Raw genomic sequence first — 72,089 nt, forward strand, 5'->3', positions numbered from 1 at the left:
GCTTATAGCTTTTATATAGGGCGCCTCCTTTTAAAAGGCATAAATAGTATACTCTACTATAGTCTAGCTAGCAATCTTATATAGATATAGTACCTAATACTTACTACTAAAGTAAATAAAGCNTAAGAAGATAAGTAAAACTAAGCTACGCTAGCGAGGCGTAGTATAAAACCTATATCTCTATATTATTATAGGGGTGTATAAATTAATACTAATAGTAGTACTTAAATATAAGATAGGGTTTCCGCTGCTCTAGATATACTTAAAGGAGCTAGCTATAGCCTACGCAAAGAAAACGTAGAAGGGGCTAATAAAAGGGTATATTAAGAGGGAATATAATACTATACGAGCTATAATAGCCTACTAGCTCTAGCCTAGAATAAAGCTATTAATACGGCCTACTAAATANGATAAGCTTAAGAGGATAGCGGCTACTATTATAGAGATAGATATATAGCNGGTAGACCTATCTAAAGTATAGTATAGAAAGAGTAGAAGGGCTAAGGTATAAAAGACGTTTAAAAAGTAATAGAAAAGGGAGTAGGGNAAGTNTTAGAGTATACTTACCTACTATATAATGGCNTAGGCTAAGCTATAGAGTACGTAGAGACTATTTTAATAAGCTATTAATATAGTAGAAGGCGAGATAATAGTCTTAGAGGACTTTAATTTATATTATATAGCCTAGGGATAATAGTAGACTATAGTAGAAGTATAGTTAACCTACTTACTTAACGAACTAGAAACGTAAGGCCTTGCTCTAATTACTTTAATTAGCGAACCTACCTAGGAAAGAGGTACCTAAGAAAGTATAATTAACTTTATATTTATATAAGAAGCGCTTATAGACCGGCTAGTACTTTACGGGCTAGAAAATATATAGGCACTAACTATAGACTATATACCTATANGGATAACTCTTAATATCGCTATATTAGCGTATTAAACTCGCTAGAGATANACTATTAGAAAACTTAACTAAGAAAAATATACCTAGGAAATTACTAATAAACTGGCGATAATACCTTAGGTAATGCTAAAGGATATCTAGGGTACTATAAGTAAATTCGCCCGGCGCGAGTAGTCCCTTTAAGGTAGAATAGCTCACTTATAGGCATAAAAAGAGCAGGTAATAGTATAGCGCAATAGGCAAAGCCTACTACTATAGAGCTATAAGGCCCTAAAAATAGGCTAAGAAGATAATATAAAAGGAGAGTAGAAATAGCTAGAGCTACTTCTTAGAGGAAATTATACTTAGACCCTACTAAACTATATAACTAGGGACTTTAGCGAATATTAAGTAGAGTAAATAAGCCGTAGGAAAATGTTAGGGGACCCCTAACTCCTTATACTCCGCTAGATAGAATACAACTAGTATAAAAATAATACTAAGGAAAAGATAAAAATACTAGCGGAGATATTCTTTCTAGGCGTAGGCTAAGCGGACCTATAAGATACTAAATAGCTAAGACTACCCCCTACCCCTAGAGATAAGCTAAATAGCCTTAATAAAGGAAATAAAAGAAGCTTTATAGAAGCTCCTTACTAGTAAGGCGGTAGGGCTAGATAAAAATCCTAAATAAGGCAATTAAAGCTATGTAAAAGCCTAATAATACTACATAGCTAACGCTATAACTACCTACCTTTATAAAGGTAAGCTACTAGACTATTATAATAATAAGAACTTATAGTCGTTGCTAAGAAAAGTAAATAAAAAGGACTACCCCCTCCTAGAAGCTACTAACTAATATACACTATAAGAATATAATTAGGAAAGCTTCTAAAAAAGATAGTTATCGAACGTATATATTAGAAACCGTAGAGGCGTAAGGACTGCTACTATAGACATAAATAGGCGCAAGGAAGAACCGTTAACTCTCTTAGCCCTCTCTTTAATTACCTCTAGTATATAGTGCTGCGTAGTATCTATACTAAGCCTATGACCTAAGCGGAGCCTTTATAAAAAGATATATATAAGTAGACTCCTATTAGAGTCCTAAGAAAGAAAGCCTACTAACTAGATAGTTAAGTATACCTAAGCCTTCCTAATAGGGCGTATTACTAAGAATAGTATTTTAAGGGCTATAAAGCGAAATAATACTAATACTAATACTACTAGAATATTCTATACCTTATACGTTATATTTCTGTCCTAAAATATATAGCCTAAGCTTAACTAATTAATCCTACTATTTACAAGCGGTTAGTAATTCTACTATAATACAAAAAAATATATAGTTAATAAAATAGCTTACTATTTAGAGCTTATACGCTTAATATATACTCTTTTTAGTATAGACTAGATTAATAGAGCGAAATGCGATAGAGACCTATAACCTAAATTTAGTATAATAGGCGTCTACTTTAGACGCTTTAAATCCCTTTTACGCCTTATTAAGGAATTATATAATAGCTTATATAGAAGCTTCCTTCTATTAGACCTTATAATTATAGTCCTTTTCTAGCCTAAAGCGTAAACTAAATATATTCTTATCTACCCTATTAATAATAACCAGCTTATATATCCGTAATTTATAGGTATTTAGGAGACGATTTGGCTTATAGATAGACAAGTTTCTAATATATTAGTAGGCTAAATAAATACTTAAAAAGGGCGTTTATAAGATCTACTATAAAGTTCTTATGCTAGTTTTATATAGCTAGCTAGATATAGTAAAGAAGATAGCTTATAGTAGTTTAGTAATAATTATATTAATTAGGAAGTAGAATAGCGGCTTTTAGATACGCTTATAAACTCTTAAAAAGGTATAATAATACCTTATTTAGTCCGCTATATCTACGCCTTTTATAAAGTAGTTATAGAAGTTATATAAAAATAGGATCTAGAGCTATTTACGTACCTTATCGCCGAAAATCTTATATATTTAAGCTACTTTTATAGCTATAGTAGCCGGACACTTCCTTTCTTAAAGTACCTTTAAAAGCTAATAATATATAACCTTTAGTAAGATAGCCGTAGAGTTAAAGTAGTTAAGTTACTTATTATCTACGGTAGTTCTTATAAAGAAACTGTCTACGTATCTTTCTAAGTAAATTCTATTATAGTATTATTATTAATATACTTATATAATGTATACTTTATAGATCTTAGAACTATAGAGAGCTTAAGCTATATAAGCTATACTTTATTTATTATATATAACTTATATAGCCCGTCGCTTTCCTCCTACTCTTTACTTTATTTAATTATCCTAACTATTCTAGCACCACTAATCCCTTCTTTTAAGGTCTTAAAAGAAGTCTAATAAGGTAAAGGAGTTATTCTAGCTAAACTATATACTTATTTAGAGAGTAAAGGCGCTTTTTAAAATTCTTCTCTACCTATATTAGTAAATTAAGTACTACTAATTCCATTTTAGTAAATCCTTCCTCTTTCTATTAATACTTATCTAGCTTAAAGGAACTCTTCTTTTTACCCTTTATATAATATATCTAATTAGAGCTGTATAAAATTAGCCTCTATACCTCTACGCGGTAGAGCCCAGGAACCTAGCAGCTACTATTAGTATTTTATTAGGATTATACTAATAGACTACTAGAGTAAACGTAGAGACATGCGTATAGCAGCGCAGCGCTAGTACTGCGACGTGGTAGTAGTGCGTAGAATTTTTTTACTAGGAGGGTAAGCCCTAACAGAGGCTTACGAATATAACTATTACGTCTTTACGTATACGTCTAGTATACTTAAACCACGGCATCTACTTACGGCGTCCCCCTTTCTCTTATATGGTATAACGATATACTATACGNCACCTATACGNGGTTAAACTATATATACCTNNTAGGTAGAGTCTATCTACCTTCTTATTGTGTCTTCCTCTACTTTAACCCCCCTAACTTTATTCTATTACATTAGTAGTATAGGTACTTAGTTATAGGNGCTTAGTATACTTCTATTGCTAGTATAATACTAGATTAAGTACGCTATTAGATATAGAGAGATAGGAGGTAGGTTAAATACCTTAGGGAGGGTTATAGGAGGANAGTAGGTAGGCGTATATACGTATATATGGGAGTAAGAGGCTAGGGATAGGTAAACGATATTTAATAGCAATCTATAATAATATAGAAGTATAGTATATAGGGTAAGATAGGCTATTAGGGACTATTAGTCTTAGAGNAGTTAACCTAATAGTATTTTTCCTCCTATTAATATAGTATAGGCGTAATACTTAGATGGGTATATGCTGTATTACTACTTACGTCTCCCTTAAAGGTTTTTTATACCTAAATTATTGGTATTTATCTATATAGACTAAGTTTAGGACCGTATAAGATATTAATTAAGAAGGTAGCCTTAATTTACTAGGACCTATATCTTATAACCTTCTAGTATTAGCTTTATTAGAATATTAACTATTTTAAATACCTAGCTAGTAAACCAGTTAGTTATCTTATTAATAGTAAGATAGACTCTAGGGTAATAATATTAATAATAGTAAGTTTAAATATACTTACTAAGGTCCTAAATACGTTTAAAGGTACTATAGAAGGCCTTATTACGATCTTTTTAAGGTATAGTATAGTAGAAATAGCGGTTAATCTGCTGCTATCTCGTATAGAAAATGTCACAGCTTATACAAATGCCTCTGAACCGAAGCTTGTAGAATGCTGTATTACGAAGATACTAAGCTAAAGAGAAGGAAAAAGGGTCGCTAGGACCGATGTAAACAAATATGTAGGGTGAGCCGCTAAGGCGCTAGCTTTAGGCGGGCTAATCGCAGGTCGGCAGAATATGGTAGAATTTGGCAGGTAACGTGCAATAGCGCCGTTACATTACCCCCCTCTTTGAAAGAAAGCCTGCCCTTAGGCTTAGTTAGAAAAAATAGGGTAGCACTAGGCTTATAAACGTAGGATTATAAAAATATAAGATAAGGAGATAAAGGGGACACGAGTCCGTCCTGACTAAGTATAAAGGGCGATTGTGGGCTAAGTAGAAGTACTAGGCTAGAAAGAGTAGCCGCTAAAAGTCTTAGTACGGATCTAACCAATTAGATAACTTTAACCGGTGGTCGAAGTTCCTGGACATCTGAAATTTTACGGTACTGGCAGAAAACGGCAGAATATGGTAGAATTTGGCAGACAGCTGTATTAGGGCTTTGGGGCATTTTTGTCCCTATATTCTTTTGGTAACTTATCGTCTTTATTATACTAGCATTCCATCCATTCGTCTAGGTACTTCGGGGGTCTAGGCGCATTAGGGTATTAGTTGTAGAATTCTTTAAGCTTCTGGGGGCAGCCTATAAAGTTCCACACAGGGTACTAGGTTGGGTTAGGATTATAGCCCTTCTATTAAACACGGTATTTTAGCGCTTCCCGTACTATCTTGCAGGCCAGTATTTTGTTAACCTCCTATTTATTGTCACCGTTTACTTAAACTGGTAGGGGAGGCTCGTTCTTTTGTCTAGGTAATGGGTTGTTTATAGCTTTCCGTAACTTATCTAGTGAGAAGATAGGGTGAACCCTAATTAAGTCTGGGAGCTTTATCTTGTATAAGTTGCCTATCTTCTTAAAAACCTCATACGGTCCTACCATCTAGTAGTCCAGCTTACGGCTGGGTTGTTTGGTCCTCTAATTCCTTGTTATAACCCAGACTATATCGCTAGGGGCAAAATTGGGCTCTTGACGGTGTTTGTTCGCCTGCTGTTCTATTGACCTCTAAGCTTTTTCCAGGTTCTCGCGGGCTACCGTCTAAGCCTCCTCTAATTATTTGGCGTACTATTAGGCCTTAGCATAGGATAGCTTCTCTTATATAGTCTAGGGTTCTTCTGGCCTTTTCTAGTTAAAGCTTATACGGGGTAAGTATCCTATTTCCAGCTGAATCGGGGCAAACCCTATGGAGTTATAGGGTAAGGTTGCTTGCGTGTAGTCTATTAAGGGTAGTAATTTAGACTAGTTGTCCTGGAAATAGTTAATGAAGGGCCTAAGCCTCTAGTTTAGGTACTAATTTACAATCTCTGTCTAACCGTCTGTTTAGGGGTAATAAGCCGTAAAAAGCTTTAGCTTAATACCTAGGATCCAGGTAAACTTATTCTAGAAGGCCGATATAAACTATAGCCTATAATCGGATATAATAGTATCTAGTGGTCTGTAGATTCGGTAGACATAATAGACATATAGCTGGGCTACCTCTTTAGCATCGATGTTCTTATAACATGGAATTAAGAACAGGCGTTTACTAAAGCGGTTAACTATAACTATAACCATATTGTATCTGTTACGGTCCCTAGGTAGTTTATAGAAGTCTATAGAGATATGCTGCTAAGGGCGCTCTAGTATTAGGAGTGGCTTAAGTAGTTCTAGGGTCTTATCCCGTAGGATTATAGCTTTCTAGCAGTCTTCGCAGTTCCATATATATTAATCAATATCCGCAATTATTCTTAGCCAGTAATAGCGGCAGTTAATGATTTTACGGGTCTTGTTCTTACTAGGGTGTGCCGTAGAGACTTAGTAATAAGCTTTACGGATTAGTTTAGTCCATAGATTATCAACATTAGGGACTATAAGCCGCTTCTAGTATAGGAGCAATCCTTCCTCCGTCTTAAAATTGGGGTCTCCTTTTACGGCTTATTCGCGGAGGGCCCTTAGGGCGTTAGCCGTACGGTTTGCAGTTAGGAGGCGGTTAATTAGCCCTATTAGCTTATTTAAGGACTCCTCTATTAGTGCTAGCTTATTTTACTAGGAGTCTAGCTCCTTAAGGATCCGTAGGTTAAGCTGTTCTAGATAGAGGAGGGCGCGCGTCCAATATTAGGTCTTTAGCTTATCCTAGGGTCCTATATCTTGTTCTCTTCGGGTTAGGGTATTAGCTTTAGAGTTTTACTTATTAGAACGATACATAATCGTAAAAAAGAATTAGGAGAGTATTTCGGCCTACTAGGCTTATTACCCTATAAGCTGCTTTATAGTTATAAAGTACTCTAGGGCTTTGTAATCTATATATATCTTAATCCGGGAGTTTATACCTTTAAGCTCTACGCGCCATTAGAAGAGTAATTAAATAATAGCTAGCATTTCTTTGTTGTGTACTTTGTAGTTATACTTAGCCGGGTCCATTATCTTTAAGAAGAAAGCTATAGGGTACTATTCGCCATCTAGATATAACTGTGATAGGATTCCCGCTATGACCCCATTAGAGGTATCTATTTCTAGCATTAATTTAAGGTCCGGGTTATAGTGATGAAGGATTAGGGAAAAGATAAGCTAATCCTTTACCTCTTTAAAGGCCTCTATATAGCTATTATTAAAGACAAAAGGCGTGTCCTTCCTAGTTAGTCGTATAAGAGGTTTTGCCACAATTCCGTAGTCATAGATAAACCAGCGGTAGAAATTACAAAAACTAAGGAAGGACTGGATTCCTTTTACTATATAAGGGGGCTTTTAGTTACGGATTGCCTCTACCTTCTTAGGGTTAACCTTAATTCCTTCTATAGTTACAATAAACCCGAGGTATTTTGTACGTTTTACACCAAACTCGCATTTCTTAATATTAACTTATAAGCCCGCGTTCCGTAGCCTCTCTAGGACCTTCTTAATATAAACTTAATGCTTAAGTTCGTCGTCCGAGTATATAAGAATGTCATCTAGGTATGCCGTGTAGAATTCGTTAAGGTAATTAAAAAGAATGTTATTTATATACCTTTAGTACGTAGCCGGTCCGTTTATTAGTCTAAAAGGAAGAACTTTATATTTATAGGAACTATAGCGGGTATAGAACGTTGTTAAATCTTTAAATACAAGGTCTATCCTAATTTGGTAAAAAGCTTAGCAGATATTAAGTTTGGTAAAGATCTTTGCCTGGCTTAGATGTACAAGGGTCTCATTAATTAAAGGAATAGGATACCGGTCCTTTTAAGTAATAGCGTTTAGCTTTTAATAGTTAATATAAAAACGAAGGCCTTTATTAGGCTTTTTTATGAATAGGATAGGGGAAGCAAAAGGGGCTTGACTTAGCTCGATAAACCCTTTATCTAGGTTGTCAATTAAGTACTACTTTGTTACTTTTAGCTTATCCATTAATTAATAGTAGAGGGGGCTATAGCCTAGCGAGTTATTGGCCTCTAATTAAATCTTATAATCGTATATCCGGTAAGGGGGTAACTTATCTAAGGCCGCCTTTGAGAATGCATCCTTATAGCCTATATAAATGGTAGAAAGAAGGCGTTTAACTAGTTCCTTATCGGTTTCCTTATCTAGCCTTTCCTCTCTATTATTAATAATTCGGTTAATCTTATATAGGCTTATTGTAAAGACCTTATTATCCTTCCGGTATATATTAAAGTGGAACGCTATAGCGCTAATTGCGGTAATGTTTACGGTAGGGGGGTTAACTAACAATAGGGGCGTATGTAACTTTAGGGACTTCTAGGGTACTAGCGTTATTATTACTCCTTTTAGCTCCTATTGCATCTTTTGGAGGTTATCCCTTATATCCTATTAATACGTTCTTTTCTATAACGGTTAAATCTATATAATTTAGACGTTATCTACGTTATTATCTATCCTGCTTTTATACGTAGAGTCCTCTTTAAACGTAGCGCTTTGGGAGAGTATTTTTGTCGGTATAGAGTTCTTTCCAGCTTTGTGGCGGGCGTTCTTTTAGGTAAAGGCTAGGTCACGGGCCCGGATATCCTACTGGTAGGTAGGGTCACCCCTTATAGCTAGTATCTTGTGGTTGGTTCAGATCTCCCTAACAAAGGAGGGCAACCTTAGTCTATCCTCCGGCTAGACGAACCGTCTTTTTTATACGTTTAACCAAATATTAAAATAGGACATCTATTTTTGTCTAAGGATTATATTATAGGACCCTAGGTCTAGGATGCAAAAGGGGATGCTATATTGGCGTCGTCCGTTAAGAGCGATATATAACTTTAAGACGTAGGTAACGGGCCGACCGGCTTGGCCGTTGTAGCCCTTTACCTGGACAGGCTTCTCTAGTTGGATGGCTTCTACATTTAGAAACTTGGCAATATTATTCGCATAGGCAGTATTTATAAAGGCGAAGCTATTTGCTCTAGTGTTAATAAGGGCGGTTGTATTAACTCTATATCTATTTTAAGATACTGTATATAGAACCGTGAAATACTTTCCACCTATTAACTGACTAAGATTAATCTCTTCGAGATTAATAGGGTACCCTAGGGGGGAGTCTTTCCCTAGGGTTCTTCTTTTCCCAACTTATTAGACGTTTTTCCTTCCTTTATCTTCTTAATATCGCCTATATCCTTTAGCTCTGGGCAGGATAAGGTAAAGTGACCTTGCTTATTGCAGTTAAAGTACGTAGCCGAGGCAGGGTTAATTGGAGTATTACGGCGAATACTAGTTAATGGCGTGGTACGTGGCTAGTTAGGCAAGGCTTGCCGGTGCGTAGTTATAACCGCCTTTAGTATAAGAGCAGTCGTAACTTGTTTTCCTGCTCTAGCTCCTATAGGTATAGCTAGCGAGTTCCAATCGTTATGGAGTCGCTTCTGCTAATTAGGGCGGGCGTTAATCCGCTTTAGTTCTAAGTCTAATAATAGGCAATAAGCTGCGAGTTTTTCGTGGGTTGGTAGGTTATTTAAGGTTATAGCGATCTTTTCTTATAGCTGGATTGTTAGCTTATCGTATAGGTCTAATCGGTAGTTCTTAAGGGGAACCTGGCCTTCTTCTGTAAGGTGTAGGAATTAAGTCTGGAATTTGGTAAAGGGTTGGTTCAGTTTTATTATTAGGTGATTATAGTTATAACGGGCATCCCGTACTTTGTTTGGGTTAATATAGATAGCCGCTAGGTGCCGTATTATCTTGTTAATAGATGTAAATTAGATAGGGGAGTCGTCCTTAAACTTGGCTTAAAGGTGCCGTTGGGCGTCCCTAGTGGTTCGACCAAAGAGGTAGAGTATTTTGGCTTCTTTGGAAAGGAAATAGTTATGGTTAACGCGGAGCTTTCCTTGTACTTAAATCCTCTAATTCTTAAAGGTAGGGTTTATCCTATTGGATAGTGGTGGGGGGTTAGGGAGCTTAACGGACTTTAATTGCTTCGTTATTGTATCCGTACTCCCTAGTATATCGCATTTAGTAAAGTAAATAGGTCGGCTAGGGCTTTAAAAAGGGGAAGCCGGGCTATTTTGTAGGGCTGTAAGGCTTTCTAGGATCTCTTATAGGGTCTCTTGTATATTTCTCGCTTTAAGACAATCGGCTTCCTAGCTGGCTGCGAGGGCGCGAATCTGCTCGCGTATGTTTATGATATTATTATTATCTTCGATTTCTGATCCTAATTGGATCTTAGGTTCCTCTTGGGTAGAGGCAGCTCTCTTAGATAAGCTTGCTTTAGGTGCCATCGTTGGCTTCCTAAGGTTCGTCAGTATTATATGCTTTAGTTTTAATTCCGGGGGTACAGGTCCAGTCCTGTCTAGCTTATAAGGTAGGATATTATCTAGGCCTTCCTAGGTAATGTAGAGTTGTTTTGGTGTCTGAGTATAGCGCGTTAATGCGTCGTTGTAGACGAAGTTTCTTTAGGGTGAGATATTATTGAGGCCTTCCCAGGCAAGGTAGGGAGAGCTTAGTATAATGTTACGGCTTGTACAAATGCCTCTGAACCGAAGCTTGTAGAATGCTGTATTATGAAGATACTAAGCTAAAGAGAAGGAAAAGGGGTTGCTAGGACCGATGTAAATAAATATATAGGGTGAGCCGCCAAGGCGCTAGCTTTAGGCGGGCCAATCGCAGGTCGGCAGAATATGGCAGAATTTGGCAGGTAATGTGCGATAGCGCCGTTATAGAAAATATATTCGCGATATATATATATATCGTTCTACGCCAAAAGTTCTATCGCCAATAGTCTTTAATAGTTAGTTTAATATAAATTCCTATATAGATTAGTACTATAAAGTATGCATAAAGCTCTAGCTTATATATTAACTTCTATATATATAGGCGTCCCTTTAGCTATTTATCCTCTAGTGTTAAATACAGCTCTATATATAGCTTAGTAAAGTTTACTAGTTTATTAAGTAGCTTATTAGTAAAGAATAGCTTAAATATACTATATGCATNGCCTAGATTAACGTTATATAGAAGATTTAGGCGTCTATATTCGTTATTATTATTAATATATAGAGGTATGAAATTAAGTAGAGGCCTAGGCTAAGGGGGGGGCTTTTTTCTTTAAACNAGCTAGCTAGTTTAGATATATAGTTAGTAGAATTAAGTCCTCGTTATTAAAAGCCTATTTCTTACNATAGTGTTAATATATATAGGGTGTTGATAGTATTGTTTACATTTTGNTGNTGGAGGTTTTGATGTTCTTGAGGTCGCGCATAGGCCATATCTGCACGGCCGACGACGGTGTAAACTAGGCCGTTTCGGGCCTGGCGCCCCGACCNTCCGCGCCTGGACGGTTACCATCCGAGAAGAAGTACCGATCTAACACAAATTATGTACCTTTTCGCCCAAAATCGCGTGCGAAAGTACTTGGGGGCGGTCGCTGCGCGACCTCGTGCGGGGTTCGGGCGCGTTATTAGCAGGGGTGGCCCTAACCTCGTATTAACCCGGGTCGTAACCGCGCCAAATCAGCCCCCCCGATATGTGATAGGTATCTTCGGATACGAGCCAGCCACAAGCGGGGTATGGGATCCCCTGCGGACCAATGTCCAGCCTGCCGCCGACCCCAGCCTGACAGCTGTGTGGAAGACTTTGCTGAAGCTCATCCCTATGGCGGACGGGCTCGTGGATATCGCGGCCCTCGCTGCCCTCATTGGCGGATCTACCGCTGAGTCGCTTGCCTTGGGAACCCGTGGCGCTTGTGGTCTACCGTGGGCAGCCTTGAGCTCCTTTGGGTCCGTTTTCATTGTGAAAGCCTGTGTATCGGCTTGCACTCCTGCATGGCTGCGGGAAACAATTGGTGTCAGGACCACCGGGTCCGATACTGCGGTCGGCTGCAGTAGGAGACTGGACAGGAAGGCGAATGGCCGGCAAATGACCGGCGAGGCCATGGGCGTAATGGTGGAGTGGAGCAAGGTATGTTATTTAGCTAGAGTTAGAATGTTTCTAACCATCTCCAGGACAAAGAGACTTCAAAATCCCTGAATATCAATTGCGACGCATTTGAAGACGTCTACGCCTTTGACGAGTGGACAGCTGGCCCTTTACGTTCTTGCACGGCTCTAGAACCTGGAGAGCACCTTCGGGCGCATTTTTATAACATGCGGAACGTTGATCCCCCAACGTAAATTTTGACCCGAGTTTATAAGTAATAAGCCAATTCATTTTAGAGCTTTATTATATAGACTTTAATTAATATATATAGAGATAAGGTTTTCTAGGGGGAGACCCCCTGGGACCCCCCTATATAGAGCTTTTGCTTAATTTAGAAGTAGTAGTAAGATTAAGGCGTCTTGGTCACTGCTAGGTAAGGATCTACTACAGTAACCGAGGCGCCCTACTTAAGCTGGGCTTAAGGATTATATTGGTCACGAATCTAGTATATATTTGGACTGCAGAGCTTTAATACAAAGCCCTCTACGTAGGATCTAATATAGTAGATTATAATTCTAATTTAAAGCTTTATATACTAAATATTTTTAATACCTAATAACTAAATCGCCGCATAGCTGGAATTAAAGTAAGTTTACTACCCCAACTTAATTAAATACGCGTGTAGGAAGAGACATAACTGTATATAGAGACGTCTGACATAATCAAGTAACCACGTCATTGCCCACCCAGTTCGGACGTACAACGACACAATGGCTCGGCGCCGAGTAATGGGAGGGGGGAGGAGGGGGAGGAGATTGGGGGTGGCTCGGCCACTGCAAGAAGGTCGTGATATTGGTATGGTGTTGAACTTTAAAGGTCGTGTCCCGGGAGCTTAATCGACGACCCCTATATAAAACGTTAACAACGTTTAATTATAGAGCTTTAAACCGGCAGATCTCCTAGAAATACCTATTATAAGCAGCTCCGAGTACGAAATCTAGAATATTTAGTAGTGGTGTAAGTATGGGACGGGGGTATATATTTGCGTTCTCAAATGTCGTCACGTGACGTAATTTTTGGGTAACGAAAACCGCCGTTAATATTGCTCAACTAATACCTACCGGAGGTTCCTCCGTCCTTCCTATCTCCTCCTTTACCCGTCCCCTCGTCCGATACTATCTATATCGCTATATCGACTAATAGATCCCTTAGTGGAGACTAGAGAGGGGTATTAGAGCGCCTTTAGCTCTTATAAGGAAAAAGAAAGAAGAAAAGAAAAAGGTGTAAAGGAGGGAGTATTTATAGACGGAAGGAGGCCTGCGAATGGGAGATTAGGCAGCTATAATATAGACATTAACGTTGCTCGACTAATACCTACCGGACGCCCCTCCGTCCTTTCTATCTCCTCTCTTACCCGTCTCCTCGTTAGATGCTGTCTATATCACCACGTTAACCAATAGATCCCTTAGTGGGGACTAGGGAGGAGTATTAGAGCACCTCTAGCTCTTATAGGGAAGAAGAAAAGAAGAGAGGAAGGTATAGAGGAGGGAGTATTTATAGACGGGAGGAGGCCCTATAAGTATGTGATTTGGTAAGTACTAATAGCATAAGATTCTCGTATAAGATGGGCTTAATTGCTTACCAAAATACGGGGTATCTCTATCACTGCAGTGGCTACTATAGTGGTAGAGACGCCTTAAATATTTAATATAACCGACTACTGAGGCTGTTAATAAGTAAAAGGTAGGCTACCGATGTAGTGCGAACGATGTAGTTGTTAATATTGTTTATAGTCTATTTTTGCTTCTAGTATACGCGTAGATTGTCCTTATATTCGGCGTAGAGCTAGTTATAGGCAGTAAGCTAATTTAGGTCTAGCTTTGCTATTAATGTAGCTATGGGTAGTATATCCCTTAGTATAGGCCAACTTAGTAGTTCTAGCTTTAGAAGATTATCTTTCTTCTTAGATAAGTCGATATACTGCTATACCTCATTAGTTTTAGCTGTGTTTTAGATAATAAAGAACCATTAAATCCAATTAGATAGCTTATTAAGGATAAGGTTAATTTTTAATTTAGTAAAAGTTGTTATTTTTAGAATTTAATAGGTTAGAAAGGGTCTAGGTTAGGGTCTAGCTAGCGTCTTAGTAGAACCTTATTTGGACGTTCCGAACTTTTGATTTAATTCATTAGTTTAGATTACTAAAATCCAAAATTTTGTTATAGGGAGCGCGATTAATGACTCCTACTAATAGCTCTAACTACGTCTAATTTTTTATTTATAAATCAGCAGATCTATAAATAACAGTTATTATAAGTAGCTCTAAGTGCGGTATATATAATATCTTAACTATAGTATAGAGAAGTCGTGGCTGCTAATATACGGTCCTAAGTATTCTTAGAGGTCACGTAACTTCTTATATAAGCGACATTTCCCCTTTAAAAAAATTAAAAAAATTCTAAAAATCGATTAACGCTATAGATAGCAGCAATATTAATCTGGCAGTACTGCCAATTCTCCCTATATACTATTATATGTATATCTAATAGCTCTAGAAGCGGTAAGAAGGTAAAACGGATAGGGGGGTTAAAATTTAGAAAATTAAATTTCGCGGTTAAGCTGTTTAAAAGTTAGGAAACCAAGACGAATGCCGTATTCTCCACTTACCTCCGAGCTAGTATATAATTTCCTAATTAGGAAAAGTTATTTATAAGTAGTTGCTGCTGCCTTTATATAAAATCTTCTTGTTATACCTCTTTAGTCTTACTTATAGATGACTGAAATCGTTCTATATTAAACCTACGTTCAAACATAAGCCCTAAAAGCTTTTTAACTCGTGAGATTGCTATATAGGTTAGCCCGGCTGTCTTATTCTTTTCCTTAATATTTAGAACTATTTGGCTAAGTATTAGGCCCTAGCTTTTATATACGGTAAGAGCAAAAGCCAGAGTGATTGGAAATTAACGCCGTAAGTAAGAGCCTCTTATACCCTCCTACTTACGAAGCACAGAAAATATAGGGATGACTTTCTTACTATCCTGCCGAGTAAATAGGGTAGGTCCGTTATACCCATCTACCGTAATTAGTAGTGACTAAGGCTGATCCTTTTTAATATCCGCGTGTCCCTTTTATACGACATCTTTAACTATACCAGTAGTACCGTTTACTAAGCCCAGTTCAACCCAGATATTCTATATTAGTATTACTTTCGCGCCAATACATAGGGCTAGATTCTCTATAGTATTGCACTAATTAGGAGTAACTTTCCGCGCACCTATACCAGTATTAACTAACTTAATAGCCACTACTAGCTGTAAAAGATCGCGAAGCCGAATAGTGTTATACTTACCTATAGCAGCGCGTATGCTCTATAGCCGAATTACGTTATTAAAGCCCGTAACCTTATTAGTAGATAGGCCCTACTTACACCTAGTTAAAAGAAGCTTCTAAGTCAAATTACTTACAGAATCACTACGTAGCTCCGCAAGGGCGGTCCTAAATACAGAGCTCTTAGCGTTATTACCGCCCTACCGTATAACTTAATCTAGGACAGTAGTTCGGTTAATCGCCTTATAGGCTTCCTTTCTATAGCTGGCGAGCTCTAACGGCCTAGTGGGTAGATTACTATATAAGGCCGCCTGACCTATAGGGGGAAGCTGATAGAAATCGCCTACTAGCAAGATGTTTAAGCCTCTAAAGTAGTCGTTATTACGCATAGGGTAGATCTAACGGAGGCGGCGATCAATCTAAGCTAGATGTACTTGCCCGATTATAGATTTCTCATTAAGGATGAGATAGTGAATATCCTTAAAAGCTTATTATAGAGGCGTAAGACTGGCAGCAGGCAATTCCTTAAAGGGGCGATTTACTGGCAACCTTAATAGTTCGTATATAGTTCTACCGTTAATATTAAAGGCAGCTACTCTAGTAGGGGCGGCTCGAACTAATAGCGACGGCTTATTATTAGACATAGCTATATTATAGAGCGTAGTAGACAGAATAGCAATAAGATATAACTTGCCAGTTCCTGCCTCTCTATTAACGTTAATCCGCAGTAAGGGGGGGCTAAGGCCCGCTTAGATCTGTCTGTAGTAATTAACTATAATATTATAGATATAACGCTAACCTAGTTATAAAGAGGACGGAGTTACTATTTAGGATAGGCGGCTCCACGGTAGAGGCTATAGCCGTGCTTCCTACTAATAAGTCCTTTTATTAAGCTGCGGGTACGTACCCCAATATATACTCTAGTCGTAGTTATAATTAAGCTCCCTATTACCAAGCCTGTTAGAATCCTTAAGTTTAACTTTATTAGTATTTTAAACGCGGGCATATAGGGCCTTAAAGGACTAATATAGCTCTAAGTCGTCTGCGAAATCGCCCTTAAACTCATTAATATTATTAGTAGTTTCGCGACCTTCCTCTAGTTTCCAATTGCAGAAATAGTTAGGCGGGTGCTAATAAGAGTTAACGTAAGCCTAATAGGAAGCTATATAATTAGGGGCCCCAAATCCATTAGTATAAGTAGCTACTTCCTTATACTCCCTCCACGGGTGATAAAGAATAAGCTTTATACAGTAGAACTTAGGATACTGTAAATAGAAATAATCGCCGTTATATTACGGAAAGTACGATATAACTTAAGGCCTTACTCTTAGCCGACGCTTATAAGTAGAGTGATTAAAATAGAGCAGAAAATTAAAGAAAGTAATATCCTCTACCCTATCTAGGCGGCGCTTATATTTCTTATAGTTAGACAGTCTATACCCTCTTAGTTGCCCATTATTAAGCTTATATATAGCGCTTTAATCATCCTCCTAGTAGTAGTCTAAAGTTACTATATTCCTAGAGCCTTTATAAAGGGAAATATTAAAAAGTAAATAGTAGACCTCCTACGCTAACTAATCGCGTTTAGTAATAAGCTTGTTTATAAACCTAGCCACGACCAAACTAAAGGCATAAAGGCTATTAGCGTGCGGCTATACTAATTAGAGTAACTCCTGGTAGGAAGTTAACTTCTTCTCTTCCTTGCTGTAATATTTGCCTATATAGTTAACTATTACTAATATGCTTATAGCGGGTGACATATTAATATTCGCCATCTACGCTAACATTATAGCTGCATTATAATTATTAAGAAGCTTATCGTTACGCTGCGGACAGAACGTCTAGTAATGTGGATTTTAATCCTTTAATACAGCAGCCTTATTGCGGAGAGAGCATAGAAAATAAAAGCGGCACTCCTTTACTCCAGTGGGGCCTTTCTTTAATCTTAAGCAGTAAGATTCGGTGTAATTACGGTGCCGTTAGAATCGATTAAGGCAGGCAGTAAGAAGCTTACTAGTATTAAGATGTTCTTTATAGCCAAGAGCAGAAGGATATTAAAGATCGGAAGGTCTAGATTAATTAGGATTTATTACGGATATAAAAGTAGCCTAGTACTTAGTAAAAGCTACCCTTAATTCACTAGTTGATGGATCTGGCCTTAGGGCTATTAAACTCTATAAGAAGCCATATATATAGCCGCTACCTTATACCTACCACTTATATTAGGACCAAAAGTTAGTGCTATTAAATAGGCCTATAAGCATGTGCTTCCTGAATAGATTGAAGCGGCGATATAGCTAGTAAGCAGCAATATGCGGATTATTATTAAGATTTTAAGAAGTAATCCAGTAGCGCTAAGCCTTATTAGCAGCCTTATATTCGTTAAATTGAGGTATATAAGAGTGTAGATTATACTAATATAGATTAGCAGCGCTAAGTATAAAGAATAGAGACCCGCTCTTAATATTCTTAGTATAAGCCGTAAGCTTATTTCTCTTCTGCCTCTAGTAAGGTCTAGTGCCCTTAAGGTTCCATACATGCTATATAATCTTATTTAGTAACTAGCCACCCCTATTACCATTTATAAGATTACTAAGCTTATCTAAAGATAGACTATTCTTATCTAATCGGCCGTAAAGGAAGTAGATAGCGTTAAGGGCTTACTCTCTTATAATCCGATTAAATATGTAGTAGCGAAATAAGGGGTGGCGGCCAAACCGACTGTCCTGATACTTAAGCATATGCTTAGCGTACGCAGCTAGGGTAACCATACGGCTTTATAGTATGTCAAAATCGGCTTTACTATAAGGAAATAGAGTAGGAAAGGCGCCGCGCATAATGAAACTAGCTAATCGCTTAGAGAGAGGTATTTATCGTATAGTAGGAACCTCTAGACCCGCTTATAGGTCTTATTAGTATTAAACCTCGCGACTTAAAAGCTCTAATTTATTAAGGTTAGGTACTAGATTAGGAACTAAAGTATCTAGTATATTGTTATTAAATTTACCGTCTAGTATATTACTGCTAAGCTCGGTAGGTAGAGGATTAATAGCAAAAGGACGTTGTATAGGAGCAGTAGGGTAAGCCGTTAGGCCACTAGAATTAGACTCCAACTCGTTAATATAAGGTAGCTAATCTAATATAGAGCTATTTTCGGGTAAGCTGGTAAGCTAGGTGCTACATATTTTAACGTTACAATAATTAGGATAATTAACCTTTAGAAAGTAAAGCTACTGTGCTATAGCAAAGCGCCTTATAGTATACCGCTTAGTAAACCGCCGACTTAGGTATTCGCCACTCTCTACTGCTATAGGCCTTACGACCAGTATATTAAGTTTAGTAGGTAGCCGTGGTAGCTACCTCTAAGTCTTTGGTGTGTTTTGGCTAAAGTAGCAGACGTAGCTAGTATAGCGATGTTACTGGCCGCGTACATGCACGACTTGTAGATGAACGTATACGCGCGCAATTAGAAGCTCCTCTACCGCGGTAAGTATAGGTAGGAAGCCAGGAATAGGCCCCGGATCGAGCCCGTTGCTTTCACCAAATAGGGGAGAAAGGGTTGGATATTTAAGGCTATCGGCGTCCTTAATGTAGGCTTTGCATATACCTATATTATTACCCTCTATAACTAGGCCTATTTGGAACTACCGCTCCTTGTAACGACTGCACGTCTCTATACATTTGGCCTGTAGTATACTCCTGAACTTCTTGATTCGCTCCCAATCGACAGCCGAAACGGGTAGTGGTGTAGCCGTAGTCGGAGCTTGCCGTGAGGGAGCTTGCCGTGAGGGAGCTTGCCGTGAGGGAGCTTGCCGTAAGGGAGCTTGCCGTGAGGGAGCTTGCCGCGAGGGAGCTTGCCGCAAGGAAGGTAGTATTGGTGGTAGAGTAGGTGTTGGCGGTAGAGTAGGCATAGGAGCTAGTTCCGGCAAGGACGTATTTAGGCCATCTAGAGTGCCTCTTCTACTGCACGGAGCTTCATCTGTGGTATATAGCGGAGGAGTAGGCGAGTGAGCTTTACCCCGCCGATTAAGAATGCGGTGCTCCCGTTGTATTGCCCTAATTGTCTTCCGCCGTTGAGCTATTTTAGGGGTATCTTGACTGTTCTGGCCGCGAGGTAGGAAGGTGTTCTTAGTATCGATTTTAGGTAGAGCAGTTCGCTGGCGCCTTATAGGACGATTATTAGTAGTAGAACCTAACTCTACAAGAGCTCTCCGCTTAGAGGCCTATAAAAGTAAGCAGAAGTAGAAGTAATATATAGGGAAAACGCGCCTTTGACCGACACAACTGGCAGAGCTTTAAAAGCTTCTTTGAAGGGCCGTCTTTGATAAAGTTAAGGCGGGGCTTATGGACATAACACTTGCTGCACTTAATAACAGTAGGATCTGCCATATTTATAATGTATATAGTAGTATTAATAGAGGTGTTAACAAAAAGGAAGGTGCAATACTAAGATATTTTAATGTTTATAATATTTTGATGTTCGTCACGTGGAGTCTGCCATAACTTACCGCCCGCACTTTTTTTCTAACCAATTAGAAGCCGGCTCTCTAACCAATCAGAAGCTGGCTTGGCGGGACTTTGAATTCCAGGACCCCCCAACCCGAATATATAGACCACTCGTACCTCGGGTCAATGAGGGATCCGCAATGGGCACCACTGCACCGCTCCCAGACTAAGGCAGACTGGCTGTACACCTTTCTAACCCTGGCAAAAGTCGTGGAAATATTCCTGCTATATCATTACGGCTCCCGTCACATCTTCTGGATCACCGGAGTCACCTGGGCCTACTTTTTTCTCTCTGCGATTATCCTGCAGTTCTTTAACTTGGGTAGAGCATCGCATTTTAGCAAGCAAAACAAGTGTATCGACATTGTGGCTGGAAAACTTCCCACGCCCCAGGCCATAGGCGGAGAGCGTAAAGTGCTCTTCGACGTCCCCATCAATCTTCGAAAAAGCCGCCTCTGGCAGGCCTTCTAGGCTATGGGCTTGATCCTCTGCGTCTGTTCTCTTGTTAGCACCTACGCACTGCTGGCTAAAGAGCCTATAGTGTGTTTCCGCATCTGGGTAACCTTCCAGATCCTGTGGCTCTCACTCCGTTCCATCTTTTTCCATTTTGCCCGGCAGACAGACGATATGAAGCATATCGTCACTCCGGCCATCACAGAGAAGCACCGGCCCACGCAGTTGAATTTCCGGCTGCTCGGGCTCTCTGTCGCAGTGTCCAAGCACCAGGTGCTCAATCATCCACGCGGCGCTTATTGCTATACAGAAGACGCCCAGGACCCTACCATTATCAAAAACCACTTAGATGAAGCACATTTGGAATTCCTTGATCACCTCCAACTCCCACACCAAACCACCGTCGGCTCCACCGTCGAAATCTCTGTCGTTGCCGTCATCGGCGATACCCTTCTTTCGAGCGTGGCCTGGCTCATGGGCTCACCCCTCACTGGCATGGACCTATACGACTGCTGCATCTTAGTACTCCGTTCCTCCGATAAAACACTCCTGATACCCGCATGCCGCGTACTCTCCGGCCGAATCGACACCGACCCAGACATCGACCCGGAATTGACGATGCCGTCCAGCTTCCTACCCAAGGGCGTCTCAAACAGTGGGACGGATATCAGCTGGCGGTATTGGATTCCGTGTGGCGGGAACAAGTGGGTGTGTTATAGCACCCCGTGGACGACGCTGACAACGCAGAGTCTGGGGATTACGGGGAAGAAGGAGATGGTGGTGATGAGTGGGGAGAATATTACGGAGGAGTTGAGGATGGGGAAGCTGTTGGTTAGTTTGAGCAGTGTGAAGGATGTGGAGGATGCGGTTGCGCGGTCAGCGGCTGTGGCGAGTATTTTGAGGGAGATGCTGCTGGGTACACCTGGGTATTTAGACGAAAAATAAAAACGGTCTTTGATTCGGTGGCGATACCATAAGATCTTTCTCCTGATGAATCTGGCCGTACCAACCACTATAATCCTGCCCTCCAATTACAAATTAGGTGGACTAGCCACCGAACCGTCTCGAAAACCTACAGACTCTCACTCCAAAATTGTAATATCTCTCCGTCTGTTCGACCAAACACCAAACCGCCACCTCACTAGCCCCTTCTCCGTCCATGCCCATAGCTCGTCCTCTTCCCGGAACGCAAGGTCAAACACTACACCGACTTCCGGAAGTTGCGCTGGTTGCAGCTCAACCATTTCTTGACAAAATTTATTGCACTGGTAGTACTGATATCCACATCCTTCAAGGTAAGCATGATCTCCTGGAACTGACCCATCTGCCAGAGTCGCCGGATCTAGGAAAGCTTTGGGATCCAACGCCCAAACAAGAACGCGTTTCCAAGACGCCATAGCGATGCGTTGGCCACAAGGCGATACGGCCATGCGAATGCCGAGCGTAGATAGGTTGAACAAGCTTCCGAGGCCAGCGAGCCGCGCCACAAAGACATGATACAAGTTTCGGTAATCGCTGTTGAGGTCAAACATCTCACATTTGTCTGGGTAGTGTACCGCTTTGAGGATGAAGGCACCAACACGACCAGGCACTCCGTAACGGAATTCTTCACGGCTGATCATGACCTCTAGAGCCTGTGATAGACTTAGCATTTACTGTATCTAGAAAATTTAATCTCCTAAGTTAAAACATCATTTACCGTATTGATGCATGTTGTGGTCCCGTGGTTTAAACTCGGATCTGTGATGAGATGATGATGGTGAGACGCAAATGCTTTGCCCAAAGAATGCGAGGCAAAAGCTTCGATATCATCGGGCAAATGGTTGTTGCGTCGACTTATCTCAAGATGGTTGAAGAGGTTGGAGATCGTCCACTGCGGAACTGGTAGCCAAGGAGGAAACAGATGTACTCTTTTACCCTTGACTTCAATCCCAGATATGACTTCGTCAGGATACCGCGAGTCTTCTTCGAGTGTGCTCGCTATAGGAACTGGAGGCGAATCTATTCGGATGGCGACAATGAGCATGCGAAAAAGCGATATAGGATGCAACCATACGGGGCTTGTGGTTTGAACAAGGACAACAAAGTGCATGACGCAATAGATTATTCTAGCCCAAGAATCTTCGTGACGATGGAAACGAGCAACAGCCAATCAGACACAATGAAACCTGAATCTCCGCTCACCTTGCGATATAGAAGATCGGTCATATCTGACTAGTTTAGACCTGTGGCTTCTGCCCTCGTGCCATCTGAATACCACCACTGGGGTGCCACTTTTCGACACGGCTATTGCAACAGGATAATGTCCCTCTGCAATATGAACATCAAGAGCATCAACGACAAAGGGACCGAATTCAGGGTCTAGCTTATAGATGACAAGTTTCATCACCTTCTGAGATTCCTCTGCAGCCTTGGAACCTTGGGGAGAAACATCATCAGTTGGACGATAGCGATATAGAACCGCTATCTTGTTGATACAAGACCAAGGCGAGTTCCTAAACGGTTTCTCTGACTCACAAACCGTAATCTTAACAACTTCAAAGCGGACTTGATGGGAGAATGGAGTGTACGTGAAGGAAGAGGTGTTTGGGGATATTACATGCTTGAGCTTCGGACGATAGTCTCTTCTGCCGTACTTAGCGATGGTATGCAGCCTAACCAGCGCATCATCCGAGCAAACTTCGGCGAGCATAAGATGCTTCGTCCACTTGCAAGGACATGAAATGATTGTGCTATTCTTCCAATCGACCCTGGTCGAGGGCCGATATGAATGTACATCGGCTAACGACACTCCCCCATTATGCATATGCTGAGCGGCACGCTTAGAGAAGATGGTCAATAGACTCTCGGCGCTATAATTGAGGCTTTCGATCTGGTCCTGGCGACCGGGCATGCGCTTAAGCTGGACCCTGAGGAGCTTTGTGGAGTTGAGGGCATGATTACGGAAAGCCCTGCAGGTCAGAAGACACACCGAGAAGGATTCGGGGTCTAGGAGGAATATGATTTGCCTCAGTAGCTCGGGAGGCAACCTAAGGAGCATGGCGTGGAGTGTTGGGTAATTATTTGGGTTTGACATCTAGTTTTGATAATATCCGGTTAGCGGGGCTAGGTTCTCGCTGGTGCCACCCTCCGCAGAATCGAGCTATTCATCGGCAGAGGCTCACAAGACTTTTATTCGCTCTTCTCCCTTTTAGTTGACTCGTCCCACGGGACCATGTCCAAGAATGCTAGCAGCTGGCGGAATGCGGATACTCGAGAACCCCCGGTCAGCCGTCTTCTCCGCCCAGCAAGGGCGGCCCAGCGAAAATACTTCGACCAGTTCTTGGCCGGAATACCGTGTATGCTTGGCGAATGATGGCGTTTCCAGACAGTAGATAGGATACAGGGTTTATGATGATGGCTGAAGCATGAATCATAGGCTAAGAAGGGGCTGTGTAAGACTCATTACTCCAGATTAGCCTCGCCGGTGGTGATGCCTACGCGCTTCAGCCATGAGATTCAAAGCTGAGGACTGTGGAGCAGGCTGGCGGTGCGGGTGGTCTAGGCGGTCGCGTGAGAGTAGAGGGTCTGGAAAAGGATAAGGGCATGGGTGGAAGAAACGAGCTGGTGTTGAGGTGGGTGTGCGCAAGGCTGGGAGGGGCGGGTTATCTAATCTGCGAGATGGAATCCCTGGGAAGAACGATCTTTGGCGCCTGTCCCCAATTTATAATTTGGGGCAAGCCTCACGGTACAATTGCGACATGGGGCTCATCGACTCGGGTCGAGATTCTTACCTATCGCCGATGCTACCAATTTCGTACCTGGTAACTCTTCTAATAAAGCACCAACCCTGCAATGGTGGGGCCGCTGAGGACGGGCTGTTGGGATAGCGAGTCTGGATTATAGACATGGAACAGGCATGGACCAGGCGTGGAGCAGGCATAGATCAGGCATAGATCAGGCGTGGAGCAGGCACACAACAGGTCGAAGAAATGGGACGGTGAGCGCACGGTGGACGTCCATGATGACACTTCTCTGGCTTTATCGGCGATAGTTCGATGGCTTACCTGTCTGTCAGCGCCAGGAAGAAGTAATGCTCGCCAGTGGAATGCCGGACGAGTCCAGACCAGTCGCCTTGTCTCTGCCAAGGTCGCTACTCGCGACAACCCTGCCAAAGAGATAACGGTGGGGATGGGGGGGGTTGTGCACGGCGTGTAATTTTTTCGTGGAACGGGTGCAGAGCATATGAAGTGATAGGATCCGAAGAGGACTGTCGGCGTGCATGCTGTCCACTTTTTCCGGCGTCGTGGTGTTTGGGGCACGAGCACTCGTCGTCGCTTGCTGGTTGCGTGCTGCCGCTTTTCATGCAGGCAGGGGACGGCGAGCTTCCTGGCTCAGGTTCCGGCGTACGAAGACCCTGCATACCAACTCAAAAAACTTGACTAGAGCGCCCTCTACTGGAATTATCAGCCCACACTCCACGCACCGCTCCTACCAGCGCATTCCGCAGCCATCAAAACCGCTCAGTGCTGCCATTTCAGCATAAGTAAGCTGGAAGGCATTGCGAAAGTCAAGAAGTCGACCGTCTCTTCTGGTCCAGAACCCGCCTTGTTCATCGCCTTCGCCTCTTTTTGCCTTGCAGCGCTTTCGGCCGAGGCGCCTCCGTGACATCATTTTCTCAGCCTCAATCAATCCCCGTACAGCTCACCTCGAAAGCCACCCGCTCCCTTGTCTCCACCATACTTTAACATACCGCACTGCACCACCACTCGTCATCCCCTCACCTTTTTGATGTTCTCTCCCAACTCCATAAGTACCAGGCCACCGACGGCTTTACAAGTGCATATCACGCCTCGGCCCTAACAGCATGACCATGTCAGCCACTCCTACCTTTTCTCCTAGGCCGCGCGATGCTGCTCAACTCCATTCACAATCCCGTTCATCACGACCTACTCCTGCCTCGCGACCCAGCGCAGCACGAACGCCAGCTTCTGTAGGCCAACCTCTGCCTCCTACCAATCCAAGTCGTACGCCGAACCATGTCTCGCAAGATCCTAGGACGCCGAGTCCCAATTACTTTGGTCTCCAACTCGATTCTGCAGCCGATTGCTTCTCCTCAAGCGCCGCGCAGCACATACGAGGCAACTGGAGCCCTCCTACTTCCAATGTCCGATCCACTGCCGCCGCGTCGCCTCGAGTCATTCCTGTCGACCAAAATCCGGAATTCGAGCAGTTCCGAAGACAACAGTCTGAGAACAATAAGCAATTCACCTTTGGACGACTACCAGATCTCGGGAGCAAGCCGTCTGTCGTACAGCCCGCTAATAACATTCCTACAAGTCTCACTGGTCCAGTCCATTCGTCCAAGACCGCGCCTCCCTCATCGCCCAAGAGTTCTGCCAATCCTAGAAGTGAAAAGCCCGCCGATGGTGTTCCCGAATCGCGGTCACCAAAGCGCCTCCTTTCTTCCGACTCTTCTGTATTCCCTGATCGTCCGCGTCGAAATTCTCCCGCAAGCTTTACAGATAATGAGGTTGCTCGATCTGCAGAATTAGCCACTTTTCTCGATGACCGGACCTCGCGACCATCTCTTCCTGCCGCAAAATCGAATCTAGCTTTTACTCTATCCAACCACCGTGCCGAAACTCTGCCCGCGCGTGATAATGACGGTAAAGGTGAGGGACCGGTCATCGTGACGCCTCAGCATGTGGTCAATCTCCTTGATTCTGCTGAAGAGGAAATATTACTCTTGGACCTCCGTGTTTCAACTCAGTATGCACGATCTCGAATAGTGGGAGCGCTAAGTCTTTGTATTCCTACAACGCTTCTTAAACGGGCTTCATTCAATGTTCAAAAGCTTTGCGAAACTTTCAAGGAAGAAGACCATAGAGCCAAATTCGAAAGATGGAGGAGTAGCAAATATATCATTGTCTATGACTCTGATTCGTCCCAGCTCAAAGATGCAACCACATGCATCAACGCGCTGAAGAAGTTCGCAAACGAAGGTTGGAAGGGTTGTTCGTATATCATCCGTGGTGGCTTCTCCGAGTTCTCGGAGAAATTTCCTTCTTTCGTGGCACAAGACTCTGCACGTAGTTCTGTGTCTTCAACATCGACTCTTAGCCTGGATTCTACTGGACCTGCCGTGGCTCCGGTCATCGGCGGCTGTCCTATGCCAGCCACCCAGAATGCCGCAAACCCATTCTTTGGAAACATTAGGCAGAACATGGACTTGATCGGGGGTGTTGGGCAAATGCCCGTCAAGCAACCTGCGGCCATTACTAATCAAGTCGAGTATGATCTCCCGACCTGGCTGCGCAGAGCCGCTGATGCAAAAGACAATGGCAAAATTGTCTCGGACAAATTCCTCCAAATTGAGAGGCGCGAACAGCGACGTATGCAAGAGGCACTATCAGGCAATGTTGTATACGGTAATCCTGCGCCTAGTTCGGTCAGGGCTGTTCAAATTGCAGGGATCGAGAAAGGCGCGAAGAATCGGTACAACAGCATTTGGCCTTACGAACACTCCAGAGTCAAACTTCAAGGTATCTGCGAAGGAGGGTGTGATTATGTCAATGCGAATCACGTCCAAGCGACTTGGTCGAATAAGCGTTACATTGCCACTCAAGGGCCCCTGCCTACGACTTTCAACGTAAGTCCATCTTGCTCAGTAATCGGGTATTCAGCTGACCAAGCCGCAGGATTTTTGGAATGTCGTCTGGCAACAGGATGTCAGAGTAATTGNCATGTTGACAGCGGAACAAGAGGGGGGTCAGGTCAAAGCGCACAATTACTGGGGGAGCAAGCAATACGGCCACTTGCAGCTAAATTTCCTTGGCGAGCGCCGTGCTTCCCTCGAGCCTTCCAAGATACACCGCCACAGAGATAGGCCGGCGCTCGGACAGCGGCGATCGACAAATCCACAGCCAGGAAAACCATCCAAAGAAGCCATCTCATCTCCTAATCCGGAACAACCTTATGTCATCGTACGGAAATTCACACTTTCCCATGCTGACCACCCGTTCGAACGAATGCGAGAAATTACCCAACTGCAATACTCGAGCTGGCCTGATTTCGGCGCGCCAGCGCATTCCGCACATCTTCTTGGACTAATCGAGCAGTGTGACGCCGTTGTAAGACAGACCAACGGTGGACACGCATCGGGGCCAGATCCTCCTCATAGCCGGCCAGTGCTTGTTCACTGCAGCGCTGGATGTGGTCGGACAGGAACATTTTGCACTGTGGACAGCGTGATAGACATGCTCAAGCGACAGCGTCAGAGTCGATACGTCCGCCAAGGCACGCCTATGGACGTGGACGCATCGAGCCAAGGAAGCAACCCTTTCTTCAACTCTTCAGCCGTTGACGGGGTGTGGGTTAATATGGACGATCAAGATCTCATTGAAAAGACTGTTGAGGATTTTAGACTTCAACGTCTTAGCATGGTGCAAAGCCTAAGACAGTTCGTGCTTTGCTACGAGAGTGTTTTGGAATGGCTTGCGGAGCAGCACCCAAATTCAGCATAAGCAGGGTTTCCTATGTTTATTACAGGAATACACATTATGAAGGTATGGCCGCATGGCATTGGGAGCGAGGGTTCTCAAACTGGAATTAGGTTACTCATTGGGTCGGCGTTGAATGCCACTAAGGGCACTGCATTTTAAACATGGAGCATGGGTATTGGAAGCACATGGATAAAGCCACCGAACTGTATAGATTATGACAACGTACATATCTTATTTCTTCCAAGCAGACGAAATTAGCTAGCCGTGACAAGCAAAATATTGGATCAAATTCAATCGATCGCCAAGCATCCCTTAGATAGGCGATTGCTTGACGCGTCTGCTCGGATTTCAGGACGCGCCACGGACAAGCAATCCAAGCAATCCAAAGTGCCAAGCTCACGGGATCACGTATTTCTGCGATTCCCATCCTGCTCCTGCGCTCCTCCAACTATCCACACCATGGCCGACGAGGAAGATGCATACAACAACAGCCACCGCGCCTTCCTGCAAGCCTTCCTCGCCCGCTCCGTCCTCACCTTCGACGAAATCAAACCCATCCTCGCCGCCATCCTCTCCGTCCACGGTACGCCGCCCTCTCCCTTCCCCTCCCCCCTCCACTCCCCAGCACTAAACCCCCCCGCGCAGACCGCCGCCCCACCCTCGCAAACGACATAACCGCCCCAGACCTCTCCGCCTACCTCGCAACCCTGAACGCGCGCCTCGGCGCCATGGACCTCGAGATCCGCAGTGCGCGCTCGCAGCACGACCGCACGCAGCTATACGCGCTCGTCAACACAGCGTCGGACGCGCCGACGCAGCTCGCGACGACGCACTCGCCCGACGAGATCGCGTTCGTCAAGCGCGTCCTGGACGCCATGTTCGAGACGCACAACACGCGGAGCAAGGAGGTCATGGCGGTGACGGGGATGCAGGCGGCGCGGCTGGCGAAGCCGCCGGCGGGGGCAGGGGCGAGGGGCAGTTTGGGCGGGGACGGCGAGGACGGAGCACAGACGCAGGGGAGCGCCGGGCATGGTCTGACCATTGCGCAGGCGGAGAGGGTCATGGCGGATATGGTTGCTGAGGGCTGGTTTGAGAAGAGTAGGGCTGGGTATTTTAGCCTTAGTCCGCGCGCGCTGATGGAGTTGCGGGGGTGGTTGAAGGATATGTATAATGAGCCCGCTGGGGAGGGAGAGGGGGAGGGGGAGGGAGAGGGGCTGGTGAGGGTAAGGGACTGTGAGGCGTGTCGGGAGATCGTGACGGTGGTGAGTTGCTGCATTTCCTGCACTTATCTCTGCGCCCCCACCTATCTCTGCTCCCTATGCCCGAAAGTGTGGCTGGGGGGGCAAGTGCAAAAGGGGCTGTGAGGACTGATGGACTGACTGACGGCTCGCAGGGCCAACGCTGCTCCAACCGCGACTGCCCCTGCCGTCTGCACAACATCTGCACGCAGCATTTCTTCCGCTCGCAACCGAACAACCGCCGCTGTCCGCGCTGCAAGGCCGAGTGGACGGGTTGGGACTTTGTTGGCGAGAAGGCCGCGACTGGGGACGGTGGTGCGGGCCGCAGGACCACTGCTGGTCCTAGTAGGAGCGCAACACTGACGAATGGCGAGGTAGATAGTGGGGAGGATGAGGAGGATGATGAGTGATGGGCATTCGGACACGTTTTATTGCATGGGACGGTGAATGGAGTACTAGTATTAGGACGGCGATAAATCTGCTAAGATGGAGCATCTCGACAGGATATGTATGCACGACAGAGATCACGCTTGGGTTATCTAATTGTATGGTCTGAGGTTTTGACCGCTCCACTGGAAAAAAGCATTCGAGTAACCAATCCAGAGCTCAAATCTGATTCCAATGCGATCGTTTGGTAAAACTAACGCCTTTCTAATCTAAGGCTCTTTTAGATTGGCAACTGCATTAAATTTGCAAGCTAAACCATATATAGTAGTTAAAATAAGGTACTTAGCATAGATTAAAAGGAGCTTTAGGCTTTTAACTTAGAAATTAAATTAATTGTAAGGCATATTGCCAGGGTGTACGGTAGGGAGCAGGCAAGCCGAGCATGAGTCACAAGGAGAGTCGATGGAAGAGGACGATATGGTAATAAGGGTAGGCAATAGCCTCGTACGGAGACGAACCGATGGGGGAGGAAGGAGGCTGCAAGCCCGAGGAGCTTATAAGGGGTGGCCAAGGCCTAGCCGAAGGCTAGCCTTGGCAGCCCCTGAGAGCTTCCGGGATGTAGCCGAGTAAGGGACCAAAAGTACCCTTACATTAATCTAAAGCTCTTATATACACGTCTAATTAATAACTTTTGGCAATATAGTAACTTTATTTACTTTAATCGCGATACTACTATATCTTTTATAATCTTATTATATTATTTTAAAGCGGTATTTATATATAGTATATAAATATATAAGTAGGTATAAAGTAAATAATATAAGGCGTTAATATAAAATCCACTTTAATTAATTAATTAATTGTAATATCTACCTTCCACTAATTAAGGCTTAAGGGCCGTCGAAATTGGACTCTATACCTATACGAGGTGACTTAGTCTACGAACCTACTAATCTTTAGATGTATTAGAGCTAACGCAGATGCGTAAAAGCTAGTGGTTATTAAAACGTAGAAGTGGTAAAAAGTTTTCGCACGGAATAGTAAGATCTTGAAAACTATCACTAAGGTACCCCTTTATAGTAAATAACTACTACGCTTCTATCTAGAGTATTAAAATGTAATATATTAATTGTATATGCCTCTAAGATTGGAGGGCTAGTAGCTATATAATATAATATTAAGGAGGCTAGTACCTAGCCTCCCTACGCTATTAGGTCGAATCTTAATATAGAGCCTACCTCTATAATCCTTATAAATATAAGTTAGATTTAACGTTCTCTAACCTCCAAATAGAAGGTATTAATAACTATTTTATAATTAATAAACGAACGAATAAGCAAATATACCCCTTTTAGCCCTTAGGGTAACACGCGCCCGCAGAGAATAATTACTTGCTATTACTAGCTTAGTTAGGTCTTTCTAGCACTAAGAATATCTTAAACTTTAAAGAGGCCGCTTGTTACGGAGTGAGTATAAGCGGCGATAATATATATAGCAAGGTAGATATTATTAAGCTATATATATAAACTATGTAAGAAGTTAAGACGTTGCGTAAGGAGAGAAGGTAGGAAAACGGGAAGAAAGGGCATATATCGTTGACTTGGTTGCTTAGTTAATATATATATAAGGCAGAATAGGGTTTAGTGTAACGGAACCTTGTAGCAGGAACTAATATCGCATTGTTTTTTATTAGCTAGTTAACTATCTTTTATAATTGTTTAACCGTTATAGGTTGTTATAAGTTAGTGTTTACTATACTGGTGTCGTTACCTGACCTTAAAGTAGTTGCCGCCGTTAATGGTGTTATAGTGGCTGCTTTTGGTGGTATATTGTTTGACTTTTTATATTTAATACTATAACTAGATAGTAATTGTATAATGGAACCTTGTAGTAGGAACTACGATAGGCTCGTTAATAGGCTAGGTGTATAGGAAATATAAGTACGGAAGTTAATAATGTAATAATAACTAGTGGAGTGGTTGCCTAATAGATTAACTCTAATTATATTCTAAGAATTACTATAAGGAAGGAACTATCTAGGTAGGGACTAAGGGTCCTTAAATATATAACCGTACTCCTATAAAATCCTTCTTATACATAATATACGTGTGCTCTATTTACTTCGTCGTAGATTATATAAATTATATAGATTATATAGATTATATTATATAACCTTAGCTACTATTCCTCGTTATATAGCTCTATCAGCTCTATCTTAGACTATACCTATATTAACTAACTAGCTTCTTCTAACTCTTCCCTAAGTAGTCATAATATTGTATTTAAAGCGTCCGTAACAATTTAAGTACTTAGTAATACCCTTTAGCCTTATAAACGCTCTAAGCTTATTTTAATATTACGTAAATAATACCCTACGTCTTTACCTAGATATCTTCTGTACTGCTTATATTAACGACATCCTAATATATAGTAATAATCTAACTAAATACTAGAAATACGTTTATTGACGTCAGGAAAACGGGAGAGTGGTTGGGGCTAGCTAGGGGCTAGCCCGGGGCTGGCCTGGGGTTATTTCAGCTGGATCCGCTAATCTGCTTATATACACTTCTTTACGCTAGCCCAGGGCCACTTTAGCAACCTTATATCTTAAAATTATAATATTTCCTATAACTATAATAGTTACAATATTTCCCACGACTGTAATATTTATAATATTTCCCGCAACTACAATGGTCGCAATATTTCCTATAACTGCAATAGTTGCAATATTTCCCACGACTGCAATATTTATAATATTTCCCGCGACTGTAATAGTCGTAATATTTCCTACGACTACAATAGTTGCAATATTTCCTACGACTGCAATAGTTGCAATATTTCCCATAACTGCAATATTTATAATATTTCCCACAACTGCAATATTTATAATATTTCCCGCGACTATAATAGTTGTAATATTTCCCGCAACTGTAATAGTTGCAATATTTCCCGCGACTGCAATGGTTGTAATATTTCCTATAACTACAATAGTCGCAATATTTCCTACAACTGCAATAGTTGTAATATTTCCCACAACTGTAATAAGTGTAATATTTTCTACAACTGTAATAGTTGCAATATTTATAATGTTTCCCGCGATTATACTAGTTGTAATATTTCCTATGGCTATAATAGTCGCAATATTTCTTATAACTACAATAGTTATAATATTTCCCACGACTATAATAGTTATAATATTTCCCACGACTATAATAGTTGCAATATTTTCTATAACTGCAATAATCGCAATATTTTTTATAACCGTAATAATTATAATATTTTAGAAAGTGAAATATTATCTATATACCTTAGAGGAAGTAACTACATATCTAGGTTATTATCTTTAGGCAATCCTAGCCTTATTTTAATATTACTATTTCCCTTTTACTATATAGACTCTAAAAATATATTAAATCTACTATTATTTAGTAGCTTTTCCCTCGTTCTAAGAGTATACTAAAAAAAATATTCTTCTTTAATACCTAGTAAGTTTTGTAGTCTATCTGGTGTTATTATATACAGTATATTAAGTATATGCGGTTTATTATCTAAGTTATAGTGCCAAGCAACCCTAAAGTAAGAAGCCTTATAGTTTTAGATAGGTAGGCTGTCTATAGTTATTAGTGGTGAAGAGATTAGGGTCAAGCGTAAAGTGCCCTAGTTAAGTTATTAATATAATAATTAGAAATACGCTTTTGCTTACTCTTTAATCTAAAACCAAATCTTTACTTCTCGCTAGTGTTACCTTATCTATATAAGCAAAAGAGGAAGAACTAGTAGGCCTTAAGTTATTATTACTAGAGATAGGAAAGCCATCTATTACTAAGAACTTAAACTCATGCTAGGTTATATATGGCTTAAGCTTATCTAGATTATCAGTATTGTCTATATATAGATTATACACTATATACGTATTTTTAACTAGGTTGCTAGTCTTATATATCTACTTCTAAATAAAACCAGCTATTACCTATAGTAGTTTAACTTTTCTATTAGAAGCTTGCGCGTCCTATATCTTCTAGATTTAATAGTATATTACTTTATAAATTAATATCTTATAATATATAGGTAGATTAGAGTATTACTTATACCGTTTAGTTCTCCTATTATATCTGCTTTAACTATTTGCCGTAGACCTCCCTTTTATATTTAGTGAGTATATGTTAAATATAAGTAGTAATTAGTATAACAGTATAAGCCAAAAGTGGGTGAAAATATTTAAATGTCTAGGGGTGTAAAGCTAGGCCTTTTAAGTTCGGGTTAAAAAAGTATTAAGTAATATACTTAATGATCACGGGTGCTACAAATCGTTATTTCCCCTTCTATTATTAGTAGGTAAACTCTAGGAGTATATAGTAGGGCTTATAAGCTTTGGATATGCGTATGTAAATATATTATCTTTAAGTAGTTAAAAGACTAGAGCTTGGGTATTTAGTGTATTAAGGAACGGATAATATGTATATACGACTGTATAAATATTACTTAGAATATATAATCTAAAGTCGCTAATATAGTTAAATAACTATAGTTTTGCGACATATACTATATTAGCAGTACTTTAAATATTGCTAGTAGGAGGTATAGATTTTAGAGACTTGCTCTATAAGCTTCTTTTAGTTTAGGTAGAGGCCAAATATTATTAAATATACGCCCCTAATTGTTTAAACTAGCCTTTCGCCAAGTATTAATAATTAGTGCGTTAATGTCCAACTTCTGTCTTTCTAGCTATAGAGAGAGTCTATAGAAAGGATTAAAGTGGCCTATTATAATTATAGCCTATATAAGTAGCCTAGTATAGGCTAGCATAGGTGTATATATAGGTGTAGAATTAAACTCGGCCCGCCGTTATACCCCCTACTAGAGTAGTTCTAGTTTATATCTCGATTGTTTTATACTGTTAGTACTTTTATCCTTAGTAGTGCTTAGTTAATAATGGCGTTTATTAGGCAATATATTATAATAACCCTATATACATAGGTAAATAATTAATTTATATACTAGGTGTGCAGGCCTTACTATTTTCTAAACTAATGACTTAGAATAGGTAGCAGATTTAAGCTTATATTAAGTTATATTAGTCCTACAGTAATAAGTGTCTTAAGGGCAATAGGGGTGTAGTGGAATCTTATTACTATTAGATTCGTCCTTGGATATACATAAGTCTTACTAAAACTATAGGCTCTACCTTATTAGCTATATACCACTACTATAAAGCGGATATAAGTCGCACCTAGCTGCTGGACGCTACAATAACCTATATATTAGATGATTTAGCCATAATAGAGAATAGTATTGGTTTAATATATTGGTGTTAAAGATATATTTAATGGCCTATAGAAAGAGTACTAATATAGATTATTAATAAGAGAGAGGAGAAAAGTAAAAATTGTAAAGGGGCTCTTTAATTTTAAGCCCTACTTACTTAAGTTAAGCTATCTAGTATATCTAGCCAAGCTAGTATAATATACACAACCGTATATATATCGACACTATATTAGAAATATTGGGTATATAAAATATAGCATAGTGCGCGAGATGGTTAGTATAATATAAATATAATATTAGGCCCTTAGTTTTTTTTTTTAGGCTAGACGGAGGTCTCCCGTTTCTACTTTAATTTATTACTTGCTAATTCTACTTTATATATAGAAACCGTTAGTCTAAGTATACCACTAATTTCCCGTACGGATACCCTTAAACCCCTAGGCCTAGAACGATTCCTCTCTAACTCTAGTTATATTCTAGGTAGCGTTAATAATAAGTTGCTTATAACGGCTTGTAGTATAATAGTTTTAATATATATAGGTGCAGTGGCCGGGTATAGTGTACCTATTTAAATACGTTAGAATATTTCCAATATTACTAAAATTGCTTATATAATCTATCTTACCTTAGTCTTTATATCTTACTATAAAATAAAAACGATTAAGTCCTTTAGTATACATTTCATCTATAGCAGCCCTCTAGGTTCGTTTAGTAAGAACTTCCATTTCTCTTCCTCGGCTATTATAATAGAAAATTTTATATTTTATAGGATTAAAGCTAATATCTTTTAAGAGTACGCTAGTAAATAGACTAAAGTCTAGATCAGTTAACGTAATTTTATTATCTGGTGTACTACCGGCTATAAAGTATTTACAACTATATAGCATTTCCCGGCTATCTCCTTCGTAAACTACTTTAGTTTATACTGTCCCGAATATAAAGCTGTTCTAAGTAACTAACTCTAGGTTTTCTTTACTTAGTTGGCGTATATTAGTTAATTTAAGACAATACGCAACGGACTTAATTTATGCTAGGGTTATTACTCTATCTAACACTTAACGCTTTTAATTATTGTTATATTTTTAGGCAATTATGGATAAATACCTACTCTGCTAAGGTTCTAGTATGCCTATAAAAACGGTAAGAAATGTTTTAATTATACTGCAAAATACCTAATTAAGTCTTAACCGGTTTCTAACCTTATTTAGTTATAAACTAAGCATTTAAATATCTATAAGTCCCTATTCCATAGTGGAATAAATATCGCTATATAATATTTTATTAATTTTTAGGCCTAAGTAGATAAACTTTACTAACTAGTTCTTTATTACGTGGGCCTTATATACTAAAGAAAGTGATATAGGTTTAGATTATTATTCTATTTACGCGTAAATACCTAGTATAGTGCTGTTAATTGTTATTAGGTAGTTTGTGGTGGTTATTATAATTAAGTAGGGGTTAGCGTAAAGGAAAAGGAGTTATATAGCGGCTAAACCTAAATAGGTATATCTACTAATTATTTATAATATTTATAATATATTATATTAGTAAATATTATATTTATTACCTCTCTTATAATATTTATATATATATAATAACCGTAACATCTTTATTATATATACTTAGAGCTAGGTGTTATAAAATATATTATAATTAGTGTACTATAGAGGCAGTGCTTACTTAGCTAGTAGTACTAATTAAGCTAGTTAAGTATATAGAAGAAACCGTCTATACCCTACTATATAACCTTACTAATAGAACCCGGTTTTAATATATATTAAGCAATCTTAAGTAGTAAAGCACTAGAAAGGCGCTTCTTTTTAGTATAATACTTTAGCGCTTTAGAGAAAGCGCCTAGTATAAAGATCTTACGTTTTTTAGCCCGCTGCTAAATATATACCTCTATATTAACCTTACTAGATATAGCTCTAATATCCGTAACTTTATCTTCTAGCTGTCTAATCCTATAGGCACGTCTAAATACCTAAGCTTTAACTACGGGTAGCGGCTGTGGCTTAAATATAAACACTTTACTTGCTCTAATTAGAGTGTATACTTTAGATATTAGGCCGGTAGTTAATATAAGGAATCTTAGAGTGGGGTTATTTTTAAATTCTTTAACGATTATCTCCCTTTCTTCTATTTTAAGCCTACCGCTAACTAACTTGCAGCTACCTGGTCCGTACCTATTAAGAAAATACTAATCCAGCGTTAGAATATAAAAATATTGCTTTAAGAATAAATAAGACGTACTAGATAAATAATAAAGGCGGCTACCGGGAATGCTGTAAAGATGACTAACTTCTTAGGATAACCTTTGCAGTTAGTCCCTAGCTAAGTAAAAACTATTTTTAAGGTATCTATTTTTAGACTTAAAGCTATAATAGAAGGCAGTTCTTGCTTAAATATAGACTAATTAGGGTTCTTATAATAGTTGAGCGTATAGCCCTTTTTTTTATTACCTTCTAAAAATAAGCTAGTGAAAGGCACATTAAAGTCTTCGCCCTTATTTTTCCAGAGTTATAGCTCTAGGAAGTTTATAAAGATTTAAAGCTTATAGGTAAATATAGAGCTAGACCAGTGTGGTTTCGTAGGTTTTTAATTAGCGTTTAATCCTTTCCACTTCTACTCAACTAATTTCTTCTTATATACTGTATTAATCTCTTTCTTTAGTTTATCTATAGCCCTATTTAATTGCTTTAAGACCTTAGGTATATACTTAACGCGAATATTCCAGTCTACTCTTTATACATTAATTTTAATTAATGGTTTATTGTTAAACTATTATATATTTATAGAGCGCCCGATTACGAATTATAAAATAACATTATAAAAACCGTTAATAATGGCCCCTATTTCTTTCTTAGCCTCCTTTAATAGTTTAGCTTTTATTTAAACCATCTTATTTATTTTTACTTATAGCGCATAGATATTAGGACCGAGTAACAGTTTATAATTAGGCTTTTCTACCTATTCTTCCTCCTGCCCTATTGCTAAGGTTTATAAAAATGCAGTGAGATTACTAGGGCTAGTGCCTGCTAGGGTGCCCGAATATCCCCAGAGATAGATATTATTTAGTAAAGCCTAAATCGCGAGCTCTCTAGTTATAGTCCATAACTAAGTTTAGCTATTTTTAGTGGTATAAAACTTATTAAGAAACACATGGAGCCATACTACTATATTTAATCGATAGTATATCCTAAGTAGAAACTCGCCTAGAGAGTATAGGAATTGTTATTTCTAATATCTAATAGTTATAGCGATAATGAAGCGGGACGAGTTAGTAGGAGGATTATATAATATATTATTCGGGTTATCTAAATTAGGCTCCTTATGGCTAAAAAGGAATTTAGGGTTATTTTTCTAGCACTCCTAGGCCGTTCCCGTGTAGTTGCTATATATGATTTAAAACTAAATATCCGCGGTACCCTTATTCTTACCTATATTCTCGCGTATTATAGCTAAGTAATTTTCACTAAGTACTAACTTAATATTCTTTTTCCATGCCAATAGAGCTTTAGGTGGTGCTATTATAAATATTAGGCTATTAAGTCTTTTAAATACGGAGTACGGATTCTTATTAATATATATGCACTAAATTGGTAGGCTACCCTATAAGGGGTATTACGCATTCTTAGCTTCCCTAGTAAAATAAGTAAGATATAATCTATTTTTTTTTGCTTAGGAATTCTAAATAGCCTATTAATTAATAACAATTAATCTATTTAATAGATAGACAAAAATTACAGTAACTGTTTTACCTAAGCCTATCTAGTCTGCGCACACTCCGCTATTAACGTCGTATTTTTTGTTTATAGTTTAGTAATAGGCGGTAATTAGTTAATATTTTTTTACTTTAAAGGATTTTATAACTAGCTATAGCGGTAATAGAAGGCTATCTATATTAAGGTTGGCGTTAGGATTAAGACGAAGGTATCTATATGCCTTTAACTATAGAGTTTTATTAATACGTTCGCATTCCTTTTTTATTGCCTAGTTAAAACCAGAATTTAAACTAAAAAAAATTAGTTTTCTATTAAGGGAATATCTATATTGGATATATTGGAGATATATACACGTACATATATCTAAAGAATATGGCATTAAGATTATTCCCTTTCTTATCATCTGCATAGTCCTTAAAGTCGTTTTTGGCCTTATCACCTATATTAGGGAGGGGATTATTATTACCTTTATCATCACTACTGTTATTAAACAACACCTCTATTATGTTTATTATATTTATTCCGTTTTTTTCGACCTATATAATCTTCTTGATTTTATAGTGTTCTATAGTATCCGCTAACGCTAATAGCGGAGGTAGTTAACTGTTAGAAGTATCCGTATCGCCCTTTTTAGAGGTTCCGCCTATTACAGTATCCTTTCCGCCAATAGTAGTAGTCTTAATAACACTAGGTGTAGGATGGTTGCTATTATTAGGAATACTAGTATAGATTAATGGCGAGTTGGTTAGGGTGGCATTATTACTAGAACTAGCAGATTTTCTAGTAACGGCTAGTTTCTAAATATTGGTCTAAGGCGTTGTTAACGTAGAAGTCACGCTATCTAGGTTTAGAAATAGGTCTAATATAGTCCATCTATCCAATTAGGATATAGCTAGATTTAAATATTAGTAATATACTATAAGAGCCGCAATACTTACAATATAAAGCACTTACGTAGAGGTTGGACCTCTAGCTTTAGTATCCATAAGCCAGAGTTTATAGTATTGCTAATTATAGTAACTAACTCTTCTTTATTTCTAACAGGGCCGAAGCTATCCTATAAATACTTAGTATTAAAGTCGACGGGATAAAACGCGCTACTAGATGCGGTAGCTTTTAATATAAGCTTATTCCAAGATAAACTATCCAGCGTCCAATTAATAGACCTATGAAATTTATCTTTTATAATAGCTTGGAGACGAAACCGAATAATGGCAGTATTAGAACTGTAAGATATATATACAGTATACACTAATAGGGTCACTTCACTCTTAATATAGTGTGGTAAGATCCCGGCATAAGGGTTAGCTTTAGGTATTTCCAGTTTTGCTTAATAATACCTCTTATAACCTTTTTAGATTTTATTTAAGTGTAGAGGAATTAAGTTAGAGTTATCTTCTGCGTCTATTAATGGAGTTAGCCTCTTTTAACTTAGTAGTTCCGATTTTACTCTTAATTTGTTTAACTTTATCCTTATAATAAGTGCTAAGTAACTCCTCCCCGTAAACGTTTAACTAGGACACCGCTTAAAGGCGTTAATCTTAGTAAGTGTAATTGCTTTTATATTACTACGGATCTCGGTCTAGCGGTATTATTTGGCCTTAAAATATCCATATTCCTTAAGTATTTTTTAAAGTTAGGCCTTAGCCGTAAGCAGCCTAAGCGCGTTAATTGCTAAACCTTAACGGACTATTGCGTCTAATAGCTAGATAGTAGCCGAGGCGTACTAGATGGGATATAGGTATAAGGGTTTATTATTAACGACGGGCTATAATTTAGGACCTATAATAGCGGGTTAATATAAATAGCAAAAGGATAGACTAGCTTAGCTTTAATAGCCTATATAGTTTAACTTACTAAGCTCGCTTTCCTAAGAAGTTATTATAAAGAGCCTCCTCTTAATAATATCCAGCGTGAGGAGATATCTATACTAGGATAAAAAAGGTAAGACGGTGGACTTATAATGGAAGACATAAGGTAGAAAAGGTCTGCTAACTATATAGGTAAATAACCAATAACCAAGATTGCATTAGTAAGGTAAATTAATTTAAGAATTAAACTAAAATAAAATAAATGGTTATTGCGCGTAATATTGGCAATATTAAGCTAGGTATAATAGATTAAATAAAAATAATCTAGTAATATGCCTTAGATTAGGGATTCTAGGGAAGCAAAACCTGTTAGTGCTAAGTGTAGCTGGGATGCGAGAAGGTAATAAGTTAAGCTTACAATTATTACAGATATAAGATGCCTTAAGTATACAATATAGTACGTTAATATTTATAATATTGCAAAATATGTTAATATAATAGTCTGGTAGTATACCCTAAGTTAGGGATTAGGGGAACCAGAACTTAGGTAGTATTATTAAAAGGCGGGAACCAAGGTTGCGAGGAGGCAATATTACAACTATTGCATATATAGCATACCTTAGGTATGCGATATAGCACGCTAATATTTACGATATTATAAACCGTACTAACGTATAGGTCTAGTGCTATGCCCTAGAGCTAGGTAGTGCTGCTAAGAGGCGGGAACTAAGGTTGTAAGGAGGCGATATTATAACTATTGTATATATAGCATGCCCTAAGTATGTGAATTAGTGTGTAGATATTTATAATATTATAAACTATACATCCATCCATCTATCTATTTATCTATTACCTACTCTCTATATTAGAATAAATTTCCTCTCACCTTAACTACACTAGCCCTTAACCTATTTTAAGTAAATATAGCAATAGTACGTATACTAGTGAGGAGTTATAGATATCTTACGCTAATTAGTTATTATAGATAAATAAAAAACCTAAGTATATAGCTACCCTAGCTAAGCGCACTAAGCGTCCCTATATTAAAAAGGCGTTATTAAAGAATAGAGATGGAACCACAAAGCTAGCTCCAAAGCTGCGAAAGAAAAAGGTGGCGGATAGTTACTAAAAGGAGATTAGAGGGTTTCTAATTAAGTAAGAGAAGAATAGTAAGGCAGCTAAAGCCATAAAGACAGTTTAGCTACCTCTTAAGAAGCCTTTACTAACCTATTCTGTCCTACTAGCCGCTAGAAATGCCGCTATATATAGTCTAGAGAGAACCAAGTTAAATAAAAACAGTATTGCGGAGATAGCTGTTACGGAAACTAGAAAACTATAAAAGGGGGACCTCTTTAATATTGCAAGTTAGATAATTAGTCGTATAAAGGAGGAGTAGGATGCTTTATAAACTGCGTTAGCTGCTAATTACTAGAATATTAAAAGTTTAAAGACTAATATTAAGGAACTTTAAAAAGCTAAAAAGGCTTAAAATATGTCCATTGTTAATCTAATCTAGGACGCTTAAGTAATAAAGTAGAACTGTTTTATAAAGGAGCGCAATAAGTTAAAAGTAGAAATTAAATAGATTAAGAAAGCGCCGCTAAAACTAGTTACGCTAAAACATAAGTATAACTAGCTTAACACCGAGTTTAAAGACTTAAAAGAGTCTAAAATAGCTAAACTAGACACTGTGAACTAAAGACTTAATAGTATTTAGAAAACTTTATCCGTCTAAATAATAAATATAAACAGCTCTTCGAAGTCGTAAGCGACGTCGGTAACTACGCCGGTTTAATAGCTAATGATTATTATAGAGAGGCTAGCCGAGCAATTAAAAAGCCGAAGGGTAAGCTATAGAACGGCGGTTTAATAAAAATCTAATAGGGGTTAATAAGGAGCTTTTAAGGCGATTATAACGGCAAATGCCTAAAATTGAGATAGGATAGGGCTTTTACTCTATGTGTTTGCTATCTTAGCTATTTAGAGAATCTTAAGTAGGCGGCGTATAATGTGGAAACGATTAAAGTCGCGTAAATAGTGCGATGAGCTATTAGAAATGAAATGAACTTAATAAAAACACTATTGCGTGGGTTTGGAGGTATATATAGGGTTATAAAAACTATAACTCCGGCGGTAGGCGAGATTTTAGATATTATATATATAGTATGCGACGTAGTATGTTAATATTTATAATATTGCAAGAAGTGCTAATACGCGGGTTTTAGTAGTCTTAAGGCCCAATTTTATAAGTTACGCTTCTCGGTATATATATATATATATATATATTAGAGATAACTGTTTTTAATCTTATTAGGCTAGCTCTAAATTACAGTAATTATATTACTTACCATACCACTACGCCGCGAGGACTTTTAGTTATAATTTTATAAATTTAATTAAAATATAACCCCTTCCTAATTCTTATAATTAAATATTTCTATATGCAACACTATGCTAAGGATTATAATGCAGATTGCCTAGATATAGCTTTACTATAATATAACGGCTCTACGCCAATTGATTAATCTATAGCTCTAAAGTCTAGATTTATAACACTAAAAATAAGCTCTAAGTTACTAATTTTACACTAGTAGAATAAAACTTACTAAGAGTTACTATACGGATCCTAGCCGGTAGAAGTAAGAGGCCTTAGTAGGCTTTAGTGTTAAAGTCGTTAATAATAACTTTATCCCTCTTAACCTAGATCTAGCTAGCTATAAGACGGTAGGTATTCTCGCTATATTTATATCTAAGAGATTAAACAATAAGTGGGGTATAAGAATATTGCGCTTATTATAAATATAATACACTAGGCGTATTATAAATACGAATATAGGGAATGCGGTAAATATAATTAACTTCTATAGATTATATTTGTAAGTAGGCCAAAGTTTAGTAAGAATAGTTTTTAAGGTATCTACACTTAGGCTTATCTATATAGAAGAGTCTGACTCGCCGTAAAGGATTAAATTGTTAAGGTTTTTATAACGGCTAAGGGTATAATTTTATTTATTCTTATTTTAATAAGCACATGGGTGTAATAGGTATATTAAAACCTTAACCCTTATCCTTTTAATTATGCTATCTTAGAAAACTGGCATAGATATAAAGGCTTTCTATAATGCTATACTAAGCTAATATTATTCTATAGTTTCGTATTATAGTTTTAACACTTTATATATCCAGCCGACTAATTTCTTACTATATAATGGCTTAAACTCCGCTTTAAGGTTATAAGTAGCTTTGTTTATCTGCTTTATAGTAAAGGGATTATAGGTAGTGTAGGAGTTCCGGTTAGTTTGCGTTATTTTAATCTAAATAAGCAGTTCCTTAATAAACTACTTTATCTTTATTAAACATCTAATAATAAACTAGGGGACAATACTATGGAAGCCGTTTATAATCTCTTACATTTTCTTCCTAGCACCTTTAGTTAGCTTTACTTTTGTCCTAACTATCCTATTAATACTTCCCTATAGCACGTAGACATTGGGACTAAGTGGCAGATTATAACTAGGCTTACTCTCCTATTTATTATCTTGCCTTATTAATAGAGTTTCTAAAAAGGCGCCGAGATCACCAGAAACAGCGCCTCTTAGAGTACTAGAATATTACTAAACGAGGGCATTATCTAATTAGCCAATTTTTATAGACCTACCAATCGACTACTAGCTCTAGGTTAAGCGCTTCTTAATGGAATTAGATAAGATATATATAGTGCTATATAACGGGGCATTTTAGGCTTTATAGTCTGTGTTATTTTTATACCTAGGGGACTTAAGAGATTTTTTTAAATACTCTAATATTATGGTAATAATAAAATCTAAATAAGCTAATAAGTGGGGTATAATATTTAACGTTAGGGGTATCTGCATTAAAAATAACATTGCTTTTACGGTACTTAAGAATATTAGAGAGGAACTTATAGTGCATTTTGTTATAATTATTATAGATTAGCTAAAACCAAATATCCCTTCTACTATTTATATCTACGGATTTGCGTATATCCTTAATATATTAATAACTAAGCCCCACTTTTATATCGTTTACCTAGGCTAATAAACGTCTAGGTGGTGCTATAAGAAGCGTTAGGCTATTAACTCTTTAAATTTAAAATATAGATTCTCACCAACATAGGTATACTACCTTTGTAATCTATCCTATAAGGAGTATTACGCGCTTTTGGTTTTCCCTCTAGAATAAGTAAGATATAATCTATATTTTTTTGCTTAAGAATCCTAAACGGCCTATTTATTAAAAATAATCAATTGGTTTAGTATATAGGCAAGAATTATAATTACCGTCTTGCCTAATCCTATCTGGTTAGCGTGTATACCGCTATTAATATTATCTTCTTTAAATACAATCTAACAATAGGCGGCAATTAGTTGACATTTTTTCTCCCTAAAGGATTTTATAACTAGCTATAGTGGCAATAGAGGGCTATCTGCGTTAAGGTCGGCGTTAGGACCAAGACGAAGGCATCTGCATACCTCCAACTATAGATTTTCGTTAATATACTCGCATTCTTTCCTTATTGCTTAGCTAAAGCCAGAATTTTAACTAAATAAATATTAGTTTTAAATTTAGAGAGCGTTTATATTGGACATATTAGAGATATATGCACGTATATATATTTAAAAAACGTGGCATTAGGATTACTAACATCCCCTTTATTCTTATAATCTACAAAGTTGTTTTTAGCGCCATTATCTTTACTAAGGAGGGGAGCGCTATTATCTTTGTTATTACTACTGTCAGTAAACTCCACGTCTATGGCGTTGTCTAGAGTTATTAAATTATTTTCTAATTGTACTATCTTCTTAATCCCGTACAGCTTGGGGGTATTTACTAACACTAGCGGCGGAGATGGCTAACTTCTACAAGCATTAGTATTGCCCTTTTTAGATATTCCGCCCATTATAGTATTATTTTTGCTAACGATAGTAATCTTAGTAATACTAGCCGTGGACTAATCGCTATTTTCGGGAATATAGGTAGGAATTAATAGCGGGTTAGTTAGGGTGGTATTATTACTAGAATTAGTAGATATTTTAGTGGGAACTGGTTTCTAAACACCGGTTTAAGGCGTTATTAGCGTAGAAGTTATACTATCTAGGGTCGGAAATAGGCCAGCTATAACCTATATATTTAATAAGGATATAACTAGATTTAAATATTAGTAATATACTACGAGAGCTATAATACCTGCAATATAAAGTACTTACGTAGAAGTTAGACTTCTAGCTTTAGCATTTATAAGCCAGAGTTTATAGCGTCGCTAGTTATAATAACCAGCTTTTTCCTATATTAGGTAGGGACTATAGTTATTATAAGGGCGCTTAGTGTTAAAGCCTATGGGCTAAATCTTACCACTAGGTATAATGGCTATTAATATAAGCTTATCCTAGTATAGGCTGACTAGTGTCTAGTAGGCGGACTTATAAGGCTTCTACCTTATAATAGATTGGAGATAAGACCGGTAATAATATAAGCAGCACTAGTATATATTATTGTGGAGCAAGCCTATAGAGCCACTTTACTCTTAATAAAGTGCGGCAAGATCCTACTTGGGGTATTAGCCAGAGGTGCTTTTAATTTGCTATAGTAATGCTTCTCTACGAGCTCTAGTGTTTTAGACTAGCGAGAAGACACTAGGTCGGAATTATTCCTATCACCTATAAATAGTATTACCCTCTTTTAGCTTACCGATTCTAGTCTTACTCCTCCTACTATTTTAATTTTCACTCTGTAATAATGCCGAGCAGCTCCTCTCTATAAACAGCTAAATAGGATACTGCTTAAAGGCGGTAATTATATTAAACGCCAACGCTTCTATATTGCCGTATATCCTATACTTAATGTATTCTTTAGCGTAAATATAATTATAAGTGCTAAGTATATTCCCAACTTAGTCCTAGCTTCCCTATAATATTACCGCTTTAAGTTCTAATCTCTTAGGGTTTATCTTGTAGGATAATTAGATAGCAGTCTTAGCGTCCTAAACGGTATTTATATAGAGGGAAGAACCCTAACAGCGGGTTAAAATATAGATTCTAGAATAATTAATTAGCGCGATTAGCAAATAGGCAGACTAGTACAGCACTAATAGACTAAGATATATAACTTGCTAAACTTAAATATAAGAAAGGATATAATGCGAAGACCGCTATTAGTAAAACATTTTATAAGTTGCTTATAATATAGTAGGAAATATAATAGAGAAAAGAGAAGGTTAAGGGTTAAATATTATAAAAGTAAACGACTAGAAGCCAGAATTGTAACAATAAGGTAAATTAATTTTATAAATAAGTATAAAAGTAAAAGTAAAAGTATACTAACCCTAGATATTGGCAATATTGCGAAAACGTATAATTACCTAAGGGTAGAGGTGTCTTATAACTGGGATTCTAGGAAAATATAATTATTATATAGAAGATATAGATTAAAAGCTTAGGTAGAGGATTTAGATATTATAGATAATGCATGTATTCTATTCCTTAGGTATACGGCGCAATACTTAAATAACTATAATATTGCGGAATCTTATAGTTGCGTAGAGCTATAAGTGTGCCCTAGATTAGGGATTCTAGGGAAGTAAAACCTATTAGTGCTAGGTATAACTAGGATGCAAAAAGGTAATAAGTTAAGCTTACAATTATTGCAGATATAAAATGCCTTAAGTATACGACGTAGTATATTAATATTTGCAATATTGCAAAATATGTTAATGTAATAGTCTAGTAGTATACCTTAGGTTAGGGATTAAGGGAACTAGAACTTAGGTGGTGCTGTTAAAAGGTAGGAACTAAGGTTATAAGGAGGCAATATTGCAACTATTATATATATAGTATGCCTTAGGTATGCAATATAGCACGCTAATATTTATAATATTATAAACTATACTAACGCGCGGGTCTAGTGTATGCCCTAAAGCTAGGGGTCGCAGGAACTAAAACTCGGGTGGTCTTGCTAAGAGGTAAGAGATAAGGATGCGAGGAGGCGATATTGCAACTATTGTATATATAGTATGCCCTAGGTATATAATATAGCATGCTAATATTTGCGATATTACAAACCGAACTAATGTATAGGTTTGGTAGTATGTACTAGAACTAGAATCATAAGAAATTAAAATCTAGTAGTGTTAATAGGAGATAGAAGGCAAGGATTTTAAAGTCGGTAATTTACGAAAGTTAGATATCTATAATATTATAAGAATTACTGTAACGTAGAGCTAGCAGTATGCAATAAATTATAGGCCCCTAAACTTTTTTAAAATAGGCTATTTCTAGTTATTAATATTGCAGATATTATATTTTTAGGTGTCTTATTATTAGCGGATTATATAATACCTTATAAACTCCACGCGTAAGCAGTTTATAAAAAACCCTCTATACGCGTCTACTTTACTCCTTACTAACTATAAAGCTAGAAATAATAATATTGTATCTACTTAATATATTACTACCCTAGTATAAGAGTAAGTTAAGCGTTAATAAGCCGTAAACACTAGCTAAATCTATAATAGTTACCGCATACTTTATAGACAGAAGATATAGCTAATGCCGTATAATCCTATGTTTTACTAGCGGCGCGGAATATTATAAAATAAAATATAAATATAAGGATGAAATCTAAAGGTAAAGCAACCCTTAGAAAAGGCATAGACGTAAAAACAAGAATAAACCGGTCCTATTTAACTATTAAACTACCAATAACGGATTTAATAATATACTAGAAATCGTTAACCATAACTAACAAATATCTTCCAAAGATAAGGGCTTTGTATTGCGCAATAATAATATAACAATTATTACTGCTAAAGGGATATTTACCCTACTGTTAAACGACTAGGCTATATGCTGTAAGGTACCTACTATAGAGACCTGAATTAACTAACCGAAACCCCCCCTATAAGAAAAAGGATTGTTATTAACTATAATATCTATTAGGATAGAAGGCTATATAGAGGTTACTAGGAGAGGTACTAGTAAACTAGTGTAATACTATACGACCAAAGATAAGACGTAGCTGTATTAGTAATGCCCTAATCCACCTAATAACGGCAGAACCAAATTCCACCCATTTTAAAGTAAAGTAGAGTATATACTTACCCTATTCTTTATCTAAGAAAAAGTATTATAGGGGGCTATTGATCAATTTCTACGAGACCCCTAGCTTGCTCTGCTATTATAAAATTAGATATCTATAAAGAACTTAAATGATTTATTTTAGAGATATAATTAATTAAACTAGGCTATTATGCCTAAAAAATAGGAAGAATACACGTTATAAGTTAATAAAGGAAAGGATTTAATTAAATAGACTAAATACTACATCCAATACAAAAGTATTATGTAGGTACTATAGTTCTTACTAGGCCACCAGCTATTCGCCCTAAATCTTATATACGCCCTAATCTGACTATTTAACGACGATAATTTATAGATATATACGGAAGTTTATACCAGCAACCATTAGTAGCATTAGCAGGACCAGCTTCCACTAGGCGCTACTATAGTGCCGCTAGTTATTACAACTAATAAAACCTTACTATCTAAATAAGGTGAAATAATAATATATCCAGTATACGCTTTGGTGTTTAACTTAGATAGCCGAACTCACCATATATAGAAACGCCCAGGTATAGTATTACTTAGGTTTATTCCTATTATAAAGGGGCAGGTTAAATTAGAAGTATACTATACCGCGATAGAACTTATATTAGCCCGTAAGTACTTTAAGCTACTTACCCGTATATTACTAACTAATAGCATCTTAAGCGCTAGAAATAATTTTAAAGACTAGTATTTATATTACTTATACGGACGGAAAGATAAAAGTATATTACCCTATTATCTTATTAATAATAGCAGACTATAAGAAGCAAGTCGTAATTACAGGTGTAAAGAATCTTTAATAATACACTATATGCCAAATACCGCCCAACTAGTAAGGAAATCTCTAGGCTAAATGGAAGTTCTATAATTATATAAGCATAAGATAATAAATAGAGCTCTAATCCAGAAGGAATATTAAATAGTTGGACGATGCTTAGGTTTACCCATAATAAAACTTTACCTAGAAGTATTACTTAGTGAATATCTATATATATATAACTCCTAATATACTACACTAGCTTATAAAAAGGACAGTAACCGACCTAATTGACTAGACTAAGAATCTCTTGCTTAAAAATGTAAAACTACAGCAATTAAAAGGGCAACTAAAGTAGCAGGGTTTAACCGAAGACTATATTAATGCCGTGCTAAATAAACGATTTAGTTAAATACCGGAATTTATTAGTATGAAACGGTTTAAAGAGTTTATATTAGTTAGTTAATAGATAGGCCATCTCTAAAAGGATATAATGCAATAGCTTATAGCGGTACTAGCACCCCTTATACTAAAGGAACATACGGGAGCAATACTATATACTTAAGCAGTCTCGGACTTTATAATGCTTATATAATACGCTTTACATAACAATAATACTATTAGGTATATGAAATATGCACTCTATATTATGGACTAGATAAAAACCACCTTCTCTAGATTTCGCCTATTATACCACATAATATAAAAACGGCACTTTAATATTCCAAAACTTTATACTCTTACCTACTACCCCTACTATATCCGTAAGATAGGTAGCTTTACCGGTATAGACGTTAAGCATAATAAGGTTATACACAAACTTTTAGTAAAGGTATTCTTTAACCGTATAAATAAGCGCTCTAACTACTAGGAGTAATTGCTCTATTATAATACCCAATACCTCCAAATAATGGCAATAGAAGAACTCCGTATACTTAAAGTGACGAAACCTTTATCGCTAGCAGATATTGCTAAGGTAGTTTACGCTATAACCCTAACACAACCAGTAAACCTAACCGATATGGGCTGGTTTATTAACCAAGACGACAAATATATAGTGAAAGAGGCTAGTATCCTAATTAAAATATGGCGCTAGGCATATTAAGTTAAAAACGAAATAGGGCTTTCTAGTTTTATTAAAGCACTAGCTGTGTTCTTATAAGAGAATTATAATAAGTAGGATAGAACCTCTACTACTAATATTTAAATAGATCATAGAAAAGAGGATTCTTCTAAAGTAGGCTTATACTTTATATATATCTATAACTTAGTATAATATTAGAAGCGGGATAAAAAGAACCTAGACTTTATAGTTAAAGAGTTTATCCAATACGTATATAATTGGCAGAGCTAAGGTAAATAGAGACGAGACTATCTATGGGTGCAAGAGTATACGTAAACTGCCACTTCTGGGTAGATATACCCTCTTAGCGGTATACTTCCTAGAAAAGCTTAACTAATTATTATAGTTATAGACAAAGAGAGGTTAAACTTATAGGGTAGGCGGCTTTAATATACAGGTGTTTTAGTTAATCTGCTTCGTCTTAAAGATATAGGCCGGGTAAACAATTTTCACGGTATAGTAGAGGTGGAGCTATGGCAGTAATCTCTTATAAAGTGCTAACGAAGTATTAGTGGACGTTGTATTTATAACCTTTTATTAGTGCTCCGTAGCGCGTATATAGTGCCATTAAAGCTTAGGTTAGAGCCCCAGAGCTTTATTATTAATCCTTAGGTTAATTTTAATTAGTTTAATACATTATATAATAAGGATTTTCTTTTAAAAGGTAAATAAGCTACTAGTAAATATGTAAAGAGTTAGAGCCATAAAAGAAACGCATAATTATAAATATAGATTTTAATAATAGCAAGATATATAATATCTGCGATAAATGCAATAATAGTAATAATGTCTATTTTATAGCTATAAGCTGGCATATTACTGCAATATGTGTAATATTGCGCTCTTTTAGCCATGGCCATTTAAGTATTATACTTTTAGCTAGCGTAGTGCTGGCGCATTGCTCCGGGCTTTGGCGAATATAGCAGAAAGCTAGCCCCAGGCCCCAAAAACGCTTTTAGCGAAACTAAATTTCCTACGCCACTCCCCGTTTTCCTGACGTTTTATTTTATAAGCCCTATAAGGAGCTAGTCTATAATTAGATATAAATAAATATAAATTTTATAAAATAGAAGTTCTATACCTTAGGCTTTTTATTTTTATAAACGGTATATAAATAGACTTAAAGAAAGTTAAAGTAATTATAAACTAATAAGAACCTAAAAACGTTAAGGATATAAGAGCCTTTATAGGATTTACTAATTTCTACTAACGGTTTATTAATAACTTCTCTACCCTAGTTTTACTCCTTATAGCTCTAACCTAAAAGGATAAAGTCTTTATCTTTAATAAGGAATATAAGAAGGCCTTTATTTATTTAAAGGTTATATTTACTACTATACCTATACTCTAATATTTTAACCTAAACTAAATAAGTGTTATAAAAGCCAACTTATCTAACTATATTACTAGAGGCATTCTGTCTTAATATAACGAAGATAAAGTATTACACCCTATAGCATACTACTTAAAATAACTAAGCCTAGCTAAATATAACTATAGGATTTACAATAAGGAATTACTAGCTATTATTAGATATTTTAAATAATGGCGACCTAAACTAGAAGGCGCTAGATTTCCCATTAAGGTTTTTAGCGACTATAAAAATCTATAGTACTTTACAACCACAAAATAGCTAAGCTATTATTAGTCCCGCTAGTTAAAATATCTATTATATTTTTAATTCTTAATTATATACTACCTAGGCGTTTAAGGTTAGAAGCCTAATACCCTAACCTAACGTTTATAAAACGCGCTAGTACTAAAAGAAGCACGCTTTTACTAAAACTAAACCCTACTTTATCCTAAACTATTTAACCCTTTTACTAAAAACCTTATAGTACACACCCTTAAAATAACTAATTAATTAATTAAATAAATTATAATTAACAAATACCTAAATAATAAGTTTATCTAAGAGACGCTTAAGCTAATCTATAATAGTGTTAGATGCTCTAAAAAGATCTCTTTAAGTAAATATAAAGCTTATAGAAACCGCTTATATTACTAAAACCGTTTAATTATCCCTAATTATAATAAACTTAAGTTTAAGCTCCTTAAATATATAACCTACTAGTAGCCGGCTACCTAGGCTAAGAAAAAACCCTAGAGCTACTCTAATAGGAGTATTACTGGCTAAATATATATAATATAATATAAAGGTACGTCTCTAGCTGCTATATTTACTAATAAGCTAAAGCCTTATATAAGACGTATAACGGCCTCTTAAAGCTACTACCTATTCCGGACTAAAGATAGAAGAATATCTTAATTAACTTTATTATTAACCTCCCCGTAAATAAGGGCTATATAAATATTATAGTAGTTATAAACCAACTATCTAAAATAAGATACTTAATTGCCTACTATTACCTAACTATTCTTAGATTATGTATAGAAACTTTATAAACTCCCTAAAACAATTATTTCTAATAAAGATAACTAGTTTATCTCTATATTTTAAAAAGAATTAACTACCTAACTCTATATTAAAGCACTACTATTTATAATATACTACTTAGAAATAGATAGTTAAATGGAATATATAAATGCTATAATAGAATAGTATATTCGGATATATACGTCATACTTATAAGATAACTAGATTAACTGGCTTATATTCACTAAGTTTATAGTAAATAATTCCGTCTTAGAAACTATAAAGGTCTCCCTATTTCTAGCTAATTACGGCTAGTATCTATAAATAGGTTTTAAACCCTTTAGTAATGTTCCTTACCCTATTTATTACGCCTTATAAGTTATAGAAGTAAATTAATTTATAAAGAAAATAGAGGAACTATAACAGTTTCTTACTAATAAAATAATATAGGCTTAGGGAATGTTCGGTTGCAACTCTAGAATTAATCTAGAGGCTCCAGAATCAATCTGATCTAGAGGTCAAATCTAAATCTAACGCGATCGTTCGGTTAGCATCCCTTAGAATCAGAACCCAGCCACAAAAGTTTTAATGTTTCTCTCACCGCCAAAAAAACACGCTAAAACTTGGCGCACTTTACCGTATATAGAATCTGAACTAAGGTCTTGGCGTTAGTTTAAATCTGGAGCTTCAAGCTCTAGATTTAAATATGAAGGCTTCAGATTGCACACGTCTGTGTAATCCGTAGAGCCACAAACGCGTGTCAAATTGGGAAGGAACGCGTTCTTTCTGCCGGACTTTCAGTTCAGATTTAATCTAACGCTTTTGCAACCGAACGTTGAATTAATTTATTTATAAAGCCGCAGCAAATAAGAAATAAACCCTAGCACTGGCCTACTAAATTAATAACTTTATTTGGCTAGATATAAGGAATCTAAATATAAAACAACCTGTTAAGAAGCTTAATTAGAAGAACGCTAGCCCTTATAAGGTTAAGAAGGTTGTTTCCTTCTACGCCTATTAACTTAAGCTCCCTAATATAATTAAAATCCACCCCGTATTTTATACGTTAGTCCTTTACCCTACTACTTCTATATTAAACGCCCTACCTAAACAGATATAAGACCCTCCCCTACTAGTTAAAGTGGATAGTAAGAACGAGTACTTTATTAAAAAAAATTAATAATATTAAGTATAATAAACGGAAATGCTAATATATATATCTTACAAAATGGCAAGGCTTTATTAAGCCCTTATAGGAACCCGTTAACTCTATAAGACTTATATAAGCTATAGAAAACTTTTATAAACTCTACCTAGAACTAATATAGCCCTATCTTGTAAAAGCTTAAGTTTAAAGGGGGGGTACTATTATAGGATACCCTCGTAATACCTTATATATATCTACCTATTTTTACTAACTTAGTAACTAGAGACTAACTATAAGATAGTAATCTAATAGCAATCTGTAGTAATCTAATAGTAACCTACTATATTCTACTAAGTTCTGCTAGGACTACTACCTAAATCCTGTTCTACTTTATATATATATTAACTAAGCAACTAAATCCATAATATATACCCTTTCTTCCCATTTTCCTACCTTCTCTCCTTACGTAACGTCTTAACCTCCTTACACAGTTTATATATATAGCTTAATAATATCTACTTTGCTATATATTATTGCCGCTTATACTTACTCCGTAATATATACAGTTAAAATTCCTTAAAATCTCTTTAACTACCTATATAGAAAATAAGCAATATATAGAGTTTTAGCTCTATAACCTTAATTTAACAGATTTATCTTAACTTTAGTAGTAGTTTAAGCGTTCTTATAGCTGGGTTTATTAAGATTACAGCGATATTATACTAGCGGCCCCTATAGAGGAGCGGTGTTACGGGACACCCCCGTAATACCTTGTATACGTCCACCTATTTCCACTAACTTAGTAATAAAAAGACCAACTGCGAAATGGTAATCTAATAGCAATCTAACGGCAATCTACGGCATTTTACTATATTCTACTAAGTTCTACTAAATTCTACTAAGTTTTGCTAGGACTATAACCTAAACCCTATTCTGCCTTATATACGTATTAACTAAGCAACTAAGTTAACAATATATACCCTTTCTTCCTATTTTCCTACCTTCTCTCCTTATATAACGTCTTAACTTCTTATACAGTTTATATATATAGCTTAATAATATCTACCTTGCTATATATATTATCGCCGCTTATACTTACTCCGTAATACTACGTTACGTTAACTTTATATACTACCTCCGAAATATAAAACGACCCTAAAGCCCCTATAACGGCCGCCAGTATTATATCCGCACTCTAAAAATAACTAGCGGAAATATAGAAGTCTTTTATAGACGCCCTTATATAAAACTAAGTTACTTTAAATTAATAATAAGCCGAATAAGAAGCACAATACTAGTGATTAATTAAGGACCTCTAAGAAGAAATCCGTATACTTAAGATGCCTATATTAGGGCCTTAAGACTAAATATTATCTCTAGAGATAAATACGCGGAACGAGAGTCCCGAACCCGTAGTAGTTATCCATCTTAAACCAACTACTATACTAAAACGATTTAAACGACTACTAGATCCCCCGGTATTTACCGGTAAATAATAAAAACTCTAATTATTCCTAGGCTAGCTTAAAAATAAGCTAACTAGTAATACTAACCGTTACCTAACTAAAGCTAACTAACTCTATTACGCCCTAAGTTGACTAGGAGAAGAGGTAGCTAACTTTATTAAACCTCTTTAGCCAAACTTAGTATAAAGCCTAGTTGTACTTCTTAAAGCCTTATATAGTAACCTAAACCACTAAGCTACTATTTAGAGAAAGATAAATCACATAGCTTAAGGAACGAAAAGTTTCCTAGTATACTTCTCCGAATTTAACCATTACGTAAGGAAAACAGGCTAGAACGACTCCGTACTAATTAACAACCTTATTAAATCTTTAAGCCCTAAACTAAAAACCTCCCTAATAGGCGTAGACCTACTAGGAGCCCTTAATGCCTACGCAAACGTCATTAATAAACAGTATAATAATATACTACGCCTAATACTAAAACACGCTCCTTAATATAATACAATAGCCCCGTGAACGTCTGCTAAGTTATCTTAACTTAAGCACCCTAACGCTATAGATATTAACACTAGGACCCTAGGATATGCCCTACTAGGGTCCTTTAAATAAGAACGACGCATTAAGCTAGGCCTCTGCTTTAAATATAGAAGTAACTCCTACCTCTCTAACTACTACTCTGCCCCTTTTTAAAAAGATCTATAAATAGTTAACGCTAGCAGTCTACCGCCCTAATCCTCTAGCCATTGTCCCTAATTTTTATTTGGCTCTAGCTTAATAATTAACAAGCACTATTTATAAGGACGAAGCTCTAACCAACGTCCTATAAAAACCCTACCCTAATTACCTCCAAAAGGAAGGTTCTAGAGCTAAGTCGCTCTCCAGAACAGCTTTACTATAGGATCTCGTTAAACACATTTAACGTTACGAACTCCGACTCTTAGAACCATAGCATAACTATTAACTACTATCTTTAGCAGAATAATTAATAGGCTAATACTTAAATCCTAATTAACACAGGAGCTAGCGGCATAGGATTTATTAACAAGATCTTTATATAAAATAATAGTTTTACCTTAACTCCCCTTAATCAGCATATTAATATATTTAAATTTAATGGTAAACGCACCGTCTTAGGCCGTATTACCTATATGGTAACCCTAAAACTCTAATACCTAAACCATAAAGAACTAATTAAGCTTTTCATTACTACCCTAGGTTACCTAGTAATCCTTAAACAACCCTAAATAAAACTATATAAGGTAACCATTAATTAGAACAACCTTAAGCTTATATTTACCGCCTCCCGTTATAAGCAGAAGTGTATTATAACCCGCTGCTTAGGCCTAGAACTAAAATCTAAAAAATCTACTAGGATCTATCAGTCTAAAATTTCTATAACTGTCTACCCCGTACCTAAGGAATCCACTAGATTCTACTAATATAAGAATTCTACTGACATCCACCAAGGATCTAAAAACTCTACTAAATTCTATAAGTTATTACTAAGCATTACACCGCCCCAAGCTAAGCAGAAGCTTAAGCTTAATACATAAAAATACTAAAAGGACTAGTATTCTACTATAAAAAGGATTTTTAAAGAACCTAAACCTAAACCTAAATAAAAAACTATAGACAATCCAAGCAAGCTTAGCACCCTAGATATCCGCATAATTAGAGTTATCCCTCTAGCGCGACTTACTAAGAAACCTAAACATACGATCTTCGCTATTACTATAGCTAATATTAAGAAGGCCTTAGCACTAAAGAAGTATACTAACCCGGCTATAAAGGTACTAGTAGAGTATTATAACTGCCTAGAAGTATTCTTATAAAAGGAAGCCGATAAGCTACCGGAATACAAATTATATGACTATAAGATTATACTTGTTACAGTGCTGCAATAAAGTAGACTGAATAACTACGTTGTAGTATAAAGAGGGGAAGAAGGTAGAAAGGGGGTATTGTATATAAATAGTAGGGCCGGCCGCCAAGTCGCTAGTGGTGGGCTAGCTAATAGTAGGAAATAATATAAGACAGTATAAAACAGTATGCGTTAGGTTAGTGCCGTAATAGTACTCCTCTTCTTTAGATAGTTTAGTCCCTAAACTAAATAGATAACTTAAAAATAGGTAGTATACGGGGTTGCCTATTTTTTACCGCAAAGATATTAGTTTCGCTTACCGCCCTTAACTAAGCTAATAGTAATTTTCTATGCCGGGCATAGAAAATTCTAATTGGTTAGTTTAGTGAGTAAGGTTGGCAGAACTCTATACCGCCACCCAAATTAATCCGCGTGGCGTTTCTTGGCGAGAATTTGGCCAATTAGATAACTTTAACCGCCGGTTAAAGTTCTATAACATCTTAACCACTATAAATTTTAATATAGTGGTCGACCGCGACCTTAGCGTGACTTTTCTTTATCTTATGCCCAGTCTAGGGGTTTTAGCTTCTTAGGGTGTTGCTTATAAAAGCGCTATACAGCTTATTTATAACCCTTTAGATCTTCCTCTAGCTGCTAGGTTGTATCCTTATAATATTTCCATTTAATCTTATAAGTTAGGCCCTAGGGGTCTTCGTTATATATATTAAGGATTTTCTTAAACTCCTATTTGTCTTCTATGTTGCCGTTATTATCTTTCTTTACTACTTGTCCTTGTATATTATAACGCTCTATAGTATTAATATTTGCTTAGTTAGGGATCTTTTTAACAGCCTAGAGGCGGACCTTAGATATATAAAAGGATTTATTTACTTAGATATAGTTTAGGAGGTTTACTATAACTACCTCTTAGTATACTGCGAGTATGGGGTATAGGCCGTCCTATTTATTGTCCCATTTCTTTTTAGGTTTATTTATCTTTATATTTTTTAAGCTAACTATAACTATATCGCCTTTATAGAATAACGCGCTCTCGTTCCTACGGGTATTAGTATTATCTTTATAGCGTTGCTATAAAATCCTGGCTAGGGCCTTAAGCTATATTAATATCTGCTTAAAGCGGTTGGCTATAGAGTCTATGCGGAAGAACTCCTTCTTTACTTATACTAATAGTGTTAGTAGGTAGAGGCTAGCAGGCTTAATTCTAAGGCGAGGGTTAAAGCTATAGTTTATAAAAAATGGGGAGATGCCTATGCTTTTGTTAACTTAGTTATTTATAGCAAACTTAGTAAGCGGTAGGTAGTTAACCTAGTTATTCTATATAAAGCTAACAAAAGCATAGAGGTATTTATTTATAGCAGCGTTAATAATTTCAGTTTAGCCATCTATTTTTAGGTACTAGGCTAAGCTTAGTTATAAGGTTATCTTAAGGCGTTTACTTAGTTATTGCTAGAAGTTGCTAATAAATTATATACTATAATTAGAGATAATTATGCTTAGTGCACTATGGAGCTTATATACGTTGTTAATAAAGCTATTAACTAGCTCCTTTATTAAGAGTCCTGTTACTAGGATAAGGTGTTATATTTTAGTTAGGCGGTCTATAATAATAAGGATATATTTATATACCTTACCGTAGCGTTAGTATACTGGCAGTGTTATAATATAGTTAATTAAGATATTGGTCTATGGGCGGGTGGGTAATTCTAGTGGCTTTAGGAAACTAGGTGGGGCAGAATAGGGGGTCTTAGTGCAAAAGTATAGGGCATAGTCTTTAATAAAGGTAGCTGTAAACTGGGAGATTTTTGGCCACTAGTATGTTTGGTTTAAGAGGTTAAGAGTCTTAACCCAGCTAGGGTAATTAGTGGGGCCGCTGCTATAAAAGTAATAGGTAACTTCTAGGCGGAGGTCTAGGGCGTTAGGGACGAAGAGATGTTAGTGGAAGTAGATCTGTCTATTAACGATACTATATTCTAACTTATTGTAATAGAGTAGTTTCCTAATCTTTTTTGGCTAATAGCGAGCTTTCTAATTATATAGGGCTGCTACTATATCTTTTACGAGTTTGTTCTCCTGGTATCCTAGCCGAATTAACTTATTTTGTAACTTTTTGGCTATTTTAGGGTCTAGAGCGGCTATAAACTCCGCGTTATTAGAGTTATGGGACTTATATAGTAATTTTTCTAAGATTATAAGGTTAACTTTTTAGGGCGGTATAATAACTTAGGCTTAGTAGCGGAGGCGTTTATTATTAGCGTTCTTAGGCCTTATTTCTGGTAGCTAGCTTAGGGCGTTAGGGAGCGTGGCTTTGCTGCTGGGTCTATATATAATTACAAAGTTAAACTATAAAAGAAACTTTGCCTACTAGACTTAGCGCTAGTTTAGCTGCTTAATAGTTATAAACGTCTATAGATTCTTGTAGTTGGTAATGATTTTAAACGGCCCCTTAGTCCCTTATAGCTTAGGACGCTATTTCTTTAAAGCCTTAATAATAGCTAAGAGTTCTTTATTATAGATCTTATAGTTATACTCTAGCGTAGAGTGCTTTATAGAGAAGAATGTGACCAGTTTTAATTTTCTGTTATTATATTAGGAAAGGACTCCGCTAAAAGCCTAATTTAATACGTTTATTTCTACTACTGTTTTCTTTATATAGCTATAGTATGCTAGTACTAGTGCTAAAGTAAAGGCTCCCTTAAGGGCCTTAAATGATTTGGCTTATTCTGGTCCCTATAGCTATCCGATATCCTTCTTTAGGAGTTTTATTATAGGTATAGCGATGGTAGAGTAGCCTTAAATAAATTGTTAGTAGAAGTTCGCGAAGCTAAGAAATTGTTATAGTTCTTTAATTAATGTTAGGTTCTTCTATTCCTGTAAGGCCTGTATCTTCTTAGGGTCTATAGTTATGCTATTAGTTAAGATAATTAAGCCGAGGTATTTTATTTTAGTAGAGTAGAACTTAGACTTATTAATATTAATCTAAAGTCTAGTATTGCTGAGTTTTTAGATAACTTTATTTATATGCTTAGTATGCTTAGCGCGTGTTTTAGAAAAGATAAGGACGTTATTAAGGTAGGTAGTGCAGTAGTTGTTAAGGGTGTTATATAGAATATAGTGGGTGCGTTATAGAGGCCAAATGGTATAACTAGTATTTTATAGAGTCTAAACTGGGTAATAAATGCTATAAGCTACTTATAGCCCTCCGTAATCCGGATCTAGTTAAACGCAGCAATTATATTAAGTTTAGTAAAGTACTTAGCACTATAGAGTGCGTTAAGTGTCTTACGGATTAGTAGTAGTGGGTATTAATTCTTAATAGTAACTATGTTTAGGCCTTAGTAGTTATAGTAGATTTATATACTACCGCCGGGCTTAATAGCGAGGAGGAGTGGTACGGTAGCTAGTAAGGTTAATTCGCGGATAAAACCCTTATCCAGCATCTTATTAATCTACTTCTTTATATACCTAAGTTTAGTAGGTAAGAGTGGTCTATTTTTATAGTACGGGGCCTAGTTTTTAGGGGTAATCTTAATTTTATGGTCCTATGGTTAGTAAGGGGGCAGCTTATCTATGTTTTTAGAGAGAAAGTGCTTAATATATTTACTAAACTCCTTTAGTAGGCATTGTAGAATATCTTCGCGGGTTAATCCCGGTTTACCTTTAAGGAATTTTTTAATATCAGTATTGACTATCTTCCGACGTAAAAGCTTAGGTTTAGTTTTTAGATTTATTTTAAGGAAGTTATAGAAATAGGGGGGAAGTACTTTACGGGCTTCCTTTATTATATAGTCGCCTTCTACTAGTTAGCGGAAAGACCTTTTTAATAGGTTTGGTACTTCTATTAGGCCTATAGGTAGCTCTTTAAGTAGCTGTTAGTACTTATCTTGTTTAACTAGTTCTACTAGCTCCGCTATATAGATCTTTATTACCTTTACGTCTTTTTATTTATAGAACCAGGTGAAATTAATAGTATAAGTATATTTAATATCGTCTAGGTTAGGGCGTGTCTAGTTCTCTAGTACTACGGCTAGGCTAGTATAGCTTAGTCAGCTTAGGGGGGCGGAAATAAGGCGGTAGCCCTATACGGTACGCGCGGGAGATAAATATAAGGTTGGGCGTTATAGTGGCGCGGTTTTTATTATCTAGGTCTTAGTAGTTCTATAGCTAGTCCTTACTATAACGCGAGCTATAGTATGCATATATAGTATATAGCTTAGTTTTAGGTATTGGGCTAGGCGGCTAGGGTTTAAATAGTACCTAGGTTGGGGTTAGATTCTTAGTAGTAGCGGCGCGAAGCAGACCTTCTTCCTTAGTCTTGGTAGGGCTAGCTGGCCCGTTATTTTGGTCTTAAGTACTAGGGTAGTCTAGTCTTTTACTGTCTCGTTTCTTTATAGTTATATGGGCTCTCCTTTATTAGGAACGTCTTCTACTATTAGGGCTTTATATATAGTCCTAGGCACTAGGCTTAGTAGTGCTAAGTATTTATATAGGGCGTCCCTGCTAACATCGGCTATCCCCCACGGGAGGTAGTGCCTAAAGTAGTAGTCTGAGTTAAAGCAGATCTTAAGTTTCCTAAAGCTAGGATAGGGCTTATGCTTCTAAAGCTAGGGTATACCTAGGATAATTAGGGTAGTAGGTAAGAGTTTAGTAATAAAAAAGAGTATAGCTTTAGTATAGAGGCCGATTAATATTTAGGTGGTAAAGTAGTCTGTAATAAGCGAAGTTAGGATGCTATCTATAAGGCGTAGTGGCCTAGGTGCTAGCAGCTTTTTAGTTATAATATTATACTTTCTTATAATAGACTCTATATCGGCAAATGCTATTATAGTACTACTAGAGTCTACTAGGCTTACTATATTAATATAAACTTAGGGGTATAGGTTACGTAATAAGGAGAGTTAGGTTTAAATAAGGATTAATTTNTTNTTANTATTTNCTNATNTAANATTAAGTNNNAGTTTACTAATAGAAAGGACTAATTAATCTAGTAATAGGGACCTAATCTTCTTATCTTTCTCCTTATATGGTTTAGACCCTTAGACGCGACTTAGTCTAAGGGTTTGCCTTTTAATAACTAGGGTATAGGGCTGTCTTAGTAGGGCGGTCCAGTATTTATCTAACTGGCGGTATTGGTTTTGGTTTTAGTTGGGGTATAGAAAGATAATACCTTGCCGATGATATAGCCGTATTTATATTCGCTAGCGCGAAGTTACTAATATTAGGCGTTATTAACGGGTTGGGCTCCTATATAGGGTATAGTTTAGAGTAACTAAGCCATAGGGTTAAAGGGGGGGGGTTATCTGCTACGGCTATAATAGGCTCCGTGGTTACCATATCTATAATAGACTCTACGGTTACCGCGTCCGCGGTTATTAGTTTGCGTTATTTAATAGGGTAGTATTAGGACTAGGTTTGCTATCTTAGTAGGGTTATAGGCATCTTTTTAGTGGCTGGGTAGGCTATAGGTAAGGTATAGTCTATTATTAACGCGGCGCTTACACTCCGTGTTTAAGATTCTATTAAGGTCTATAGGTTCTCTAGTTACTGCTAGGGTTAAGGTTAATATAGGGGTAGGGGCTTAGGCAGGTAGGCAGTGGTTAGCGTTCTTCTTAAGGTTAGCTTAGTGTGTATAGTTCGCAAGGTTTTTAGTAAACACGTCTATCTGCTTACTCTAACCTATATAGTCGCTATTATTAATTTTATAGGTAAGTCTAAGTACTAGCTCTTCTATCTTCGGAGAGATAAACTTTTAGAGTAGGTTTACCTTCTATTTATCTATCTTTTTAGCGCGGACTATTAGCTTATTAAGCTCTTCCTTCTAGGACTAGTAATTATACTCGCCTTAGGGGAAATGGTTAAGCTTATTTTTTGCGACCTAGGTTATATTAAGGACCTTATAGTAGGCAGTAAGGTCTTTAAGCATATCTTCCTTAGTAGGCTATTTCTACGCAAATGTGTTATTTAGGTTCTCGTATATAAGCTCTAGGCCCTACTTAATAAACTTATAGGCCTTATCCTCTAGTATATCCGAGATATAAAGGATCTAGGACTAAACTGTGTTAAAGTAGTCCTAGTCCTAGTTAAAAACTCCCTTAATCTTAATATACTAGGTCTTGAAATTAGCTTATTATTCTAGTGGGGTGCCTTTTCCGCTAAATATTGGCGGGTCTTTAGATCTCCGTTTTTTCTACTAGGTTGCTACCGTTATTATAGGGGTTAATTATTTTAGAACGGTAATAGTCTTTGCCTAGGAGTTAATAGTTCCTATTTAGGAAGCGATAAGGGTACTAAGGTTTTTGTTAGATTTTTTATTGGCGGTGTTTATATTATATATGCACTATAGTCCTACTTTAATGTTATTAAGGAACTTGTTGGTATAGTTAATAAGGGTAAGGTAAGCTTTGCTAGGCTTAAAGGTCTTAAAGTATAGTGGGGAGCGGCGGATTGTCTATATAATATTAGGGTATATTTCTATAAAGACGTCTGTAAAGACGTCACAGGGGTTCTAGGTTTCGGTTATTTTGGCGTCGTTAGTGTTGCCCATCTAGGCGCTAGGTAAAAACTAAGGATTATTCTAGAACTGTACTAGGGACGTATTGGTTTTAGCAGAGGCGCGCGTAGGTTATAATTGCTCTGGGGCGGAGGTTAATTAGCTAGGGTATAAGGAGTTAGTAATCGCGATGGGGCGCAAATTAAAGATACCACAAACTGTTACAGTGCTGCAATAAAGTAGACTGAATAACTACGTTATAGTATAAAGAGGGGAAGAAGGTGGAAAGGGGGTATTGTATATAAATAGTAGGGCCGGCCGCCAAGTCGCTAGTGGTGGGCCAGCCAACAGTAGGAAATAGTACGAGATAGTATGTGTTGGGAATAATATCACGTATGGTTATATAGTTACGTATTACCGCAGCACTAGCGTAGCGAGGAGCCTTAAGCTCCTCGCCCTTCCTTACCCTTTCTTAGAATCATTAATACAGAACAATTATCATACTATCTACGAACCGTAGCTACGTAATATTACCTTATATAACTAATACTAATTAGTGGTTAACTTTACTATTATACTACAGAGCAGCTAGGTATTCTACTAAGAAGAGATAAGCTACTATACTAGTGCTACTCGTGCTAAAGGAAGCTATTTTTTAAGGTTAGAACTGGTCCTAAACCTTAAATAGAACTCTTTTATAAATCTAAGGATCTAAAAGGCCAGAACTGGTCCTAAGCCTTTCCAAGATTACAGATTCTTGCGTCTATTACGCAGAACAACACGCTTTATAAGTCTTCGTAATTTAAGGCCAGAACTAGTCCTAAGCCCTATAATTGCAGATTCTTATTACAAACGCGTACTAAACCATAAACGCGTACTAGACGACAAATATACGTTATAAACGCGTACTAAACGACAATCCCCATACTAATAACACTTCCCTTTTTCCGAAAGTATGGCTACGGCCATTCCAAACAACTGGAGAGACTTCTTACTATTAGGGGTAGCTATATACGCGAAACTCATTAATAAAGATTAGGACGAATTTACCCTTAATATAACAACTTATACCGTAAAACAAGTTAATAGCTTTCTTCTATATTATATTATAATTTACCAAAATAGATACTAGGCCGATTTATAGCTATAGGAGTATTTTAGGGAAGATTTTATAGGATGGACTACTAATACCTAGGCACTTAGCAACGTTAATATTATTTAGGATTTTTAAGACTTCCTTTGTAGGAACGGAGTATACATTATTAAGAACGGTAACCCAATTGCTAGCAATATTTAGGCCGTTATTATTAGTATAAAAGAACTAGTATAGACAGAAGCTAAAATTATATATTAACTACGGAAACTAAGAACTAACCGATATTCTTTAGAAGGTAACTTTAATTTATATTAAAACCCCCAGAACACTAATCTCCTACTTAGTCCTCCTCCTGCCTAGTAACGTCCGTAGTAATATCCGCAGCAGCCTCCATAGCAACCATAATCTCTATAGTAATCTCCGCAAAAACCTCCGCTAATTCCACTAGCTATTTCAACTACTACACCATAAGTTGTCCCAATCGCTACACCGCTAGCTACTCTAATCGCTGCCCCTACTACCCTACAGCAGCCGCAGCAACTGCAGCAGCTATACGTCCATACACCACCTACACCGCTAATATAATAATCTCCGCAAGAACTACCGTAAAAACCTCCGTAAGAACCTCCGCAAGAACCTCCGTAAGAACCTCCGCAGCAACCTCCACAAGAACCTCCGTAGTAACCACTATAAATAACCTTAGGCTATTAAACACCTTAAGTGCCTCAAGCTGCCGTATCTTAACCCGTGCCTTAAGCTCCATCCTACTAGCAATCTCCGCAGCAATCTCCGTAGTCATCTCTGTAGTAATCTCCGTAATAAGCCTCTACTTCTCTACAAACATTTAATAAGCTTTAGAAGATTTAGCGTAGAGGGGAATTTTAAAACTTCTGTAGTTCCTAAGGTAGCTATAGAGGTAGCTACTAGCGTAATCTAGACAGGAAGTTCTTGTGGAGGGTACCGTAAAGAGAGAGTAATATAGGGGGGGGAGCGGTTAGAACAGTATAGTTACATAGGCAATCTACAAAAAGAAAGAACTGCTAGTATTTATAGCAGCTACGAACCTAATAACTATTGCAACTAATATACCCTGCAACCTAAATAGATAAGACACCGTGCTAATACGCCTGCAGAATAAACCCGATAACAACTATGCCGTTACGCCTACAGCCTAAGCAACCAATCGTGCCTATATACCTACGATCTACCAACTAAATAATTATGCCGATACGCCTATAATCCCAATTACTGTTATACTGATAAGAACGACCTAAACAGGACTAGGTAGAGCTTTGCTCCCTAGAACATGACCCTATTACTAGCATTATACTACCGCCCGAACGACCCGTCGCTGGCACCATACTGCTACCCGAATTAATAATCTCCGCACCGATATGCCTGTGGAACTACGACCTGTTAACAAGACCTTGCGCTAATATACCTGCGAGCCTAAACCTATCACTGGCACCGTACTGCTATTACAATAGACCCTTACTACCCTGCCTGCAGTTAACTAACCCTTGCTGCTTTATCAGCAGCTAACTAACCCTTACTGCTCTGCCTGTAGCCAACCGACTTCTACTGCTTCCACCTATAGCTAAACTAACACCTTACTGCCTTTCTATAGCGCTATAAGCATAAAAGAAGAACTACCAAAAGATGGCTGTTAAGGCTGTTAACGATTCCGCTAGCCTAGATAGGCTTACACCTATATTGCTCGTTTTTTTTGTTTAAGATTTACCACTTAGTTAACTACTATTTCTTTAGCAAATTTTGGGATAGCGAGACTTATATTACAACAGCAATAGTAAGTAAGGAGGATTGATATCCGTTACGCTAGTTAAGCGGTATTTATATATAGATGGCAACCACAAAAGAAGAGTTGCCAGTATTGGGAATAATATCACGTATGGTTATATAGTCACGTATTGCCGCGGCACTAGCGTAGCGAGGAGCCTTAAGCTCCTCGCCCTTCCTCACCCTTTCTTAGAATTATCAATACAGAACAATCATCATACTATCTACGAACCGTAGCTACGTGATATTACCTTGTGTAACCAACAGTATGAAACAGTATGCGTTAGGTCAGTGCCGTAACAATACTTAAAGAAGGAAAGTAGCCTAGATTTAGACCCCTATATAGGATATTTTAAAATAAACTCTAAGTGCTACAAAGGTATTTAAATAAGAACTTAAGTAAATGATTTATTAGAGTAAGCTCGTCGCCTATAGCCGTATTAGTAATCTTTATTAAGAAACCTAGCAGCAGTCTACGCTTCTACGTAGACTACTAAGCTCTTAATACCGTTACCGTTAAGAACTAATATCTAATTCCGTTAATATAAGAGACACTAAACCGATTAAGTAAGGCTTATTACTATACAAAGCTTAATATTATCTCTATATTTAACCATCTCCATATTATAAAGGGAGATAAATAGCTTATTGCATTTCGTACCCAATATAGACTATTTAAGTACTTAGTAATACCCTTTAGCCTTACAAACGCTCTAAGCTTATTTTAATATTATATAAATAATACCCTACGTCCCTACCTAGACGTCTTCTATACTACTTATATTAACAATATCCTAATATATAGTAATAACCTAACTGAATATTAGAAACACGTTAACCTTATTTTATAAGCCCTATACGGAGCTAGTCTATAATTAGATATAGATAAATGCAAGTTTTATAAAACGGAAGTCCTATACCTTAGGCTCCTTATTTCTATAAACGGTATATAAATAGACCTAAAGAAAGTTAAAGTAATTATAAACTAGTAAGAACTTAAGAGCGTTAAGGATATAAGAGCCTTTATAGGATTTGCCAATTTCTACTAACGGTTTATTAATAACTTTTCCGCCCTAGTTTTACCCCTTATTACTTTAACCTAAAAGGATAAAGCTTTTATCTTTAATAAGGAATATAAGAAGGCCTTTACTTATCTAAAGGTTATATTTACTACTACACCTATACTCTAATACTTTAACCTAAAATAAATAAGTATTGTAGAAGCCGACTTATCTAATTATATTACTAGAGGCATTCTGTCTTAATATAACAAAGAAGGAGTATTATACCCTATAGTATACTTCTTAAAATAACTAAGTCCTACTAAATGTAATTATAAGATCTATAATAAAGAATTGCTAGCTATTGTTAGATGCTTTAAGTAATAGCGACCTAAGCTAGAAGGCGCTGGATTTTTAATTAAGGTCTTTAGCAACTATAAGAACCTATAGTACTTTACAACTACAAAACAGCTAAGTTATTGTTAAGCCCGCTAGTTAGAATATCTGTTATGCTTCTAATTCTTAATTACGTACCGCCTAGGCGTCTAAGGCTAGAAGCTTAATGCCCTAACCTAACGCTCGTAAGACGCGCTAGCCCTAAAAAAAGCGCGCTCTTACTAAAATTAGACCCTACTTCGCCCTAAACTATTTAACTCTCCTGCTAAAGACCTTATGGTATATATCCTTAAAATAACTAATTAACCGATTGAATAGATTATAGTTAATAAATACCCGAATAACGAGTTTATCTAAGGAACGCTTAAGCTAATTTAAAATAACGTTAGACGCTTTAAAAAGATTTCTTTAAGTAAATATAAAGCTTGCGGAAACCGCTTATATTACTAAAACCGTTTAGTTATCCCTAATTATAATAAGCTTAAGCTTAAGCTCCTTAAACACGTATATAATTTATCTATCGCCGGCTACCTAGGCCAAGGAAAGACCCTAAAACTACTCTAACGGGAGTAGTAGTAGTAGATCTTTGATTAACGTCTGATACGGATCCTATCTGGCCCACGCAGACTACTCCGTCACAGGGGGAAAACTTATAGTTTACATGAAGAAAACCCTGCAGTTGGGTTGGGGGAGGAAAAACCCTATAAGCCACCTCAGTAGGATGAAAAACCCCAATTTGCCATGTCCGTCTGTAGCGGCGGCCCTGCGGGCCTACGGCTATATCCTATCCTCCTTAGATGTTCGAACTCCTTGGGAACCACTACTTCCTTCTCTAGCTTATCTAAGCTAGGGTTCACTACGTCCTAGCTAGGCCTTGCCAATTAATTGCTGTATTATTATTGTTTCCCATATCTTGGCCATCCCCTATATGCTATCTCTTATTTAACCATTGCCATATACGCCATGCCTTCCCCCCCCTAGGGCCTATCGAAGGCGTAAGGGGGATTCATCCGTTCTACTATCCTAATACTGAAAGCTAAAAGCGGGATGTGTGTACCTGGGTATCTTTTATACCTAGGCCCCAGTTACTAGGCCCTCTCTAGGGGCACCACTCCATCGAGAGGAGACAAGGAAAACCATACGGGGTTATATCCGGCTGTCGCTTCAGTAGTATTACGGCAGTACGGCGAGTGACCGCATTATGGTGGGCCATACGCACCAAACCGCCAACGTCCGAAATCCGAAAATTTCAGAACATCAAATTCTTAGTCTTGATCTTGTAAAAGCTCTACCTGAAGCTCTATGCAAAGCTCTACTTAAAGCTTTATACGGAGCTCTAAGGCTCTTTTAATATACAGTATTAATATACTAGGAAGTCTCTGAGAACGCTCGCACGAACGCCTGTATGAACGCCTGTACGAACGTCTCTACGAACGTCTCTACGAACGTCTCTACGAACGTCTCTACGAACGTCTCTACGAACGTCTCTACGAACGTCTCTACGAACGTCTCTACGAACGCCTGTACGAACGTCTCTACGAACGTCTCTACGAACGTCTCTACGAACGCCTCTACGAACGCCTTTGCGGTCGTCTCTACGAACACCTTAATAAACAGACGCCTGCACAAAGCTCTATAAAAGGGGGGGTTAAGGGAGGCTCTGCGTACGAAGGCTTTGCGTATGGAGGCTCTACGTACGGAGGCCCTGCACGACGCTCTGCACGATGCTCTGCATCGAAGACTCTGCATCGAAGACTCTGCGTACGAAGGCTCTGCGTATGGAGGCTCTACGTACGGAAGCTCTGTACGACGCTCTGCACAATGCTCTGCATCGAAGACTCTGTATTAAAGACTCTGCGTGCAAAGGCTCTGCGTATGGAGGCTCTACCTACGGAGACTCTGCACAACGCTCTGCACGACACTCTATATATAAAGACTTTGCATACGAAGGCTCCGCGTACGTAGCTTCGTGCAGAGCCTCTATGCAGAGCCTCCGTATGCCGAGCCTCTGTACGCAGAGTCTTTATACGCAAAGCCTTTGTATACAGAGCCTTTATATGCAGAGCCTCTATACGCAGAGCCTATATACGCAGAGCCTCCATATATAGAGCCTCTATACGCAGAGCCTTTATACGCAGAGCCTCTATACGCAGAGTTTTATACGCAGAGTCTCCAAACGCAGAGCCTCCGTACGTAGAGTCTTTAATGTAGAGCGTTGCGCAGAGTGTTGTATAGAGTGTCGTATAGAGCTTCTGTACGTAGAGCCCTTATACGCAGAGTCTTTAATGTAGAGTCTTTAATATAGAGCGTCGTGTAGAGCGTCGTGCAGAGTATTATGCAGAGCCTCCGTATATAGAGCCTTTATACGCAAAGCCTTCGTCTATAAAATCTTTTATATATAGAGTCTTTAATATAGAGCGTTATATAGAGCCTATATGTAGAGCCTTTATATACAGAGCCTTTATATACTAAGCCTTTATATACAGAGCCTTTATATATAGAGCCTCTATATATAAAGCCTCCTTATATAAAGTCCCTAATATAGAGCCCCGCGTAGAGCCTTATATAGAGCCTTATATAAAGCACTTATACGTANAGCCTTTATATATANAGCCTCCGTATAAAGCTCTACGTAAAGCTCTATATATAGTCGCTTTAGAAAAGGATAATTAAATATTAGAAATTATAATTAATAATAGCAATTTACTAAATCCTTACCTATTTAAACTATTTNTCTATACTATATTACTATCTTTTATTTTTTAAAAGCTATTTAAAGCCTATACTTTTTCTTATTTTAGTTAGCGCTATAATATATAAGAGGGGAGCTAAAGTACTTTAAAATATTATAAAAAACACTTATAAAGCGCCTAAAGAAGTAGACCTTACTATTAAGCCTATACTATTTATATAAATACCATTTACTATTATAGAATAACTTAAAGGGTTTTAAATATTTATTCTATATATAACTATATATACTAATACTATAAAGATATTTATTAATATTCTAGTTATCCTATTTAAAGTCTTTAAATACTAAAGGTTTATTATCTAAAATATATATTAAGTTAATAAATATTATAGCCTNTATTCGTTTTTAGCTTAATTAATTAACTACTACTACTATATTATAAAGTTTAAAGAATCTTATAATACTTAAAGAAGTAAATAATATAGATAAATAGTATAAAGTAGAGGAAATAATAGAGATATAGTTAAAATATATAAAAAAGACTTAGAGGGTTAATCTTATAATTAAATATAAGGCTACTACTATGCCTATTAATGCGTCTACTAATACTAAAATTATTAAAATTACTATAGCTATTTAAGCGGCACTTTAAATAGTAGGTACTTTAACTAAAGTAGTAGTTAATAAAGAGGTAGAGTTCTTTAGTAAGGATTATAAAGGTATATAGTAAGGAAGCTATTAGTAAAAAGAAGGTATTAACTACTACTAAAATATAAAAAGAGACTACTAAATAGCNTAACTATATATACCATTTNAACGCTATTACTANCTTTAATAATACTATAAGAATAAAAAGTATAATATTATATACTATCTTAAATTTAAATTAAAGTGTTACCTAATATAACCCTATTATTTAGCGCGTTAATTAGACGTAATAGAATAGAAAAAAGCTACACTTAATATATTAGGTCTATCTTTACTATTAAAGATTAAGTATAGTAACTATCTATAGAATAAGGAGGATATATATAAATATATCTCTAGGTAGCTATAAGTACTATTAAAGTAATTCTTATAGTATAAATTAATTAATAAGCTCTCCTTTCTAATAATAGTAATAATAAGAGACTTATATTACAGTTATATAATTATTAGCTAATTATATTTAATAGTAAAAACTATTAGTATTAATAGTATAGTAGCTTTTAATAAACTAGATATAGTAGTAAAACTAGTAGTAAAACTAGTANATATTATAATAGGTATAAAATACCATANAAGTAGTAATACTTTCTTTTATATTCCTAATTATTACCACTAATTATTTTATAGTAGATCCTATACTAAATATAAAATCTTCTTTAATACCTTCTTTATAGGGTACTCTATTAAATTTTATTCTATTCTCTAAAGCGCCTATTAATCTNTACTATTTAATTTTAAATATATCTTCTACTAGCTTACTACTTAGTAGCCCTACTAACAGTAATATTAAATAATTAAATAGTAATCTTANCGTCTCTATTAAATAGCTATAAAGCTATTATCTAGCTTTTACCTATATATCTACTAA

At 37.3% G+C, this 72,089-nt stretch overlaps 4 protein-coding genes across 4 annotated transcripts; 3 read left to right on the forward strand and 1 right to left on the reverse strand.

The window, feature by feature from the left end:
* The first annotated feature begins 19,910 nt into the window (after nucleotides 1–19,910).
* Nucleotides 19,911–21,308, forward strand: K441DRAFT_93698 (uncharacterized protein). The gene has a single exon (XM_067654550.1). The coding sequence runs from the start codon at nucleotides 20,278–20,280 to the stop codon at nucleotides 21,199–21,201; it is 924 nt and encodes a 307-aa protein (XP_067509618.1). The 5' UTR covers nucleotides 19,911–20,277; the 3' UTR covers nucleotides 21,202–21,308.
* Nucleotides 21,309–21,338: 30 nt separating this feature from the next.
* Nucleotides 21,339–23,296, reverse strand: K441DRAFT_672738 (uncharacterized protein; the record flags this gene model as incomplete). Its single annotated transcript, XM_067650583.1, has 4 exons — nucleotides 21,339–21,890; nucleotides 21,956–22,257; nucleotides 22,441–22,674; nucleotides 22,774–23,296. The coding sequence occupies 4 exons, from the start codon at nucleotides 23,294–23,296 to the stop codon at nucleotides 21,339–21,341; spliced, it is 1,611 nt and encodes a 536-aa protein (XP_067509619.1).
* A 1,806-nt stretch (nucleotides 23,297–25,102) lies between these two features.
* On the forward strand, nucleotides 25,103–27,761 carry K441DRAFT_672739 (tyrosine-protein phosphatase non-receptor type 6; the record flags this gene model as incomplete). The annotated part of the gene is made up of 2 exons (XM_067650584.1): nucleotides 25,103–26,887; nucleotides 26,937–27,761. The coding sequence occupies 2 exons, from the start codon at nucleotides 25,103–25,105 to the stop codon at nucleotides 27,759–27,761; spliced, it is 2,610 nt and encodes an 869-aa protein (XP_067509620.1).
* Nucleotides 27,762–27,980: 219 nt separating this feature from the next.
* Nucleotides 27,981–29,608, forward strand: K441DRAFT_93723 (RING-like domain-containing protein). The gene is made up of 3 exons (XM_067654551.1): nucleotides 27,981–28,323; nucleotides 28,386–29,002; nucleotides 29,134–29,608. Exons 1-3 carry the CDS (start codon nucleotides 28,200–28,202, stop codon nucleotides 29,386–29,388), a joined length of 996 nt encoding a protein of 331 aa, XP_067509621.1. The 5' UTR covers nucleotides 27,981–28,199; the 3' UTR covers nucleotides 29,389–29,608.
* Nucleotides 29,609–72,089: the final 42,481 nt, after the last annotated feature.

This window comes from Cenococcum geophilum (assembly GCF_001692895.1).
Source record: "Cenococcum geophilum 1.58 unplaced genomic scaffold K441scaffold_2, whole genome shotgun sequence".
Taxonomy (NCBI): Eukaryota; Fungi; Ascomycota; class Dothideomycetes; order Gloniales; family Gloniaceae; genus Cenococcum; species Cenococcum geophilum.

Coding starts and splice junctions, on each gene's coding strand:
- K441DRAFT_93723 (XM_067654551.1), top strand. CDS start 28,200: ATGGCCGACGAGGAAGATGCATACAACAACAGCCACCGCGCCTTCCTG. Junction 28,324..28,385: donor CGCCATCCTCTCCGTCCACG/GTACGCCGCCCT, acceptor CCCCCCGCGCAG/ACCGCCGCCCCACCCTCGCA. Junction 29,003..29,133: donor GTCGGGAGATCGTGACGGTG/GTGAGTTGCTGC, acceptor GACGGCTCGCAG/GGCCAACGCTGCTCCAACCG.
- K441DRAFT_93698 (XM_067654550.1), top strand. CDS start 20,278: ATGGGCTTGATCCTCTGCGTCTGTTCTCTTGTTAGCACCTACGCACTG.